The 68,309-nt window shown below is 47.6% G+C and overlaps 7 protein-coding genes and 1 long non-coding RNA gene across 11 annotated transcripts in view; 4 read left to right on the top strand and 4 right to left on the bottom strand.

Moving 5' to 3' along the window:
- LOC117865186 (E3 ubiquitin-protein ligase PUB23) overlaps window positions 1-687 on the top strand; it is a 2,230-nt gene extending 1,543 nt beyond the window's left edge. The window contains exon 1 of the mRNA XM_034749324.2: window positions 1-687. This exon is cut by the window's left edge and continues 1,543 nt beyond it. Coding sequence (XP_034605215.1) covers window positions 1-406 — 406 coding nt within the window. The 3' untranslated portion in view covers window positions 407-687.
- Window positions 688-24,851: 24,164 nt separating this feature from the next.
- Window positions 24,852-27,240, top strand: LOC117865102 (aluminum-activated malate transporter 1). Its single transcript, XM_034749185.2, has 6 exons — window positions 24,852-25,412; window positions 25,565-25,705; window positions 25,909-26,181; window positions 26,295-26,407; window positions 26,512-26,661; window positions 26,758-27,240. The coding sequence occupies exons 1-6, from the start codon at window positions 25,097-25,099 to the stop codon at window positions 27,139-27,141; spliced, it is 1,377 nt and encodes a 458-aa protein (XP_034605076.1). The 5' UTR covers window positions 24,852-25,096; the 3' UTR covers window positions 27,142-27,240.
- Window positions 27,241-30,793: 3,553 nt separating this feature from the next.
- On the bottom strand, window positions 30,794-34,893 carry LOC117865002 (digalactosyldiacylglycerol synthase 1, chloroplastic). Its single transcript, XM_034749069.2, has 7 exons — window positions 34,146-34,893; window positions 33,525-33,557; window positions 32,908-32,995; window positions 32,350-32,825; window positions 31,977-32,243; window positions 31,555-31,904; window positions 30,794-31,452 (listed from the first exon to the last, which is right to left on the bottom strand). The coding sequence occupies exons 1-7, from the start codon at window positions 34,731-34,733 to the stop codon at window positions 30,921-30,923; spliced, it is 2,334 nt and encodes a 777-aa protein (XP_034604960.1). The 5' UTR covers window positions 34,734-34,893; the 3' UTR covers window positions 30,794-30,920.
- A 3,041-nt stretch (window positions 34,894-37,934) lies between these two features.
- Window positions 37,935-39,183, top strand: LOC117862580 (NDR1/HIN1-like protein 1). Its single transcript, XM_034746075.2, has 2 exons — window positions 37,935-38,329; window positions 38,434-39,183. Exons 1-2 carry the CDS (start codon window positions 38,120-38,122, stop codon window positions 38,881-38,883), a joined length of 660 nt encoding a protein of 219 aa, XP_034601966.1. The 5' UTR covers window positions 37,935-38,119; the 3' UTR covers window positions 38,884-39,183.
- Window positions 39,184-47,184: 8,001 nt separating this feature from the next.
- On the bottom strand, window positions 47,185-51,023 carry LOC117862436 (protein SMAX1-LIKE 3). 2 transcript variants are annotated; one of them, XM_034745916.2, is made up of 3 exons: window positions 49,481-51,023; window positions 48,692-48,911; window positions 47,185-48,543 (listed from the first exon to the last, which is right to left on the bottom strand). In XM_034745916.2, the coding sequence occupies exons 1-3, from the start codon at window positions 50,686-50,688 to the stop codon at window positions 47,449-47,451; spliced, it is 2,523 nt and encodes an 840-aa protein (XP_034601807.1). In that variant the 5' UTR covers window positions 50,689-51,023; the 3' UTR covers window positions 47,185-47,448. The 2 variants fall into 2 exon arrangements, with proteins under 2 accessions (XP_034601807.1, XP_034601808.1); XM_034745917.2 differs by having other exon boundaries at window positions 47,185-48,540.
- Window positions 51,024-57,557: 6,534 nt separating this feature from the next.
- Window positions 57,558-59,612, bottom strand: LOC117863369 (uncharacterized). Its single transcript, XR_011898755.1, has 2 exons — window positions 58,113-59,612; window positions 57,558-58,008 (listed from the first exon to the last, which is right to left on the bottom strand). It is a non-coding gene; the product is annotated as an uncharacterized lncRNA (long non-coding RNA).
- A 989-nt stretch (window positions 59,613-60,601) lies between these two features.
- LOC117865341 (transcription factor E2FA) lies at window positions 60,602-65,561 on the top strand. 3 transcript variants are annotated; one of them, XM_072295063.1, is made up of 14 exons: window positions 60,602-61,153; window positions 62,282-62,471; window positions 62,593-62,649; window positions 62,820-62,905; window positions 62,996-63,084; window positions 63,166-63,217; window positions 63,358-63,410; window positions 63,514-63,564; window positions 63,635-63,683; window positions 63,887-63,952; window positions 64,052-64,131; window positions 64,207-64,435; window positions 64,763-64,829; window positions 64,942-65,561. In XM_072295063.1, the coding sequence occupies exons 1-14, from the start codon at window positions 60,785-60,787 to the stop codon at window positions 65,070-65,072; spliced, it is 1,569 nt and encodes a 522-aa protein (XP_072151164.1). In that variant the 5' UTR covers window positions 60,602-60,784; the 3' UTR covers window positions 65,073-65,561. The 3 variants fall into 3 exon arrangements, with proteins under 3 accessions (XP_072151164.1, XP_034605401.1, XP_072151163.1); XM_034749510.2 differs by having other exon boundaries at window positions 64,936-65,561; XM_072295062.1 differs by having other exon boundaries at window positions 60,603-61,153; window positions 64,939-65,561.
- Window positions 65,562-65,565: 4 nt separating this feature from the next.
- Window positions 65,566-66,663, bottom strand: LOC117865342 (uncharacterized). Its single transcript, XM_034749513.2, has 3 exons — window positions 66,289-66,663; window positions 66,019-66,210; window positions 65,566-65,898 (listed from the first exon to the last, which is right to left on the bottom strand). Exons 1-3 carry the CDS (start codon window positions 66,535-66,537, stop codon window positions 65,740-65,742), a joined length of 600 nt encoding a protein of 199 aa, XP_034605404.1. The 5' UTR covers window positions 66,538-66,663; the 3' UTR covers window positions 65,566-65,739.
- Window positions 66,664-68,309: the final 1,646 nt, after the last annotated feature.

The raw sequence follows: 68,309 nt of genomic DNA, 5'->3' as shown, positions 1-68,309 counted from the left end.
CGAGGGGTGCGGCGGTGGCAGCAACGGCGGCGGCGGCAAGCGGGCCGGCGAACTCGCGGCGGTGGCGATCGACCACCTGTGCGGGTGCGCGGAAGGGCGCCAGGAGCTGGTGGCGCACCCGGCTGGGCTGGCGGCGGTGGCGAGGGCGGCGACGCGGCTGTCCCCCACGGGCACCGAGAGCGCGGTGCGTGCGCTGCACGCGGTGGCGAGGCACGCGGCGACTCCCGCGGTGCTGCAGGAGATGCTGGCCGTCGGGGTGGTGGCGAGGCTGCTGTACCTGGTGCAGGCCGGCGCCGCCGGCGAGCGACCGAGGGAGAGAGCGAGGGAGATGCTCAAGATGCACGCCAGGGTCTGGAGGGGCTCGCCGTGCCTGGCGTCGCACCTGGCAACCTCCTACCCTTGTTGACAACTTGATATCGCATGACGACGCGACCGAGCAAGATCAGGATTTGCAGATTTGGTGACCATTTTCACCTCCAATATAGTTGATTGTCACATCGTACGATTCGTAGTAAATCGGCAAAACCTTTCTTCTTTGCTTCATCGTTGCATGTAAAGATTGTATTCTTAAACCGCAAGGTTTGATGTGTAGCTTCCCCAAGATGGGGGTGTTGGATACGGAGATTCGTTACACTGGCATATAAAATGTACATTTTGGAAGAAAATTGCAACATTTTGTTTGTTAAATTCTTGAATGCGTGATCAGCTAATCATTCCATATGTAATGCTTTGCTGTTTGTGTCATATGTTTAGCACGTTGGCTTACGTGTTACACATTAACTGAGATGCGATTTCGCGCATCCATTTGGCAGCATGACAATTTAGCAGAATAAGGTGGTACTTGAACTTTGATAAGACGACAATTATATTGCTTGTAATTTTATTTTTGCAGTTTTAGTTATAATAAATCTATCGAGTGTGCAAGCATGCATGCTATGTATAATCCCATTGAACAGGTCTGCAATGTGACAACTAAATTGTTTTTCTTTTCTGAATTTTAGTTGCAAATTAAAATATGCGTAACTGTTTGGATGTAGTTTAGAAAACTATAGTATCAAGAAAATGTAGTTTTATAAGCCAAAGACGCACAAAACCGTGGTTTAGGAAAAAGAGGTCTTGAATGGACTTTCTAAAACTCCAAAAAAACTATGGCTTTGACAATACCATTGTTTTAAAAAACAAAAGTTTATTGCATCCAAACACCCGCTAGCTTTCAAAAACCAAAGTATATATTTTGAAAAACTGTTGTACATATTTCGCCCAATATTCCAAAAATATTTTGCGTCCAAATGGGCCTAAATTGCTTTTCTTTTCTGATTTTTAGACAGCAATATTTGTGTCCTGCAAAAGGAAAAGGTTATATCCAACTTTATTTTATTTTTTGGTTTTGCAAATTTTCTAACGACGAAGCTGTGGTAGTGCATTGCAGCTAGGCTATCAGTCTATCACCACCAGCCATCGCCGATGAAGCTGCTTGGATAGATGATAGATCAAGTGGTAAGTGTTTCACATATAGGTTGGCGAACTGGCGAGGACAACGATGGAATGAGTTGGAGGAACGAAGAAGAACGAGGGCCGTAATTTGCTTGGCCAACTGGGTTCCATGAGGAAGGCGGGAAACCCACAAAGGGAACGGGCTGGAAGAGGAGGACGTGATGTCTCGCGTTTGGGTGGTAATGTCTTATGTCTTTAGGGTGGAGGGAGTTCATTAAGGATTAGTACTAGACAAATCCTTACGCAAACAAAAATATCATTGTTTTACAAAGAATAGGAAAGCATGTAATTAAAAAATTTACCAAGATATAAACTTGCACATTTGAGAAGGAATCATGGAGCACTATGAATTTCTTCTGACCGAGGATCATCTACTCCATCCGTTTCAAATTATAGATCATTTTGATTTTATAGGTTCATAGATATTATTATGCATCTAGACATACACTGTATCTAAGTGCATAGCAAAAACTATGCACCTAGAAAATCTAAAATGACCTACAATTTGGGAGGGACGGAGGGAGTAGCTAGCGATGCGTGTAAACTTTTGAAGCATCTAAATAAACTCACGTTCTTTTCATGTTGTTCTCCCCCATCTCTTCCATGTATGATTGAGAGCGTGGGATGTAAAAGTCAAGCTGTCAAAACTTAAAACTAAGCAAGAGACAAAGTCATATACTCCCTGTTCCGCAAAGAGTATCCCTTTAGTTCTGTCCTAAGTCAAACCATCTTATGTTTGATCAAGTTTATATGAAAATATATCAATGCTTTTGATGTCTAGCAAGTTTCATTAGATTCGTTATGAAATATATTTTCATAGCATACCTATTTATAAATATTGATTTTCTTCATTGTAAACTTGATCAAACTTAAAATAGTTTGACTTATGATAATCTAAAGAGACACTCTTTGCAGGACGGAGGGAATACTAACTGTACACCACCAGCCGCCTTGATTACTTATCAGGTGGGGTCCGTACGCCATCCGTGTCTCAACGAGCAACACAAGGATGCGCATTGCTTGTTCTAGCTGCGACCCATAGCCGCAACGGTAAGAAATCAGGTACCTGGAAGTAGTACGTGCACAGTAGCTGATGATGAAGCAGGTGTAGCGCGCGAGCGTACATGCACCAGCCGATCCCGCAGCGCCCCGACGGGTCGACCGGTTTGTACATGGGAGTAGGAGCATTTCAACTGTACGAGCTAGCACTAATTCTAAGCTGATAAATTTAAAGGATAGAGAACGTACAGCCGCTGGTCTTGAATGTTGTGCGGTGAGGGAAAAGCGTATTGGGAAATGGACGAGATTATCTCTTCACTCATAACTAATTTATGCACTGTTCAATGAATAAAAAATTAGTTACTAACTTAGAGTTGGAGACTACTAATATATCCCCAGATGCATGGTGGACGCATACGTCGTTCACTGGTTGGTGGTTGGTGCTGAATCGCAGAAGCAGTAGGAGCTAGCCGGGTAGGAACAGGTTAGGTGGCTGCAAGTGGGGAACGGCGCGGAGCTCGTGTGTTCTGGAAACGCCTCTGACCCAGCCTGGACCACCGGTGCGGGTGCAGTGCCCGTTCTATCGTCGCGTGACGCCCGGTTCGCCGCGCCGCGCATGATCCTGCCATGCTGGTGTGTACTACTACTAGTATATTAGTGCTAGCACAAGCAGCAAGTAGGATCTTCCTACGAAGTATCCTACTGCAACTCAGGAAGAATATAATGGCCACCGGATCATAAATTCATATGTATATAAGTATCTCGTGGAAATACGTTTGGTGGAGGCCAGAAGTGTGTACGCATGCATGCCTGGCCTCCTGAAGGCTGCTGCTAGGAGGTCCCCAATCGAGGCTCCCCGCGGTTTGTTTCGTCAGACGAGCGGTTCACGAACGAACGGATCGAACACGTGCGTGTCACCCCCACCCCACACCCCGTGCTTGATTTCACGCCCGAGTTGCCCGGCCCGCCGAAAGAGGGTTAGCCTCCGGCCCAGCTCACGAGAGTATCGTGGGCTCGTCATCCTCTCGCGCGCTCCATCCAGGCAGCAGGCCTGCAGAAACTTGACCCATGGGTTCACGCCCGTAGCCTTGATACGGCGAATCGGCCTCTCAACGTCGGAAATCCTATCCATCTTCCGGAGATCAAAGCGGTGTTTAAGATTCGTGTTGTAAGTATGGATGGATCGGATTCACGCAGTGGAGCGCAGCCAAGCATGTACTCATGCAGCAGGCACGACATGTGCACACACGTGGCGGGCAACTGTTGGTTGGCAGATGAACGTTACATCAATTTCAAGATTCAAAATCATTTATCCCCTAAACTACTTATCATTTTTCGAATCCGTTTCAACCATGAGATTATTTAGAATTAATGTAACAAAATGGGATCCAATATGCATATTTTTAGTAAAAAATAAATATTTCAACATTTGTATGAACCATTTCAACATTTAGACTAAATGTTTCACTATGTTTTCTATATTACCTCAACATTTAACTTTTTATATTGTTTCAATATTTTTTCTATATTACCTTAACATTTGTATAAAAATGTTAAAATATTTTTTTTGCAAAAATGTTGAATTAGATCTTAAGAAATGTTGAATATGATATTTTTCAATATTTTTCATAAATGTTGTTTGCACGAACCATTTCAACATTTAGACTAATTGTCTCAACATTTTCATGTTTCAACATTTTTCTATAGTACCTTAACATTTAACTTTTTATATCGTTTCAACTTTTTTTCTTTTTTTACCTCAACATTTACATAAAAATGTTGAAACATTTTTTTTGCAAAAATGTTGAAATCTTAAGAAATGTTGAATATGATATTTTCCAACATTTTTCATAAATGTTGTTTGCACGAACCTTTTCAACATTTTGACTAACTGTTTCAACATTTTTTCTATATTACCTCAACATTTACATAAAAATTGTTGAATTAGATCTTAAGAAATGGTGAATATGATATTTTCCAACATTTTTCATAAATGTTGAGGTAGTTTTTCTAATTGTTGAACGATTTTTAGAGAATTGTTGAATCTGGCTATTCAAAATGTTGAAAGCATGAAAGTATAAAATAGTAACTTATAATCACAAAACAAATAGGATAAAAGGAGCGGAAGAATGTTATCGTAGTGGTCCGTTCGTACTTCGTAGTAGATACAGATTAAAACAATAAGGACATCTTCTTTAATACTTGCTCCGCGTCTTGTCCTCATGATTAAAAAAAGCAGTAAGCTGGCAAGCTACTGCCTCCGGTGGTTTCTTATTTGACTATAATCCTATGAATCATATAGTTCTGGAATTTATTTGGAGAATTAATTTTCTTAGTTCTGAAATTTGTGTAATAATAACTTCCTTTCCAAGATACGTGTTTTTGTCAAATATACCATTTGTATTCAGACAAATCATACGGATGATATGTTTAAAGTAAATATTAGTATATGTTATTATTTCATTTTTGAACTTCAAATTTCAACTTGCAAGTTCCCACCCCGTTATTATCCCTCTTCAAACCACATGCCCCGCAAAAAATATTCAACTTCCAAGCTATGTACAGTGTCACGAAAAAGTCAACGACACCAATTCTTTACGTATCTCTATAGTGTCGCGAAAAAAGTCAAATGTACCTGGTATGATTTTGCGTATGTGCGTGCAATCTAATGGAACGGATGGAAACATCCAAATAGGTGGTGTTGGGCTTAATGGATCGTTGTCGGGCTTTATAATTCAACCTCTTACGCATCTTTCGGAAGCCGCATAGGGAGCCCCCAACGCCACTGCCTCGTGCAGCCCGAGGATGTATGGGTCAAGAAGAGAGGATGCCAGCCTAGCGGAAAACCTATCTAGCTTCCGGTGTTTGAGATTCGTGCGGTCCTTGAGGGTCGCACGATCTCTCTTCTTTCTCCTCGCGTCGTCGCTCTCTTGAGTTGTGAAAACACATATATGTATTGTAGTTAGCACATCAATGATAAAAAGTACTACTAATATGGAAGCTGGCCGTGATCAAATACATAGGGCATAAGTGTCCGCACAAGGTCTGTTGGCTTTTGGTATCACAACAATATGGAAGCTGGCCCGTGGTTAGCCCATCACAGTTTCAATATACTCTCTAAAAAATAGTAATATGATTTTCTAATGAATTATGTGGTCTTCATTTATTAGTTGAAGTTATACCCAAACCATGTGTCTTATGAGGGATGTTTTGCCGGTCTAAATTTTCTCTGCACATGTAAATTGGTTGTACAAATTCCTGATTGCATTTACAGGGTAGATCTAGATACAATTGGAAGAACAATGTTTCAAATATAGATAATATCTCACCTGAACATACAAAATATTTTCTTAAGTACAAATGTGAGAAAATAAAGTTATAGTTGTGATATTAAAGGCTAACCCCAGGTGGCATTTCGGCCTTGTATGGACACTTATACCTAAATAGGTCCTTTGGCCTGTGATAGATTCAGCTCATGAAAGTAGAGGTGTAGGAAGTTTAGTCGGAAAACCTATCCATCTTCCGGAAGATGGGAAGACCTTTGATCTTCCGATGTTGGAGATTCGTGCGGCTACCGCTGGACGCACGATCTCCATCTTCCTCACGCGGCCGGCTCCTTTGCGCGCCGCCGCTCGGCGGTGGTGGCGGTTCGGCCGGCGGCGGGGGTCGCGAGTGGCATCGGGTTAGGAAGGGCGGGGTAGAGGGAGGCGGCGGCGGTGGGTGGGTGGGTGGCGCGCAGCCACCACCCGGGGTGGTGGAGGAGGCAGCGGGGGTAGGGAGTCGCCGGGGAAGAAGAGAAGGAAGGGAAGAAAAGATTAATGGGCTGGAGGTGGGCTGGAAGAGAACTCCCCTATCTACAGATAGGAGCGTCCATGTTTAGGCCCATATTACTTTATGGATATGACAGGGGTCGTTTTGCCTTCCGATATAATGAGGGGAGAGAGTTCAAATTGTACCTATCAGAAATCAATAAGTTGAGAGGGATTGAACTAATTGACTCCTTCTTCCTTTTCTCCTTTGGGCCTGAGGCCTTGTAAATTGTGCATATTTTTTTTAAAAAAAGAGTAGGGGCCTCCCCTCCGGGTTTCCGTAAAAAAAATGACTCTGTGCTTTCTTTTAGTTATATAGTTTGCACAGTAACATGATTTCACAACGTGCATGTTATCGGCATGAGAGTGATTTGCTAATCAGGTATAATTACAATAAGTTTTCTCTTATATCTAAAAAACCAAAATCGAGATTAAAACATCGTACGTCGTGTTTACTCCGCTCCGTCGCCGTGATGGATATTGAAAAATATTGTATGCTTAATATGGACAATACCTTCCGGAAAATAGAAAATATATAGGAGCCCAAATCTAAATTGTGTTGAGACCGTGCCGAGGTCCCGTTGGGCCAGTCGAAAAAGAGGACCACGCGGGCAGGCCCAGATACGAGAAAACGGCCGCGTGATGGGGCCGCGAAAAACATGCAAAAGCGACAAGAGAGGTTCAGGTGGTCGGTGGTGAAATACTGCAGTTCGGTGCTTGTCAGTGTCGTCACCGTCGGGGAAGGCAACAAGCGGCGGCTGGGGAATCCTCTCGAGCAACCTAGAGGCCGCCAAGGTCTGCCCACGGCCGGCGGTGCCACGGGAGACCTCGTACGTCGTGCAGCCTGAGCGAGTAGGAGTAGGCCGTAATACGTGTTTAGTAATCTGGTCCGCAACACGGGCCAGATGCATCCGCAACATGGGCATGCGTCCGCAACACGGGCCCCTACGCGCACGGCGCAAATCTCTCGTATCCCGTCTCGCCGCGGCCATGCATATGCCCATGTCCATGCAACGCCGTCGTAGGCATCCATGGATTAATTCTTCCGGTGAAATCAAATCCTGAGCTTCGATCCGGACAGGGTTCTCCACCGGAGCCGAATAGCAGGTAGATAGGCACCCCACGGTCATATCTGAACGTAGATAAGGCGATCTAGGACGCCGGACTTGACGCCTATGGCTCAAGAGGCTGCCATTGTGCTCTACAACAGCCCACAATTTGCCCTCTCTAAGGGTTTTTTTTCCTCGATCCAGAAAGGAACATATGCATGATCTACTGGTCGTTTAAAAAAAATGATTTGGTGGTGACCTTGACTGAGTTGCTTTTTCTTGATAAAAATTTGAAAACACCGTCACAGAGATCCGACCACCTAGTGACGACGAGGTGACACTACTAATGACACTACTAAAAAATGGTTTTCAGGGGTGGTTCAAATGGCATTTGCAGGGGCGGGCGCGCCACCCGCTCCTAGCTTTCGCAGCTACAAATAGCTGTTTGCAGGAGCGGATGAAAGGCCCGCCCCTGCAAATGGCTGCGGGTGGCTATCACCCGCCCCTGGAAATGTCGTTCCCGCCAAAAAATTCAGCGATTGAAATTTGAATTTGCCGAAACTGTTTCCCACTAGTTTTTAAAACTTTTGGTTCCCGCCAATTTCACTCTAACAGTCTAGTGTGCGACTGAATTGAAGAAGCTATAGTGATCGACATAGAATATATGTTACATAAATTCAATTTAAGCATACGAAATAAAAATAAGGAAATAGAACCATATATATACATCATTGGAGTGCACATTGACAACATGTTTTTCTGCCACTCACAAAGGCTAGTCTTGACGGTACTCTTGATTCTCCCACTCACGGAGGCTAACGTATTTATGTTCTTGTGCTAATTCGTGTTCTGGGTGATAGTAGGTATCCATCGGGTTTACCACTTCACGCAAAATGAAACGACGTAAATCAGCGTCTATATTTAGAAGTTGTTGCTCATGGAGACGCGAACCGTGTAGTCGAGGCCTAATCTGCAATCCATATATATGAAAGGTAGCCCCTTATACGTTCGAGATCAGTTGTGTATCTCCCGAGCATCCTGATGTGCTCGCACACGTAATACCCGCAGTGTACAGATCCAGATGGTTGCTAGTGGCATGGAAAGTTTGTACGTACAACCATTTCTAATGGTCTCTCGGGGTTGTGAATCCCTCCATTGGTAATGTAGTGCTGGTAAGCCTTGTTTTGAAAAAATGAGAAGTTAATTTATATGTATTCTTTTTTTAGGGGAGGCAATTTGCACAATGTAAGTGTACACAATAAGAAATTCACTCACTTTTGTAGGATGAATATGAATTCTTTGTAGGTGCTCTAGTCATAATCCAATGAGTCAAATGCGGTCACAACTCCGTTCTTTGACTGTATTATAAAAGCAATCCAGTGACCCCTACAAAAATATTATATAAGATTTTTTCAGGCACAAAGGAGCAAGTGTATATATTATAACAAATGGTAGAAATTTAGACTCACTGAAAGTCTTAGGGCGCCCATATGTAATGCCTGTCTTGCTACTTAAGCATCATATACGCAATGTAGGCTAAAACCCTCCTCATAGCTTTTTTATGTTGTCGTACTCGTTTTGCCCTTTTGTCCTTCTTTGTCTTGTACTCTAGCTTGTCATGGTTGTCTCCCCACTTGCTTAGGAAGTTGTGCCTAACTTCACAAATAGCATAAGGATCAAGATATCTGGCCTTCTCCTTTACAACACGCACGGTCATTTTGTTGCATCCTGTATAATGTATCGTAATTAATTAGTTATGCATAGTACATGTGTAGGCCATAATATATATACACGATATTAGCATCGATGAAGCACTTACATGCACCACAATCTGACAAGCTATAACTCTAGCTCTGAGAGGCGGAACACATCATGGATGTCTCGAAAATCGAAGAAGATTTTGCTAGAATCATCATCGAATGGAGGTCCGAATACATCCGGTGAGTACCGTGCCCATATGGTTCTGAGCGCAAGTCTACATGCCCTCGTGTACCAATTGTGCATCCTTTGCATTTTACCTGGAATCCCGACGATTGCCCAGTCGGGTAGTAACGGTTTTCCATACTCAAATATTCGAGGACAATCCGGTAAATCTAGTATGTCATCGACTCCAACGACCAAGTTGTAGTCTGTGTTAGTGCGGGCCTTCGAATATCCCGGTCGTCGAATGCCTTGCGTCTTGTCTGCCGTCTTGTCTGCCATCTTGGCTGCTTTGTTGCTCGCGTGCCATCTTGCTGCAATGTATGACTCGAGGCACTAATTGCGGGTCCACTTGTTGTTGTTGTGGCTCCTCTGGTGGGTCCACCAATTTTTTTTTGACTCCTCTAGCAGGTCCACATGTTGTTGTTGTGTCTCATATGGTAGGTCCACCTGTTGTTGTGGTGGTGATGCTTGAGCAGGTGGTGGATGATCTTCCGGCCAGTCCACCGGCTCTGATGCTGTAGCCGTTGGTGTGGCCACCAGTTGTTCTTCTGATGCTGCAGCGGATGATGCTGGACCTAGAAGTGCATGCTCAGAAGGAACCGAAGACAGTATAATATCTCGTTTATGCTACAGTATGGTATTGGCGATGCGTTGTCCAAGGCAATTGCCACCTTCCGCAGTGGGAATGTCTATCTCGTGATCACCATAGTTTGAATTAATTTCAAGCACTGTTACGCATGCATAATGGTGCGGGATAGCCCTTGACAACCTCCTTTGCCTTGCCAGCTCTGCCAACCGGAATGTGCAACGAGCAAGGAGTACATATGCATATAGAATCTATCGGATATGGTTGTGCTATCGTAGATCTGACGCTGCTCAAAGCATAAACTGGTGTATTCACTTAGCCTAATAGCGGATTTGACATCATGACCATCGGCATCTATATATTGGCCTCACCGCTTTGTTGTTGCTCCACAAGTGTTGCCAGCAAAAAGTCCTTAAACCTAGATTCTAGTGCTTTCTCTGCTTCTTCTCTTAGATCGTCCTTGTAATGGGAGTGGTTTTTGTAGCTAGCCCTATCCCTCTCGAACCCATCCTTGATGGTCAACTTCGAGGAAACCCCTATGACGCGACCTCCATGCTCTTTCGTCCCAAGAGCCGAACTAAGCACATTTTTATCCCTATTTGGTACGAACTCTCCTTTCCTCTGACGCTCGGAATGATTGTATATCGTTTCTGCCAGCTGATTGGATTCGGATGTTGAAAACGTAGGTTTACCATCTACTATTGTAGGCTTCCTGGCTGCAAGCCACTGCCAGCCACGCTCATCCAAGCCTTCAAAAGGGTCGGGTTGCCCTGCGGCTATTGCTGCCTCCCTATCCTGTCGCCACTTGTCGATCTTCCCTTGGTACCCACCAGGCCCAAGGTGAACTTTATGTATGTTGCTAAGTGCAAGTTCTCTATTCCTCTGGCTTAGGGATAAAGCTTCCGGAGAGGTCTTTCGCCTTACAAACTCATCCTATTGGGCTGGTGTATGCTCTCGTATTCATTAAAGGGGGTTAGGTCCTTTTTGACATACTTATCATTCAGCTCACCCCTCAACCGGCGGAAACTTTCATCAAGCTGTTTCCTCGCATAATGCTTTACGTGTTTCCTGAGTTCTTCTGATCTAGGCAAAATAAATGTTTGTTTCAAAAGCTTCCACATCGCTTCTTTCCTCCCCTCAAGAACCAATAGCCAATGAAAGATTGAGGGATCCAAAATATCCTTTGTTCTAATTATTGATCCTATTGCGTTCCGAAACTTTGAACGCACCATTGGAGGCTCTATGGGCTCTCCTGCTGGGCTGACAACATCGACTCTCCATTTGCCTTCAGGGTATTGTTTTGAGGACCAATGATGGTCACCCTTGGATGATGAGTGATTGACAATGTTGTGTTGGAATGATGTTGCTCTTGGCTTGTGATGTGTAGGTGTAGGATGCGGTGTGACGGCCGACGACGTGCGGTGAAGGTCAAGCAAAAGGTTCATGCTGATGGACCAAGGGTGGTGAAGGATGAACGCGAGTAGGCTTGGACCGATGGATGTGAGGAGTCTGAGCAGAGTCATAACCGGTGCACACGGTGCAAGGAAAAGCAAGAGAATATGATGGGATGGAGACGGCATCGGTCGAGTCAAATGGGACGAAGGTGAGTCAAGTAGACAGCTCGGGAGCCGGGAGCGAAAGACTTGGAGGCGTCAAAGGATTGGTGTGGCGGAACCACCTCAGATTAACTTAATTAAAGCACGGTTAAGTCGCTTGGCACGCGACACTCATGCCTTAGTCAAGTTAACCCGAAGTGCCGTCGGATTTCAGCCGATTTAACCACTTAACAGGACCGAGTTAGCATAACCCACATGAAGGTGAGTGGTTCCAGAGAATACAACAGATCCACCGAGTTAAACAAGTTTGACGATTTAGTTCAACATCAAAACGAAAGTCAGAGTTTTACAAGATTCAAAAGTAGCGGAAAGATAAAGTAGCGGAAGCTATCGCCGGGGTCGGATGTCCCTGATGAGGCCGATCAGGATATCAGTGATCCCTTTTCTCGCCGTCCGAGGAGGGATCCCACTCGACCGTCCACCCAGGAGGAAGTTGGGGCGGCCAAGTGCCAACAAGAGCAAACTCAGGAGCTTCAACTTCACCTGAAAGAGATGCCACAAGCAAGGCTGAGCTGCTAAGCTCAACAAGACTTAATCGACTAGTGGAGAACTACTCCACCAACATCTAGACATGCAAGGCTCTTTTGGCTGAGGGGTTTGTGTTGCCAAAAGCGACTACAGTGGGTCCTTACTTTCAATATTTTAGCTCAGATTCGAAGTTCATTAACCAGTCTACATTGGCGACTTATGCTAAACAACCATAGTTTCCAACAACAATGTATAGACAAGCATCAAGTTCATATCATCATCATGTTCCATCTTTACTCAGTGTAGCATAGCGATCAAGCAGTCTCAAACTGTGAGAGGCAGACGAATCGATTCGAGTTTCTTAACCATGCATGGCGAACCTAATCTCATGACATCCGCGCACCATAAAGGGTCGCTTCCTGTGTCGGCCGTTCCCATCAATTCCCAGGCACGTGTCAGGTCCAAACTTCCCTTGGCATGCAATGCTCCACAGTCCCGGCCTCTACCGTACTGTGACCGCACTTGCACCCACATGATGCACCATGGGAACCTCCTTCCAGGGACAGCAGAGGTATAAGCCACGCCTTAGTTCAATTAGGTACTAGGCTTCCCCATCCCATACTAGGTATGAGATTAGTACTTTCAAACACTTGATCACGAACACCAACACTTTTCGACCTTAAGCAACTTCATATAGACAGACAGGGCGATCCACCGACCACCAAAAGAGTTCACCAGGTCCTGCCCCATCCATCGTCCTTATAGTTGTAACCAGAAGGAGAACAACCAACTCCTATAACTTGCGAGTGACAGGAAATCACTCGACTTTTACCGAGTCCTATTAAGCAATGCAACAACTCGGACTTATCAGACTAGTGCTCAGATCAAGGGAACTAAGTCATGCATCTAGGGTTTCAAACAACTCCTGTACGTAAATGCACATACAAACGAAGAAAGGCATGTGTAAGTTTAGAAAGTTGGGTTCATGCTCCGGGGCTTGCCTTCAAGCGAAGGGGAAGGAAACTGGTCTTCAGCTGGGGCGGCTTCGGCTTCTGGAACTAGTAGCTCAGCTACAGCTCCGTCTTCTGGCATCGGATGCAGCTCGTAGACGCCGTCAGCGAGATGTAACTCTACACGAATGCAATGCAGGAGTTAGTGTTTAGACGGTTATTTCAACAACACTTGCAGTTTAAGCTCGGACACTTGTAGCAAGGCCACAGAAAAGGTGGGGAAGTTTACTTTAGTTGGTGGAGAGCAAGATAAAAGGGTCGGATGGGAATAGTCTTGTGATCTGACCCTTAAACTTTAAGGGAACAACTGTGTTCGGGGTCCTCAGACTTAACGCAGTGAAATCCCGATCTTTTACACAGATACCCTCGGGTCAAGGAAAAGGATACAGCCGAGTCCTCAGGCGAGGCGGACAAGGGTCGGCGAAACAGTCAGGGTCGGGCGAGACGGCAAAAGGGGTCGGGCGAAACAGACAAGGTTGGGCGAAACAGACAGGGCTGGGTGAGACGGAAAAAGGGGTCAGGCGAACCGGGAAGGGGTCGACAGTTTACCTTTAGGCCTACTGGTGAAGTCTTAGGGTCGGAAAGAACAGGCTCAGGCGGAGCGATGAAAGGTGCTAAGGCTTGGGCGGCGGCGATGTCCGACGGTGCTCCGGTGGCGGCAGAGCTTCTTGTGGGCAACAAGGAAGCTGTAGCACAGCACGGAGGAGCAGGCGGCCGGTGGGTTGGGAAAGGTGGGTGTTGAGCGGAGAGGAGAGTTCCTCAAGAACTTAGGTGGCAGCGCTTGAGCATGAAACAGAGGAAGATGCGGCAAGGCAACAATGGTGAAGGGAACTCCAGTAGGGCTCTGGTACTCCTTCTTATAGCTGTGTGGAGGAGAGAGAGTTGGAGCAGCACGAAGACCGGGAAGAAAAAGATGGAGTGCGCTGCCATGGCGATGATTGAGTGGCGATGGGTGGCGGAATAGGGCTTCGGAGATAGCGTCTTCGGCCATTGGGCACTGGAGACAAGGTGGCGCAAGCGCGGTTTTGCCGGGATTTAGATTTGGCGGAGGCGGGCGTCGTTGAGCGGCGGATTTGATTGATGTGACCGGGAGAAAGGCGCTACAAGCGAGGTTGCAACAGGCAAAGTGACAGGGCGAACGGCGTCGCGGTCGAGCACGGAACAGCGGCATTGCCGGAGCACGGTACTGGTGGGGCGAGAAAAGGAGCTGTCGCCGCCGGAGTCGGGGTTGGCGAGGGAGGAATCGTCGCGTAGCGAGTTCGTGGGCGGCGCGACTATGGAGAGGCGGAAAAGTCGGAGGGCATCGAGTCTTGCAGCTGGGGATCCGGCGAGATGATGATGGGCGCGTGTTGCGAGGCGGTCTGATGCAGCAGCGGCAAAACTCTGCCACGGCAGCGACGGGGCACCTTGGCGCGGCCGGCGAGGGCGCAAGCGAGACGAGGGGAGGCAGAAAGGATTGCAGAGGGGCTTCCACTGCGATTGGGGAGGAGGGCACGGGAATCCATCCTGTCGTGACCGGTGATTGGGCGAAGCGGCGGGCGTCGGAGAGATCAAGCCACGCGTCGGAGAAGCTCTGGAGCGGGCACATGCTGCTCGGGCGCGTCTGCCTCGAGAGATCTGGGGAAGAGATTTGCGGGTCCACCAGTCAGTCTCGGTTTCTCCTCTACTCAAGATGGAAAGGAGCACTGTTGTTGAGACTAGAAGGAACCGGTGGTTCTGGTTGGGTTTTCAGGGGTCGGGGCTGGGAACTGGAGGTTGAGTGCTTAAGCTCAGGGGGGGCTGAGACAGAGGGATTAGGGACTCGGATTGAGATTAACTCGGCTGATTTAACAAGGTCGTTACACTTGGCGGGGACCGAACACGCGTCGACATCGAGGAGGTGGTGTGGCGGCCAAGCGGAGATGGACGGTTTGGGTGGTTTGGGCCTTAAAACCACCGCGGAGGTAGGTTTGCCGGTTTGGGCCTCAAAATCGGGGGCGAGCCCAGTGCGGCTAGAGCTTCGAGAAGGAGGGCACGTGGCATCATCACGAAGCTTGCGTCGAGGTGAAGCAAAGTCGTGAAGGTGGCATGTCCGTCCGATGAGCGCAGAAAAACTTGGACCAAAATACCCCTGCGTGGGTAATCCTAGTTGTAGTTGTAGGGGTAGTTTGGTCATCCATCCCGGACTATAAATATGGGTGGCTGGCTGTTCATTTCAGCACCTCTTGAGAAAACCCTAATTCATTTGCTTAGAGGCTAGCCAAGTGCTTAGAGAGAGAGGGGGGGAGATGAGAGGGTGATTGCTCTTTTCTCTTAATTTCTTCATTTTAGTGGGTGGATGAAGGGGGGAGGCTAGGCCTCATCTTGTAAAGATGTTGACCTCGTGATTTAGTTGAATTTGTGTGTCAAATCTATGGCTAAATCTTGTGTCTCCCCCGTTTTTCTTTTTCCCTATTTTCGGAGCATTTTTGGGTGAATTTTTGGACCTCACGATTGGCAGCGTTTTGGGGTCTTTTTCTTGTGACAAATTGGTGCTAGGACAAGTGCAAGAACATCTAGGATGATCCCCTGGCAAATCCATGCACAATCACCTTGGATTTTGAGATTTCTCGAAAACCTCCTTCTTGTGCCCTTCTCCAAATCCATAGAATCTTGTGACCAATTCATGAGCTTTTCGACTTGAAACTTTGGGAATACCTTTGGTATGTTGTTGTGAGTCTATGGTTCAAATTTTGTGATTTTTTGAGGTCATTTGATCGAGTTTCGAATTTTTCCACCTTCCTCACGAAGGTTGATTTTGGAATTCTGGAATATTCCGGAAATTTCCGAAGTTCCGGAATTTTTCCAAGGTTTTTCCAAAAATTTCTGAAAATCCGGAATTTTTTGAAGATTTTTCTGGAATTTTCCAAACTAAGGTGTTGGTTTTCAAAATCCTTCTTCCGACACTTGTTTGTACTCTTTCTTGCTTCCGCTTGTCTCAAATTGAGTTCTAGCATCATTCCTAGGTCCTTTAGCTCGTGCATAGCTAAGTGGACTTGATTTTGTTAGAAGAGAGGTTGGTGGATTGATTTGGGATTTTAGCCGAGGTTTTTTGAGAAAATTTGAATCGGTCGGTCCTTCAGGTTTCTTCCTCGCTCACCCCGTCTTTTTTTACTTTGACTCCGAGAGGTTGTAGTTTCAGCTTCGAGAGCTGAGCTATCACTATCTTCAAATTCTTCTGGGGGGTAAGGGGTCGGCGGGGGCATTTACTCCTTCTGGTGGGAGCCATCTACACGAATCATAAGGTTAAGCAATTCAAAGTCATTGCACTTAGTACATGAAAATGTGCACTAAATATTGGGCAGCAATTATATTCGGCATTACCTCACTTGAAAATTTAGTCACCCACCCCTGGAACCATTTCCAGGAGCGGGTGATGGTGTCACCTGCACCTGGAAATGGTTTCCAGGGGCAGGTGGTGACGTCACCTGCCCCTACTAAATGGCAGCCTATATATGGTGGCGCTCGCGGGGACTTAGCTAAATTTTTGGAGAAGCCCGCGGGACGCTTTTAGGCTGCCAAAATTTCCTCGGCCCCCTCCCCCGCTCCGGCGCCCCTCCCCACCCCCGCTCGCTCCAACGCCCCTCCCCTCCCGTGCCCGCTCCACCGCCGCAACACCTCCACTGCTAGGCCGCAGCACCGCATCTCCACCCCTCCTCCCACGGCGCCTCCTTTCGTGGGCTGCCGTCGCGGTGCCGTCCCCGCGACCTCTCCTCCCCGCGCCACCCGCCTCCCGTCTCAGCGCGTCCCCTTCCGCCGACCACTGCCTCGGCGCCTTCCATTCGCAGCGCCTCCTTCCACGCTCGGGCCACCACTGCGGTGCCTCCTTCCACGCGGGCACGACGCCGCCACGATGCCAAGATTCCACCATTGCTGCCGCAGCCAAGCCGCCACATCTTCTGCCGCCGTAGAGGAGGACATGGGAGACAAGGCAAGCTATCAACCTTCTCGTCGTCCTCTAGCTCCTCGACATCCATCGAGAACAAGCAAGTGAAGGTCATGTCGAGCAGGTGCCCATCGTCGGTACCAAGCCGCTACCAGTTCATGCCACTCCCCCTCGTCGACTGCCATAAGTGCGGAATCAGGGTGATTTGGCTTAGGAGCAAAGAGGGCTACATCTTCTACAAGTGCCCCAACAACATTAAGGTAAGATTGCAACCTTAACATCATGGAATCATTGTGTTGGAACCATAGGGTTGACTTGCATTTGTGTTGTTGATGTAGGAAGATCCTATAACATGTGACCAATACTGGTTTAAGCCTGAACTATTTGAAGGAAAAATTTTCTTATTTGGTGCTTCCAAACTATGAATTGGCGGGCAATAGCTCAGTCAAGTATTGGATTTCAGCCTCCTCAGCCGTCAGTAAGTACTGGTTTGTTGAATGAGATAAGTCAGATAAAGCTGGCAAATTGTGATCTGAAGATGGAGATGTGTGATTTGAAGATCAAGTGTGGAGAAATGAAAGGGCATGTTAATGAACTGGAGTTGGAAGTGAGAGAGTTGAAGCATCTTCTGGGGAAGAAAAACAAGGCTGGTGTGGCCAAGAAAAACAAGCCTGCTGGGGGTGGATGCAACATGGTTGGCATTACTTCTGTGGTGACCTTGATTGTAGGTGTCATGCTTGGGATCTTTGCCTCAGGAGTAGCTAATGCTAAGTGAAGAAATGGATAGTGTAGTAGTGTTATTTGTCACTGAATCTTGATTCTGTTTCTATTGTGTGGAATTTGTCATTTGGTTATGTTGAGTTGTGATCTATGAACTTCACATGTCATGTGACATGTCTTATCTGTTGTTGGATCTATCATTTGGTTGTGGTTTATATTGAGTTGTTTATATATGACACTTATTTTTGTGAGCTATGGTTTATATTTTTGTGAGCTTGTTTCCTGTCATAGCCACATTCAGGAAGGTAGTGAGGCACTATGCTAAGTGTTCTACTGAGGATGTCCATGATGCATTCATGCATCAAGGATTGTACTCATTTCTAGAGGCGGGTGATGGGATTACCCACCCTGGCAACTTGTGATTTCCAGGGACGGGTCACACCATCGCCTGCCCGTGGAAATCATCCCTATTTCTAGAAGCGGGTTGTCTCGTGGTCCATCCGTGCAAATATTTCTCTAGGAGCGGGTCGCATGCTACATTAACGATCTGTTCTTTATGCGCGAGTAAAATAACAAGATGCCCCTGCAAATTGTTTTTTATAGTGTGAGCTAGAGGGATCCGAGGAATGAGTTCGTGCTCGAGTTGGTGTTGGGCTCTCCACCACCCCACGGACCATGACCGCTTGCCGGACGACGCCGCCTCTCTTTTTTCCTCGGCCACTTGCCGGCCTTTCCGTACCATGCACGGTACGGTCCTGGTCTACAAGCTAGTGTGGTTGCCGGTTGCAATCGATGGCCAGCGAAGACGTGGAATATTCCTGATGCGAGGATAACCGTAGACACGACGGTGCTTAGCTGTTCTCTTGCCGAGTAGAAAAGCAGGCGAACCATCATGGCATCTAGCTAGATAGATTCCTAGCGCCCTAGATCATTTCCGGAATGCAATTCCAAATTTGTGTAGTTTATTGTTTACAAAGGCACCGTATTCTGACCTAACAAGCACAACAACCATCAGCAGAATCGAGCGGGGACCGAGGATATCCAATTTCATTTTCCATACTTGCCGGAGGCTCCAATTTGGTCCTCCATCTTTTAACTCATCATTATAATTTATGTTTCTATATAGGTCAACCTATCTTCTACGGGGACAATCAGGTTTACAGTCGTCTGGTAGGACACCTCCCACCGGTCGATTTCCGACCGCTGCCCCCACTCTCCAAGTGCGCGCGTGCACGTGATCCCCGATGCCTGCAGTCAAAATGAAAGGGAGTGCTACCCCCACGTGGCCGCATGGGTCGGGACTCGGGGTCCCCCACCTAAAAAACAGCAGTAAAAACAAATACGGAAAGAAATTTAAGAATAATTTTAAAAAAAATATATAAACAAAAAATTTAACAATAACTTATGCAAATTTTGGCAAAATCTGGTGCATCGGAGAAAGATTAGGCAAAGAATTGTAACACAAAATTTTGGCATAAATTTTTGAAGTGAAAACATAAGAACAAAAAATTTTAAAAAATCTGCAAAAAAAATGGAAACGATAGTTTTGAAAACTCTATAAAAAGTTTTATACAAAAAATTTGCATCAAATTCATAGAAAAAGGAAAAAAGAAAAAAAACTAGGCCGCCCCTGCACCCGGCCGACGCCGTCGTGACGCCTCTGCTCGCAAGGGAGGTCGGCTCCACGCCACAGCTCCGGCGGGCAGCCGCTCGCTGGGGAGGCCGCTGCCGCTCGTCGGGGAGGCCGCTCCCGCGGGCTGCATCCCGCGTCTGTGCTGCCGCTCCCCGCGGGCGGCAGCTCGCCGAGGAAGCGGGCTCCGCGCCACGTTGGTGGGGGAATGAGGAGGGCGCTGGTGGGGGAATGAGGAGGGGAAAAGAGAGTGAATGGGAGGAGGGAGGGAGGATAGAGATAAGGGTGTCATGGGGTCCGCGCACATGGAGGGGAGCAGATTGACCAAGAGGACGTTCCCATCCGATCGAGTGTAATCTCAGCATTGCGTCTTCTACTCTCTCCGTCCAAAATTACTATTTGTTTGGTTTTTCTAGATACATAGTTTTTGTGACGTATCTAGATATAATATATATCTAAGTGCATAGCAAACGTTACGTATCTATAAAACCTAAAATGAATAGTAATTTGGGATGGAGGGAATATGAGTCATCACGCACACAGTGCTGCCCCTGAGTTTTCAAGGGCCTGGGGCAAAACCAAACTTGGAGGACCTGAACGTAAACATGCATCATCGGATATATTTATATATCAATTATAAAGATAATTTTAGTTCGCCATAGTTAAACATCACTCTGGATATTGTTGCCGTAGATGAAACCAAAAGAGAGACAATGACAAGAGGCTCCTAAAATCAATCATAAGTAGAGCAGCCCAGGGACCGAGTGGGTGAAAAGTCAAGTCGAAATAGCTGATACAGCTATTGTACACTTGACAAATCATGGTTGGTGCGGGGAAGAGAAAATGTAGCTACCTTGGTATACATGCATGGAAGCCGCATACAATAAGAGACTAGAATGACCATATAAGCAATAGTTTAGGGACTTGATTGGCCGGTTTTGAAAGATAACGGTCGAAATTGAGCCCAAGGAATTGCTTGCAATCCTTTATTGGCCCATCCATTCCCTTGAGCACCTCCTATGTGAGCCCCAACCCACTACTAAGGTTTGTAACTAGGGTGAGATTGTCAGCTATAGGAGGAGAGCTATCTTTTCATATTAGGCGGTTAGATCACTATGGACCTTGTTTCCATATGTGGAACCTAAAAACAGACAATGATGCCAACTTGCTAAAATCAATCAAAACTAGAGACGGAGTGGGTGGGAAGTCAAAACAACTCGGGACTATCGATACTACTATTTCGTCAGCTTTACATGTGTGTGCATGGCTGGTATGATGAAGAGAAATGTAGCTAACTTGGTATACTTGCATGGAAATCGAAATCATGTACGACATGAGACTAGATGGACCATCCAAATAAGAGTTGAGGAATTTGATTGGTCGGTTTTCAAAGGTAACGGGCGAAATTGCGTGCAATCCTAACTGACACATCCATTCCTTTTGAGCCCCTCCAATGGCGGGTGCAACCTACTCCCAGGGGTTGCTGCCAAGGTGGGGAAATCAGCTATAAAAAGGAGATCTTGTCATATTTGGTGGTAGAGTCGGATCTTGTCATATTTGGTGGTTGGGTGACTCTACGTTTCTACCATAGGTGGAACCAAAAGAGAGATGACAATATATATGGAGACATGATAAGGGGCTGCTAAAACCAATCAAAAGTGGAGCGACCCTAGAGACCGAGCGGGTGGGAAGAAGTCAATATAGCTTGGGACTATCGATGCAACTATAGATGTTGTGATCTTTGCATGTGTGCATTTGGCTGCTAGTGCGATGAAGAGAAATTGTAGCTGACTTGGTATACTTGCATGGAAGCCACATACGACAAGAGACTACTAGGTTGCTCCTAGAAAAAAGTTGAGGGACACAATTGGCAAATTTTGAAAGGTATTTGATGATTACATGCAATCCTAACTAATTAACCCATCTATTCCCTTGAGTCTCTCTCATTGTGGGCCGTACCCCGCTCCTAAGGTTTGCTACCAAGGTGGGAAAATCAGCTATAAAAGGAGAGCATGTCGTATTCGATGGTTGGGTGACGTTCGACGTTGTTGCCATAGGTGGAGCCAAATGAGGGACTATGATAAGGAGATGATGATACGAGACTACTAAAATCAATGAAAAGTTGAGCGGCCCTAGAGACCGAATGTACGAGAAGTCAACATAACTTGGGACAATTGATACAGCTATATATGTTGTTCGTTTGCCATGTGTGCATATGGCTGGTGTGGTGAAGAGAATTTGTAGTTGTCTATACTTGCATAAAGCCATCGTATAACATGAGATGAGATTGAACTTACGAACAAAAGTTGAGGAACTTAATTGGTCGTTTTGAAAGGTAACAGATGAAATTGTGTGCAAATTCTAATGCTTATCCATTCCCTTGAGCCCCTCCCGTGATGAATGCAACCCACTCCTGGAACCTACCCCCAATGGGGGGGCGGGGGGGGGGGGCAGCTATTCGTATTCAGCGGTTGGGCAACTATCAACATTATTGTCATATATGTGTGGAACCTAAACAGAACGATGATAAGGAGTTGCTAGAGCGGCCCTATAGACCTAGCAGGCGGGGAGTAAACACAGATTGGGACTATCGATACATGCACTTGGCATGTGTGCATATTGCTATTGCAATGAAGAGAAAACATAGCTGACTTGGTATACTGACATGGAAGCCACATACATCAAGGGACTAGATTGGCCCTACAAACAAAAGTTGCAAGATCGATTGGCCGGTTTTGAAAGGTAACGAACAAAACTGTGTGTGCAATCTTAACTTATCCATCCATTCCCTTGAGTGCCTCGATGGCGGGTGCAACCCATGCCTATTTAATTAGGGTTTTGCTAGGGTGGGGAAATCGGTTGTAAAATGAGAGTCCGTCGTACTCGGCGATTGGATGACTCGATGTTTTTGCATAGGTGGAAGCATTAAGAAGAGATACAATGATAAGGAGACGGTGATAAGGGGATGCTAAAATCAATTAAAAGTGCAGCAGCCCAGTCAAATCAGGTGGGAAGTCAACATAGCTTGGGACTATGGATACAGCTATATATGTTGTGGGCTTGATAAGAATGTGCATGCATGGCTGGTGCGGTGAAGAGAAAACGTAGCTGACTTCGTATACTTGCATGGAAGCCACATTAGACAAGTGAAAAGTGACTAGATGGAGCCTACAAAACAAAGTTGAGGTGCTCATAGTTTGAAAGGCAACGGACGAAATTGTGCCGCGAAAGTTACAGGCGGTTGAAATTGACAACATGCAAAAACGAGTGTAGAGCCCCCCGGCCCAGATCCCGCTTTTTACAGAGAGATGGAGCGAGCACTGGCAGGCAGAAAGAGACGTCGGAAGGTAAGTCACTGGAACAGGAATTCTATGGCGAAAACGACGCACCCCTACAAGTACGAAAAAGGCCGAGCTCAGTCAAAGGACAGAGCGTGTACAGTCGGTCGCACACGGCACACGCCATGACCGGCATGATCATAGTCCAACCAACAACAACAATCCCGAGGTGAAGTCAGAGAAGAGCACTAGCAGCGTCCAGAAGGCTTCTTTTCTGCACCAAAAGGCCACTCCACTACGGTCGTTTTCCGTGCTTGTTTCCACCATCGCATATTGAGGAAGGACGCTACACGCTAGCTAGGGTTTAGCATGCAGCTTAGCTGCCCATGCACATGCGCAGCAGAAAAGTTGCTTCGCAGATGCCGATCGGTGCGCATCTCAGCTATCTGCTGCCACTTTCTCGGCGATCTACACTAGCTGGAATCTTGGGATGAAGAATTGGAAGAGTGAACGGTGAATACGCAATGTGGTAATGATTTTGCTTTTAGACGTAGCCCATCCACCGGTGAGATTTCTTCTAGGATCCTCGATTGGAGGCGACACAGGACGGCATGCAACGCAATGCTACCCTGAGAGCATAATAGAAGCACATATTCTTGGATTCTGCTGCCATGTTCTTGGCTATGCTGATGCTCTCCCTATCTGCTTGTTCTCCGGATCGATGCCGCTGCTACGAACTCGGTCCCTCGTACTGAAAGATTGCGCGGACGTGAGGTCGAAACGACGGTTATCCCATTTCCCACCAGGATAAGGAGAATATATCCGAGGAGACACGAGAGGTGAAGCCAACGGAGAGAGCAAAAGCTTCGCTGCTTCCTGAACCGCTCGATCGGCAGCAAGCTTCGGACTTGTGGTGCTCGCTTGTTGTGTGTGCATGGCAGCTGTTACATGCGCACATATGAACAGATAGACCATATCAATTGTCAATCGTCACTTTTCAAAAAAAAAATTGTCAATCGTAAAGGTTTTTGCGCTTTATTTCCGGCAACATCGTAACCCGGCTCGATTGGAGTTGGAGCGATGTTCCTGCTGCACTAGGAAAGCTAGAGACAGCTGAATGGATGCAACCCGCTGTATTGCATTATTCAGATAGTGTCCAGTATTCTGTTTTTACTGCTCTATGAGCTGTACAGTGATAGACCGGAGAGACGACGGTGACAGACACAAAGAACAAGTCGCCATCGCGTACGTTGGACCCTGTGTGGGTCAGTGTCTACACCTGGACTGCGACAGGTTGCCCAAGTGTGCCTGCAAGAGACGCAAGGGAACACGTAAACGTACTCGATGCAAAAGAACACAGTGGTGGTGGCGGTCGGCCGCTCAACGGTGGAGAAAATAGCTTAGAGTTTCTCGCGAAGGATGGTCTGCAGATTTTTTTTTCTAAAAAAAATAATCTGTAGCCTCTGCGACAGCACACATCATGATCTGCTGGTGACAGATTATATTTCATCGAAATGCACCAAACAAAGCTAGTTGATAGGCCCTGGGTCTCGTAGGATGTTATGGAAGCGCGTGCTTGGAATGTGATAAGGCCTACCTAAATCCCTGCAGGCCAAAAAAAAAGAGTATACTATGTAGTAGACTGATAAGCCATGCCACGTCTCGATAGCAATGCAAGTAGCTGTATAGGGACATGGATACATCAGGCCAACACCTCACGTCCTCTTTGGCCTTTTTTTAAAATGTTGCCACCGAGTTAGTATACGGTGCTTTACATAGCACGAATGGCTTATAAGCCGGCATTTTTAAAACCAAGAAAAGCACTAGCGCCGCTCGCCTTTGTCGGTCCGTACGTCCAAAGTCAGAGTGTGTGATGTCGCGTGTCGTCTGCAGATCATGCATGAGTCATCGTGTATAGGTGCAGTCCTGCCTGCGCTTGAGGATGCGTGCCGCTGAAGCAAAGGCCAAGATCACGATGAGAAGTTTACCTCGTCCGACAGTATCCCAAGTGCAAACATTACAGGTCAAAAGGCAGAGATTATATTGTTATAAACTACTGGTTTGCAAAAGACCGCCGCCTGTCAAGTGTTGCGAGCGTGCGACACGATCACCCCGGCGACGTCCTCGTCACAGCACAAACCAGCAGAAGGTAGCAGTGGCCAAAACGGATGGCGTTCATAAGCTGCACACATCTCTGTACATCACTGGCGGCCTATTCGGCCGACTTGGTGCTCTCCATAGTCCTCGAGCAAGAAAAGGCGAGACCGAGAGAGTGGCAGCAGCCAGCAACGAACCGGTTGAAAAGAGCACGAGAGCACCAGCAGTATCTCGAGTCGCATTCACAGCGAAAAGGCCTGCGCGGCAGGGGGTTATGCTTTTGTTTCCACTATATCCTGTGTAATGTCTGCCGCGTCGCGGTATCCCACTAACTATATCCCCAAGCCGCCGCCGCCGCCGCCCTCGCGTGTCTTCCTCCTCGGCTCCGCTTATATAAGGACCCCCCACCGCCCCTCCTGGTAGCTCATAAACCACACACACACATTCACCACCAGAGCTAGTCTCGTGCACGCACGGCACGGCCCTAGCTACCTCGATCGGCAGACGGCAGCCATGCCTGCCATGGAGGTTCATCAGGCGGTGACGACCGGCGACGGCGGCACCGGCGGCTACGTCGAGTTCCTGGTGAGGTGCGCGGAGGGGCTCCTCTCGGCGCTGGGCAAGGTCTGGGGAGCCCTCGCCGGGCTCGGCAAGAAGCTGGCCAAGATCGCGACGGACGATCCCCGGCGAGTGGTGCACTCGTTCAAGGTCGGGCTGGCGCTCACGCTGGTGTCCGTGCTCTACTACGTCCGCCCCATCTTCAACAACTGGGGGCTCTCCACCCTCTGGGCCGTACTCACCGTCGCCGTCGTCATGGAGTACACCGTCGGTAAGCCTGTACGCCACCGTGCATCGCAGTTAGTTGCAGAGATCGATGACGTACGAGACGCATGCAACGTCACGCGTGGACGCGTGGCGCCATGCACCCGTATAGTTTAATTAATGGCTTATTAACGGGTGCGTGTGTGTGTGTGTTGGCAGGTGGGACGCTGATCAAAGGCCTGAACAGGGCGACGGGGACGCTGGTCGCCGGGTTCATCGCCGTCGGGGCTCACAAGGTGGCCAACCTGGGAGGCAGCAAAGGGGAGCCCATCATACTCGCAACCTTCGTCTTCCTCATAGGTACAGTACCTACTATACCTTCTATACCCATGCAGGCTGATTCCTTGTCTAGCTAGCTGCTTGTCTGTGTAAAGAGAAAGCCAGGCACGCAGGCTAGCTTCTTAGCCGTGTACGGCCGGTACGCTTAGTTACTTTCATGACGAGATCGACATGTCACGATCAGTAAGTGCTTTAATTTAATTAATTCGTTCTCTCTCTCGCAGCGACGGCGGCGACGTTCACACGGTTCATCCCGGCGGTGAAGGCGCGGTACGACTACGGCGTGACCATCTTCATCCTGACCTTCAGCCTGGTGGCGGTGTCGAGCTACCGGGTGGAGGAGCTCATCCGCCTCGCGCACCAGCGCTCCTCCACCATCTTCGTCGGCGTCGCCACCTGCCTCTTCACCACCATGTTCGTCTGCCCGGTCTGGGCCGGCGAGAACCTCCACAACCTCGCCGCCGACAACCTCGGCAAGCTCGCCGAGTTCCTTGAGGGTACGTAGCACCATCCATCCCACTCGATCCTTGGAATATGTACAACGAATCGGATCGGATTCCCATGTCAAAGATAAACTAAATTGTATATATACATGTATTTGTGTGTGCAGGACTGGAGTCCGAATGCTTCGGGGAGAACGCTCCCGGCGAGGATTTGGAAAGCAAACCGTTCCTCCAAGTGTACAAGAGCGTCCTCGACTGCAAGGCCACCGAGGACTCTTTGGTAAGCAGCAATGCACTTTGATGTTGAGCAGCAATAAAGCTCCTGTATCCAGAAACTGGGACGATCCGTTATAATGCATGGCTTCTATTCTTCCAAAACCGCAGGCAAATTTTGCCAAGTGGGAGCCAGGTCATGGCAACTTCTACTTCCGGTACCCATGGGGCCAATACCAGAACATCGGCGCCGTTGCTCGCCAGTGCGCTTCCTCAATGCAGACTCTTGCTTCCTACATCATCACACTCACAAAAGCTCAGGTAATTGCAAATCCAGCCATTTCGCTATAGATCAAAATTAAAGGATTACAGAACCATGTTTACTGATCACTAGCATCATCCTTTTCCTGCTCACAGTATCCTGAAACGAATTTGGAGCTATGCTCGAAGGTTCGAACAGCATGCGGTGAGATGAGCTTGCACTCGGCCAAGGCGCTCCGGGCGCTCTCAGCGGCGATTCAGGCGATGACTGTGCCATCCCCGGCCATGACTCACATGACTGCAGCGATCAGAGCGGCGAAAGGCCTCAAGGCCGAATTGTCGCAGGACGAGGATCTGGCCAAAGTGATGCATGTTGCTGTCATTGCATCTCTCCTCGCAGAAGTGGTTTCTCAGACAAAGAAGATCACAGAATCTGTTGGTAACCTAGCGCAAGTTGCCGGCTTCAAAAACCCTGAGAACACTGACCAGAAGGATGTGGTTATCATTGTAGATAGTGGAGAGGCAGCGGGACTTGGCTAGTTGGTGCTCTGCATTTCGTATGTAGATACTATCCACATCTCAGGAGCATCTGATGATACAATACTATATTGTGCATAAAGCAAGTGATTAATTATTTGATTTATAAAAGTAATTATGATGCTGAATTGTGATGATAAATGTTGCTTCCGCACAGTTGTACAGACAAAAATAAATATAAACTTCTTGTAAATATCAGGGAGGGAGAATGTACTACCTCTCAATAATGTAAATATCTTGTAAATATAGTAGAACTAAAGAAAACACTGAGCCAAGAAACATAATTCCACGGTGTCCTTCTGGAAAATCCGTGCCCAAGTTGTGACGTTGAAGTAACAGATGTATGAAATTCTCAAAGCATAACAAATCTTGCATGGCAGTGCATATCTAGTAAAGAACAGAATGAATTCAAATTGTTTTCATTGCACCGTACACTACAAGAAACCTGTTAATCTATGACGGAAAAATTTCATCACAGATCGCTGACAAACCGTCATAAAGCAGTGTATGTGACGATTTCGCATATCGTCATGTATTAAGCGTCACAAATTACGCCTCGTGACGTTTTTAGCGTAATCGTCACAGATCGAAACAATCCATGACGTTTCTAATTCGTCACAAAATAGCCTCAAGCCTGCTTAGCCCAACCCAAGCCCAACTTTAGTGACGAAAATAAACGTCATAGAAATCATCATAGATTGTATAGCCGTGTGACATGGCCGCTGAGATGGATGATGACGTGGCTGCTGACATGGATGATGATGATGGCGTGGACAATGACGTGGGTGATGACATGGCAGCTGACATCGATGATGACGTGGCTAATAATGGTGACGTGGCCGATGATGTGGCTGCTGACACATTTGGTAACAGGCTTGTTTGATAAGTGGGCCCAATAATTTCGGCCAATCAAATTTAAGGTACACAGTCCATGTTGATTTTATTAAATAAAATCGATCCACCAAATTTTAATCATTTTTCCAACCCAATTGGTTCAATAATAAGCAATTCCAGCCCAATTAACAGGAACAATTACAGCTCAGAATTAATATTAAGAAATTTCAGCCCACAAATAATAGATTAAACATTATCTCATCGCATATAGTACAATAAGTTCCATCTCATCACAGGCAACAACATTAAAGAAAAGAGTGATGCAATAAAATAACCAGAGTATATAACAAGTAATGAAATTGTGGTTCAACTTTCTTGCTAGAATGAATTCAAAAATTTTCATTGCACCCTATGTTTGTAAAGAAACGAAAGGTACTCAGAAGAAATATTAAGATAAATATTGTCTACTTTTCTTCTTTACTGAATATTTATTTTAACCATTTTTGCTTCAGGTAGCCACACAGGAGAAAAAAAATAAGCCACATTCCTAACAGGCTTACAGCCTTAACAAGATTCAATCAAAGTGCAGGCATTGATTAGTATGGGAACTACATAACACTTTGTATGCACGAACTAGCCTATTCCAGGAGTAAAAGGTAACATAATTACAGGCAAAGACCACAGAGTACAAAACAACACAACAAATTCCTCGTGGACTGGAACGAGATCCTCTAACTTTCGTTCTCATCGGCAGAGGACGTTCGGCAGCTCCGGAACGTTGATTGAGCATCCGATGGCAAGAAGCAACAATAGAAGAAACAGAATGGATCCCTTGGCCCAGGAGCACAATGCGGCCCAGTCCGGACGCAAGTGTAGGAGGAAAAACGGCGTGAGGCCAACAGAAAAGGGTGCGAGGCTGACGAGAACGGGCGCGAGGAGGAGAGAAGCAGCTGTCGGATGGAAGAGCTGTTGTGCTCTTCAATCTTGTACGTAAGTATTAATCCACCTTCTCCTGCCATCTCTTCAACATGAAAGGATCACTGAGACTGATAGAAGTTCTATCATCAGATTGCTTGAAGCAATCAAACTTTCTCTTTTCTTATTAAAGAAGCAGCTGGTTGATTCTGTATTACGTAGCATTGATATGGAAGAAGAGGCTAACAAAGAGCATCATGCTTTCAATACGTAAGTAATACAACCCCACTTTGTTATTTTTTATGTGACTTCAAATTGGTTTTAGTTGTCCCAAATTCCAATCCCATGTATTGCTACTCCTTACTTGTTCTCTGAAATTGCATCCCCTACTCATATTATTTTTTTCCATTGCGGAGCTATGCTGCTTAGCTTTGTACCTCATGTTGGCATGGAATTTAGAAATTTGGATGAGGCTTGGGCATTTTGGCTTAGTTATGGTGGACAGAAAGGCTTTGAGGTCAAAAAACGGTACACAAATAAAGACAATCCAATGGGAAGATTACATCATGCTCTTAAAGTTCTTGATTTGATAAGTATTAAGTTATTGCCACCACAATATGTGTTAAAGCGATGGACACGAGAAGCACGGAGTGGAACTATACAAGACAAGTAGGGAAGAAATATAATCGAAAATCCAAATATGGATGCTTTGCTTCACTGCAGATATATGTCTAACAAATTTCTCAATTTGGCATATCAAGCAGCCAACTTTCCTCAATGCACCAAGTTAGTGGATATCACACTTGACATCCTTTGTAAACAAATTGAAGAGATGATCATTGCATATCCAAGCACTTCTATGAGTCCATCTGTACTTCCCACAAATGCTACTCCACCAAATGATGTGTTGAGTAATGCACGCCTAAAGAAAAAGAAGGTCCAAACAAAAAACTTCAAAGTGAAGAAAAACTTGGCTTGATACGAAGCACAAGTTTAGAAAAAAGAGAGAAAACAAAGCTTCATCACAGTTTGGGAAAGAGGCAAATAATGATGCTGCTCATGCACAGATGCGAAATATTTTAGTGGTATGATCTGCACAATTTTATTTGTAGTGTTACCATTCTGTCCATTATTTCTCAAAGCCCTCCAATTTTGATACAGGAGGGTGGGGAAGAGGCAGGAAGAGGTGAAGCACCAGCACAAGCACAAGCTCAAGCACTAGTTGCAAATGGCACTGATTATAAAGATTCCAGGGGCGAACTTAGCTTCACTCAAATGCTAATGGTAATATTGCTCGTCACATTTTCAATTTGCCATCCTAAATTGCCAAACACATGTGCTACTATCTGAAATTCGTCTTCCCAACTTGTTGTCTTTTGCCCAATTGCCCTCCTATGTAGTGATCACTCTTTCTCCGTGGTGGTTCCGGCTTGGCAGCACCGGTGGCCCTCCCCATGGCAGTGCTGCCCCTGGGCGCGCAAAACCCCTTGCCAGTCCCAACCCCAACCGTGGCCTAACCCCTCGGCGACGGCGACGGTGACCGGTTAGAACCACTCCGCGATGACCGAGGTGATGGGGACGAGCGTGACATATCATCCTGGCGTCGGTGGGCGGTGAAGAGCAAGGTGGGGCACCCGTCGGTGCTGGACGGCGATGAGAGAGCTGCAGCACCCAGCGGCATTGATGGCGGCGCGGTGCCGGCGGCGGCGAGATGCCCGCTGCCGGCGCTAGGCAACTGGGTTGTTTAGTTGCTGATGATATTGAGCTGATAAATGGGCCGCATGGTCATGGACTTTTTTATGTATGTGTGTCATCGGAGGCCTGTCGCACGTTCCAGATTAGCCGAACGTCCCTTTGCCGATGAGAACGCAACGGCAGAGGATCTCGTTCCCATGGACCCTACCAATTATCAAGACTCTACACAAGTTCATTCATGCTCCGGTCAATACATGGGAACTGGATCGCTTAATGTGCACATACCTACGGAGAAACATACTTCAACTATACATTAGTTAAATGCAAGCTGGTACACATCACCAGCCATATACAGGGTGCTGAACTTGAGGAGGCAGGAGATTCAAATCCATGCACTGTTGTTTATCATAGTCACGTGTGCCAGGAATCGCTCCTGTCGCCAATCTGAGGATTTCGTTGCCAGTCAGGCAGTGATGAGCAAATGCTAGTCCCCCATCCACCACATCTGACAGCTTAGGAAGTAAAGGTATCTTTCTCAATTTATTTATCTTCCCACCTCGTCCAGGGTGACCATTTGTATTGTTCAGAACTTTGTCCAGCTCTGAGTACTCCATAAACCTCTCAGTCGCCGCCTCCCATGATAAACTGTACCGTTGCTCTGGGGTCAGAGGTTGTGGTTCACTAACCATAGCCTCTTTGACACGAGCAACAAATTCCTCTGAAGTTTTATATGTTAAGCAGTTGGGGAATGACTTGAAAAAATCGTTTGATGGATGATCTGCACAGACTACAAACTTCCCCATAGCAAGAGCCTCAGCTGTTGCTGTGCATAGCACATCACTAACACTTGGATTGATGAAAACCTTATACCTGAAAATTTAACAGACGAAAACAGATAACTGTATCAGCAATCTGCATAGGACAGGACACAGATGAAAGTGAATTCCTTTTAGCAGCTTCCTAGAACCTCACCCGTGGAGTGAATTGTCTGCATGGTCCTTTCCCTTGAAAAAATTGATGCTCAAATCAAATTTTCTAGCAGCAGTCTGAACCGCTTCAGAGTCTTCACCATTTCCATATACATCTATCTTGAAGCCTTCCAGATCTTTTTTGTGTTTTGACAATAAATCTATTAGTTCTCTATAGCCTTTAGCCCACACCATCTTCCCAAGAAAATATGCTCCCTTAAAGAAGACCTTCTGTCCACGCTCCCTATCAGCTGCTATTTTCTCACCGATATTGAGAAACTTTGGATTTACACCATGTACGTTACAAACAACAGACCTTGGTAGATCTTGAGTTGCAGCAGAAAGACGTAAAACCTGCATGCACCCATTATTAGCTGAACTCTAACCAACAGGACTTTAACACAAAATCTGACCTAAACACAATACCTTGTGGCAGTATGCCCTAGTCACCCAGTTGTTGATATGCTTAACAAGGAAAGATTGAATAGCACCATTTTTCTCTCTCTTGATATATTCCAAGTAATTTGTATGAACTACGCCGATGACATGATTGAACTTGTCAGTCCAACGCTTTCCATGATGATACCAGTTGAGATGCTCAGGTTCTTCTAAAATTGCTATGTCTGCTTCTTTTGATGAGATAAACTGGGAAGTATCCCCAGCAGGAATAATGCTGCGGCGCTCTTTTGAAAACTGTAAAAATTACATGTCATGAATTATGAAAATCCCAGGGGAAGCAGGTACTAGGAGTCTAGGACTCAGGATATAAACAACAGGGGCACAAAGATTGGGTGTTTACCTTGCTAGGATAGAAGGATATCTTAAAATCAGCTTCAAAGCCAACTCTTTCCTGCAGCCAGTTCCTTATGTAAATTTCTTGCTCTTCTGGAGAACTGAAGGTGATGTTATTTGGATAAACCAATTCTTGGTCTGACTTACAGAGCCAAGGAACCACCAGCGTCACTTTTTGCTTTGCACTTCTTGCCAGATATGCAGCACGAAACAATGGATTGATTGCTGTCCCTGTCATCCATGGAAGACTTGCTGTGGTGACAATAGCAACATGCCGTCTGTTGTCTGAGATCTTGTATTTTGCAGGGTCATTCCAAAAACCTTCATCTGCATGATAGCCAGTACTTTCTAACACCCTAGCTATTCTTAGATCAAGGTCCTCATTTATGTTCCCAGCTAAGGTTCTATCCTCTGAAAGGGAATGATACATGAGCCGACCATTTCGTTTACTATATAACATCTCCACTAGTTTGTCACATAGATCTGCACAACATTTTAAGACTAAAATGGTCAGTGCCGGGCACCAAGACTCCACATGGTGCAGACTAACAATAATGTTTTATACCTCTTCTTATGCCAAGTTGATCTAAAAATGGACCAGATTGCCGGACTAGATATGCCAGAATTTCAGATAGATCCAGTGGTGGGACTACCTGCATTATATTCCAATACCCACTTTAGAAAAACACACTCTCAACAGTAAGCAATCAGATCAACTAGCAACACAAATTGCATTATCAGTTAATAATCAAAATCACTAAGAAAGTCTGCTTTTATTTAAAGGCTCAAAAGATACATGCCCTGAAAAAAGATAAAGAATTCACTGCCTATGAATTTTAAAGGATTGTTTATAACAGTAATTAGCTGCATTGGCATCTAAATCGAAAAAATATTTGCAAGTTATTTTAGGTCAACCCTGCTTAGTAAGTGTCAATACTTCCTCTGACCTCACTATTTTCTGGAACAGGTTACCATTCAAAAGGAAATTATATCCTCAGACTAATGAAGGTATATCTAGTATAGCCTAGCAGTTTGTAAAATTTGTATACAAATGTGCATATCGGATCCTAATACATCAGAATAAGTAACAAGGAAAATGTATCCAAAAGAAATCATTAGCCGTTCTCTATCTGCACCACATGAACATTTCCAGATGTTATACATTGTTTCCTATGGAATTACCTTGGATTCCTGATAGTCCTTGTTCAGCGATTTCTGCAATAGAGGGAAAGGAGCATCATGAAGCAGTAGTACTTTAATTAACACCAATCAGTTCTAGCATGTATAGCGTGCTCAATAACTGGACAGCTTTTTTTCTCCTTTTGTTAACCCAATTGCTGCAAAAAATTAACCAAATAATTTATTGCTAACAAGAATACATGACAGTTAGGTGTATAAGAAGTTGAGTTGGCATATTAAATGACTGTTAAGCTAAGGTAATCCAGGATGATTTTTCAGTATTATTTTTTAAATATATTTATTAGGATGACTAAGTATACATTTACCTTCACAATACTAAAACAAATGCCAGCATAAGCGGTGTGTTGATGTCTAAAGGTACGCAACTATTGAAATGTTTGGCGTAACTAAATCAAAGGATTAACACAGAAGCTGCTTAGAATCTTTGCTACGGGCGCCAAAGCTTTGCTGCTGAAGTGCTGTTCGTCAGTAATAACATGAGTTATGACATTCAGTTGCTAAAGGTACCCTCATTTTAATTTTCAATTTCCAAAAGAGGTGGTATAAATCCTAAACAAGTACCATGAGTATGCCATCATATCAAATGCAGTGGTTCAAACTTACCAATCTCAACTTAAATTTCTCCACGAACTCGCCGCGGCCATGTAATCCAGCAAACATGTCGCTCGACAGGCTCCGGCGCTCGAACTCCTTGAGCCCGCTCCGTATCATCCTCACCACCTCCCACTCCTTCCTCCCCTCCTCGCTCCGTTCCCCCTTCCGCCGCGCGAGCGTCCACCCCTCGGCGCCGTCCCCCTCGGCCACAATGGCGTTGCGGATGGCCGTAATCGCGGAGAGGTCGACGCGGAGGCTGCTGGCGCCGGGCGGCCACCCGCCGCCGTCGGGCGCCCGCGACGAGTACTGCCTCCGGAGCTCCTGGATCTTCGGCTGGATCCGCTTCCGCACGAACTCGACCTCCGCGATGGGCGCCCCCGCCGCGACGGGCGGCAGCGGGGGCGCGGGCCCCGCGAGCGCCGACGCCGACGCGAGGAGGTGCTCGAGCTCGCGGTCGGCGCGCGCGCGCATGAGCCGCAGGTCCGCGGTCGCCGAGTCCCGCACCTCGCGCCACCCCTTGGAGATGAAGGCGAAGGCGCCGCGATCCCCGCCGCCGCCGCCGCCGCCGCCGATCGGCGGCGTCTCTTCCTTACCCATGATTGTTCGCCTGCTGCGGGCTCGACGCACGCGGGCACGCGCACCGGCTGAGGCTTGGTTAGGGTTTTGGTTCTAGAAGCGCGTAGGAGGAGCGAGCCGCGCGTGAGTTGGGCGGGAGAGGGATGGTTTGGTGTGGTGTGGAAGGAAGACGAAGCCGACGGCGGCGGTGGGGACCGGACGGGGAAGAGCGCGCGGGCGTGGTTCGTGTGACTCCGGCGGGCCGGGCCCGGTGTCAGGGACGGAGGGCGTGTGGTGTGTGGTGGCTGGTGACTTGGCACGGTGCTTGGTCGACGTGGGCCCCTGGGTTACGAGGGGAATATGCTTGCGTGGATACGGCCGAGCCTCGCCTACTGACTGGCTAGGTTTGTGCGGCTTGCCTGTTGTCTCGGTGGCTTGGGCCTTGGGTGTGAAAAGCACTTTCTTTTTTATTTCCTTTGTGAGGAAAAATTTGTAGATGTTTCTAGATTGGCTTTCATTTTACTACTTTATTTTAGAGGGGAAAAAAGCACATCTTTTTCTTCTTTATGGGTCATCCTTTTTCTCATTCCTGCTGTGATTGGTAGGTATCTTGAGTCACTTATTTGAAGGTGCTATAAAAAAAATATTTAGATTTAAAAGGACTCAAAATTTCGAAAACATTATCTGCAGCGCGCTCAACATGGGCTTCATTTCTGACTCTTGCAGATCACACCAGTTTGAGACCACCTTACTCACACAAATCTTGAGTGACCCAGTGGACCGACGACCAACGAACAGTGTGAACGACATGGGCTTTCCTGAGCCTTGGACATCGCTTCCTGCCCACCCGTCCTCTTAAAATAAAAAAGAAAGGAAGGAAGGAAGGAAATCCCTGCCCGCCACGAAAGAAGAGCACAGTTCACAGATAGAAGAGTCTCTAATCCAACTAACTGGTCCAGAACTGAATGATTAGTCTACAACACATATTGTGGCCCGACCTCACTCACCTTCCCGATGCAAGATAATGGAGCGCGGAAAGGGCCTCAACAATGAACAAGCAGGTCCATCAAATAATTCTATACCCTTTGCAGCACCAACCAACCCTGGACGACCCAAATAATTCTATACGCTTTCCCCTCTACCAACCGTAAAATGGCACACACACTCCATCCCTGAGTCAGTCAGAGAGATTCTTGGCCCGGCAACGCTAGCTCCGTTCACCAAACAGAACAAGAGAAGATCGGACGGTAGGTGGCGTACTCCATCACAGAGGGCGCACTTGCCTGCAATTCGCTTAATCGCTCTATGCGCAGCCAAAACAGGTGTGCGATTAAGCTACGCATATGCAGGGTAGCAGGAATTGCTCTGCTCTGTACTTCCAAACTCTGATGGTCCTGAATGTAATGTATTCAATATTCATGCGATGGGCCTGGAGGTACGGTAGGTAGCATGTGCCACTAGGCGTATGTATACATGAAGCATCCTGTTTTTCTTGATTTTTTTTTTGGTGGGGGGAGGGGGACTGAATGGAAATGGTGCAGTGCGGCGTGGTTTCAACTCTCCAGTTACAGTTTGCAGCTCGTCTTACTTCCAGGCTAAGTCAGTTTAAAGACGAAGAGCGTCCACCCTTGCGCAATGACTTTGCGAGGCTGCCTCCTTTATGTGCCTTTTTGCCCCCCACTCTTGTGGAAGAGATAAAAGGTAATTTCTCGGATTTTTTTTCGGCGCGGATTTACCCATCAGATCCTCTCTTTCTTCTTCTTTTATGGCAAAAGAGACGGCCTTTTTCAAGTCACGCTGACTCACGGGCACTTTTAACGACTACGTAGGAATGGAAGAAAATGAAATGATCCAAAAGCCCCTTTCCGCAACCTTGTGTGTGTGCAAGCTTTTGATCCTAAAGCTTTTGGTAAAATAACACGGCGCTATCCAACAGTAAGGATATACAATAAATCCATGCTCCCTTTCCTTTCGTTCCCCAAAGCTTAGCATCGTTCACTCGAGCCTCCGAGCTAACATACATTCATTCAGGGGAAAGACAGCAAGCAGCCTTACTCTGAATTGATATATTCTCGCTCGATCTGATGGAAACCAAAGCTTAATTACAAATGGTTGGTGTTCCTGATTAGCTCGCGGGAGGCAGATCAAATGGTGTGATTAGTTAGAGGACAGGCTGGCATGGTGGCGCGCTGAAACAGGCGGTGCCATAGGGCACGGGGCGGTGGGGGTGGAGATCCACAAGATAAGGAACGGAGGGCACACCGGCCGAACGCACCCTTCGCGGGCGTCGTCGTGCGTGCGTGCGTGCGCGCGCGCGCCCCTGTTTTGTTCCTTCAGCGCTGCTGATGAGATGATGCGGCTCTGGGGGCCGGCCGTCTCTTGGCATGGCCCAGCCGCGCGCGTGGCCGTGACACGACGTCGCAACCGTCGACGGCGCACGCAAGCTTGCGTGCTACGCACCACCAACCCTCCCCACTCCGGCCGGCTCTCCCCGGCACGGGCCGGTGCCGGTCGGTGGATAGATCGATCGATCGGCGCGCGTGGCCGGGGGCGCACGAGGCAGCGTGTGCGCCGACGACCCTCGGGATCGCCGTGCGCCGCCGCTGCCCTAGGCCGTAGCGCTGCGCTGGGATGGGAGAAAACGGGACGAGCAGATCCAGAGCGAAATCTCTCGCGCGTACGCGCTCGTGCGGCCTCACGAACTAGTCGCGAACATGGAACACCACACATTTGGGGTTCATCCGTTGGGACCGGCCGGTCAACCGTAGAAGAATCACAAGCTGCAGTAATTCTTCTTCTTCTTTTGCAGAGTTCTTTTTTAGCAAAGCGTGTAGTCACCTATATGAAACATTTCGATTCCTCGGCGGCACAGGTCAATGGCAGAAAGAATATTCGGCTGAGAGTCAGCTGCTGGTAGTCTCAACGTGCACATGCCAGAAGGCCAAGAAGCGTCCCCAGTTGACCAGCTGAGATGGAGTGAACCTCAAGCACCAGCGAGCTCATCGGTATTCAGTAGTAGGTAATCCTCGTTCTTCGGCCGCGATTCTCAAATCAGATGCACATGCACTAGCTCACAACTGATAGGCAACCTCCATGCTCCAGGGGGGCCCGGGAAGAAACCGAAGAATCTTCGTGAGGTGTGCTGTACCTTTCCTCGCCTCCATCCCAAAACAAGAGCCCTTTTTAAAAATAAAAAAACACACCGCACCGCCTCTAGTTTAGTCGAGTTGTTGGAGTAATTAAAAGGCCACCCACACTCGCGCCACCACTTTAGCCTCCCACTGCCCACATGCGCGCACAGTCCTCCTAGCTTATCCAGCGAGCTGCTGAGCAGAGCCGCGAGAGCTCTGCCATCAGTCTCGGTTTCCCTTCAGAACAGCACTGAGCTGAGCTGAACCCAGTCGATAGGCACTCCGCAGCAGGTCGCCATGAGCAAGGAGAAGCACCACCGCGACTGGATCCTCCGTCGCTGCTGCGGCTCCATCTGCGCCTGCTTCCTCACGCTCGCCGCCGTCGTCGGCTTCATCGTCCTCGTCATCTACCTCGCGCTCCACCCTTCCAAGCCCTCCTTCTACCTCCAGGACGTGCAGCTCCGCTCCATCGACCTCAGCGACCCGGCCATCTCCCTCAACCTCCAGGTAACGTGTATACATACTCGCACATTCGGGGAACGTTGAGCTCTGCAGCTTGCTACATGGACGATGCCGACGAAAAACCTTGCTGTTGTTGGCAATGGCCGCAGGTGACGATCGCGTCGCGGAACCCGAACGAGCGCGTGGGCGTGTACTACAAGACCCTGGACGCGTTCACGACGTACCGGGACGAGCCGGTGACGGTGCCCGTGTCGCTGCCGTCGATCTACCAGGGCCACAAGGACGCGTCGGTGTGGTCCCCCGTCATGTCCGGGGACGCCGTCCCCGTGTCGCAGTACGTGGCGGACGCCATGAGGCAGGACATCTCGGCCGGGTACGTGCTCCTCCACGTCAAGCTGGAAGGCCGCGTCAAGTGGAAGGTCGGGAGCTGGGTCTCCGGCGGGTACCACCTCTTCGTCAACTGCCCCGCCCTGCTCGCCACCTCGGGCGCCGCCGTGGGAGGGGCGTTCGCCGTCAGCGGCGCCGCCGTCCCCGCCGGCGTCAACACCACCGTCTCCCTCAAGTTCACCCACCCCGCCGACTGCACCGTCGACGTCTGAATCTTCTGACGGGCCGGGCGTCGGGCGTACGAGGAGCCATCTATCCCACGCGTCTCGCTAGCTAGCGCGTAGCTATCGAGCAATCTTGTAGCATGCAGTTGAAGAAATGTTCTTATTATTATTCCCCCTTCCGAACCTGTGCAGAATAAATTAATTAAAGCTACTACTCCATATATAAAGTGTCTCGTAGATTTTCTATTATACAATTTCCACCAGAATAGAATTTTATCATTTCCATCACATTGTAAAATTATTGAGCCTAGTTACTTCATATCATGCATCTTTGAGTTTTTGTTTTCCCGTTACGGTCTCTTCGAGTGTCCAGTGTCCACTGATCGAGCTGTGCTTAGCTTGCCTATAACATCAATAACATGGGCATGTCCCCGTATGGCCGTATGGATGAGACGTCACAGTTTTCAACGCGAGATAGATGCAGGTACGTGTGCCGTTATCTAGAGCCCGTACAATGTACACCCTCCTCTTTAATTTTTTAGTTTCATAGGTATTATTATGTCTATAATTTGGAACAGAGGAAGTAGAAATGATTCATCGGAAAGGAAGAATAGAACGGCCGGATTTGAGAGGTGGAGAGCGACGCGCCACCAGCTAGCTAAACTACGTGCCAAGGTCGATCGGGCGTGGCACTGGTTTGGCCGCGCGTCACGTCAGGCTGTCTGTACAAATCGGGCAGATATATATAATTAAAGTCCAATAAGGTTATAAGGCCCTTGCAATGAAGGATTTTGCCAATGAAGTGGATTCCGTATGTAGAAAACGACCGGTCACAGGCGCCCAACACACAGACGGATGGACCGAGACTGATCGACCGGCACGGGAATGATCGATCCAGCACCATCCGTGTTAATGTTATGAGCCTGAAAACTCAGCTCGCGCCGACACCCGCAGCGGCTGTGGCGGCAAGCACTCGCGCGCGCGCCACGGGACATGTCGAGACGATCGATCCGCGCGTGCCACGCCAGCAAACGGCGGATCGCAAACATGGGCTGTAATTGTCGTCGAGTATACAATGGAGGATGGGCTGCACAAGGCTTGAAGCCCAGATCAGGCTAACGTAGCTGTAACCCAAAAGTAATAGTGACATAGCAGGCGCAGCCCGTTCCAGCGTTTAGCAAGCAATGCTTGGATGGGCCATGGAAAAGGTTAAAGATACTTAAAATCGCGTTATTTCGTTCCAACAAAAAAATAATCCTCTAATTATGCAAACCAAAACTAAGAATTGTGAGGCTTGTTAGCAGCAACAACGTTTTCTCCATATGGGTTTTACGTCACCTCCATTGTTCACGTCATACAACTTGTTTCTCACTGCGCCACGTCGTACAACTTGTTTCTCACTACGCCCTCCAAAACATCCTATTTATGACTGGCCTATGCCCGTTGAACTTTTTTTTTTTCACAACCCTGCCTTAACATGTTTTTCATTATAAGAGGGAAAGAAGAAATACAGCATAGCGAGTGGAAGTCATCGGAATTGATGACTTAGCTCAAAGAGTCAGCTGTCAGGTGACCTTCAGCGATGCACTTTAGCACCTTGCTCTCCAAGAACATGAAGAGCTAGATTTACCATCGATCGCAACGAAAATGAATCCATCTATTAAAAAGCCGTACTTTCCTCACTTCCGATGGCTAACACACAAGAGATAATGAGTTATACTGGTTCAGGAAGATTCATACATCCAGTTTCGACAGGAGTCGTGTTCCTTGGATCAAGTGCACTGAACTTACAACGGGGTACTTGAAACCATGCGTTCGTGCGATGTGTCGGTTTACGTGTTCAATGCGAGAGAGAATGAATGGAGGTCTGGTTCCCTTTACATAGGCCAAGAACCAAGTGACAACGTTGAGAAATGGAGGGGATCCCCGACCTTAGAGGTCGGGGGTTGCGGCGTGGTTGGATCTTCTTTGCACCAAGAGGCTTCCCTGTCCTATCCCCTTAGCTGGTTGTGGGCCTCGCACGTCCTGTATAGTGGCTTCTGTGCGGCATGGAGCTTGCTCTGTGGCGTGCTCCTATCCTGTTGACGAGACGGGTGCTGTTACTGTCGTCCGTACTGGTGATGAATGGGCGGGCCTTGATCAGTGGCATAGACGGGGCGTGCCGCTCGTCCCGACTTTCCCCGACCTCTTTAGTGCGCTCACGGCCGCTCCTCATCGTGATGTCTGTCGCTGGGTCCCACCTCACCTGCGGGGACCGTACTGGGTCTGGCGCGGTGGCATGGCCTTGATCTTGACGAGTCTCCTTGACGGCGAAGGCGATGATGACGCCGGGGTGCGTACGGTCGCGCGTGGCCTCATCCTGCAAGCCGTCCTGGACGGTCCGAATGGTGTAGCCTCACCCTCGGACCTCCTGGTTAAAGGTCGGCTCCCCTTGCCCGGTCATATCTCCGGTGTGGGGTGGTAGGGGGGCCACGTCCCGTATTTAATGCCTCTCGTATGGCGCATGTCTCCCTGAGTCAAGGAGTGAGTGAGACGCTGTGGGCCCCTTGCGGGCCCCGCCCCCGAGTTGGCTAAGCCGACGAGTCATGGCTCTTGGCTTCCCATCAAGGGAGGTCGGGTGGTGGGCCGTAACGTTATCTGGGTTGTTTCCATGATACTTCCAACTGTTGGGCATTTGGGCTTTTGGTGCCTAATCGCCCTAAGCCATTTCCTGAGGGTACCCCTGGAACCCGTCAATCACCATCTATAATGGACTAATGTATCTAATTCAATGCCAATGTGTAATGTCTTGCAAATGCATTATTGACCGCTAGTACAAAATTACACCCATACATGAAGTACAATCAACAAGCCTAAAGCCCTAATCATAAACGAAACAAGAAACATGAAAACAACTCCCCTTACGTGGAGTTAATAATTGGAGCAATCGATGGAATCTACACCGCCAACAACAGTATGATTTCTCGTGACGACGTCTTCACAACTCCCTGCTCGTCGTCGTTTGCCCACGCGTTGCTGAAGTTGTCGCGTATCACCGCTGTCGCCATGTGTGTAGCAGTTTGCCGACGCATCACCGGTTGCGGCTGCATCGTCGTCGTTTAGACGAGGCTCTTGTATATCTTCCGGAAGACAGATAAGCAACTCATCTCTTTAATGCTTATATTAAGTCGATGTACAATGTTCCATCAACATTGTTGACATTCATCAACTTTTTTTTAAAAAAAACTGATTTAACTCTTACTAATATTTTTTTTTACTTTGGCCAACATTTTTTATATGTACCACATTTTTTTAACTTTTTTACATTCACCAACATTATTGCTCAATAATTTTTTACATGCACCAACTTTTTTTTTCACTAGCCAACATTTTTTTCTCAATATTTTTTTGACATTCACCAACTTTTTTCCATAAAAAATATTGAGATAATTCATCTAAAATGTTAAGATTGTTCGTTAGACTGTTATCTATATACAGAAAGATCAAAGATAGATAGGAAATCTGTCCTTTGGACTGCCAATTAAGGATGGCAGCGGATCGGGTTGGGGGCGGATATCCACGGGTTTCGGGTCCGTGGGTTTCGATTTTGGTTCCTAGTTTTTGCCCACGGATTTGCGGGTTCGGATACTCGAAATACTGCGGGTTTAGGATGGATTCTTAAATTCACCTGCGGAGCTCCATCGGAGCCCCGAAACATTCAGCCCACTAGAAGTCCACCTAGCAACCCTAGGTATATAAGTCTAAATCCTTGCTCCATCCCCATCCAGTCTGCCCGCACGGCCGCACCCCCGTCACCAAGGCACCCCGCCGTCCCGCACACAGCCGCGCCGCCAACCTCGCCCGGCGCAGCGACCGCCGGCCGCACGCCCACATCCAGTCTGCCCGGCGCCTCCAGTTTGCCCGCACAGCTGCACCCCCGTCCCCCAGGCCCCCCGCCATCCCGCACCCAACCGCGCTGCCAACCCCGCACTCTTATTCGTAGTAATGTTCATGTTCTATTATTTGTTCGCAGTCTGGACTGTAATATGTGAGCTGTACTGAACTTGGGTTGCTTCTCCAGTTCTACCTTTATGGCGTTGCTTTTTTTAATAATCTCTGAAATCTAGACATTGTCTTTGTTGTATGTTGTCCTTGTTAATTTATTGCAATATTCTCAGGTTTCGGTTAATCCGTCGGGTTTCGGGGATCCGCGGGTTCCAGTTTTGAGGATGGATTTTCACACGAATCGGTATTCGGGGCGGATTCGGGTTTTAAGTTCGGGTTTCGATTTTAGGTGCCCAAATACTTCACCTGATCCGAACCCGCCCCGTTGCCATCGAATTCTTCGGTTAGCCAAATAATCGGCGAGGATTTTGGCTGCCCGCAACTCGCCCTTGCGTGGGCGTAAAATACTACTGGGTGTGGGCGTGGGACGTTGGCACGACAACGATTGGCGTTGAGCCAAACAAAAAATTGGTCGGGCTGCCATCGGTGTCAATCGAAAAAGGCCCTAAAGATCCTTAAAATCGTGCTATTTCGTTCCAAAAAAATATCTCTAACTCTGCAAACCCAGCAGCAACGACGTTTTCTGCAGATGGATTTTACTTTTACATCACCTTCATTGTTCACCCCATACGACTTGTTTCTTACTCCGCCTCTCGCAGAAGCCATGCATTTTATGGTCCTATTTGTGCGGACAGACTGCTGCCAGCTACCCTTCAGCGATGCTATGGCACCTCGCTCTGCACAAGCATCCACTTTAATGTGTAAAAAACAAAAGAAATATAGCAAATTTCAGAGCAAATAAACTCTACCAAGCCATCTAACGTATCCAAGAACATGAAGAGCTAGATTAACCATAGATTGAAACGAAAATGAATTCATCGCCACCTAATGTATGTATTTGGATGCTAATGTTGTAATGTCACTGCAAAAGCATTAACGAACTGGATAAAAATTAATGAATTCAATAGGGAGACTGACTGGTAGTAAGGCTAAAGCTCTAAGCATGAAGGAAGCAAGAAACCTGAAAACAACTTTCTTACATGGAACTAATGATCGGCACCGCCACAAGCAGTATGACTTCTCATCGTTGCGACGAGTCGTCACATGTCATCAGGGTCACCCCGCTCGTCGTCGTTCGCCCACGCATTGCCGAAGTCATCGCGTATCATCACTGCCGCGCCGCGTGTTGCAGCTTGCCGACGCATCGCCGATTGCGACTGCATCGCGGAGAACTGCGGCTTCGTCGCGGAGAGTTGTGGCGGCACCGGTGAGAACTGCGGCCGCATCGCGTGAAATTGTGGCGGCGTCGCGGCGAGCCAGGCCATTGCCGGTGGCCAGGCGGCGCCGTGAGGGCCTTGCGGGTGCATCATGTCGCCGCGCGCTCTCCCCGGTTGCTGCCGCGCCGCGTCCAGATCGGTTATCCCACGAGGCGAGGCGGCGGCGCGGCCATGCTGGCTAGGGTTCGGCGTCCGGAACAACCGGAGGCCGCCGCGCTTCGCCTGCCGGTACGACTCCAGCCGCCGGCGCAGGACCTCGAGCTCGACGGCCGTGTCCATGAGCTGGGCCTCCAGGTCCTCGATCGCGCCGGCGCAGCCGCGCACGGGGTCCGCCAGCCGCATCCTGGACTCGTACACGACGGTGCGCACGCACGCGTCCCACCGCGGCCGGGGCACCACCCGGAGGGTGCGCAGCAGGTTCTTGACGCCGAACACCCGGAGCACGCTCCGGAACTTGTCGGGGTCGCTGGCCGGGAAGTAGGGCGCCAGGATGCACCCCGCTGAGCACTTCTGCCGCTTGTGCTTGCACGCCGCGCACCCGGGCGGCGTCGGTGGTGGAGCCGACGCGCCGCCGCTGCCACGGGCCGGGGGAGGGGGCGTGGGCGTGGATGAGGACGAGATGATGCTGCTGCTGCCAGCGGCCGGGGCCGAGGGCGATGAGCTACCGTCCGACGACGGCGAGTCGGGCTCCGAGGAAATCACGCCGCCGGATGGCGGTGGCGGAGACCAGGTCGGCGCCGGTGGTGCGGACATGCTGCTCCGCGTCCAGCGGCAAGGTCGGCGGCCTTACGAGAATTGACAAACGGTTTGGACGGCGAGGCAGGCCGGCGTATATATATTGTGGCACGATTGGTCTCGAACGAAACTATCACAAAGGGATTTGGGTGGATCGATCCGCAGGGGGGAGAAGGACGCTGTATCACGGCTCTATGTGCTCAGGTGTTGAATCTGCGTGATGGATCTCAGGATCTGCCAATAACGAATGGTACACCAGGACACGATGACCAACTAAGTCGGTTGGCTGAATTTTACGAAAGCAAAAGTTTTAAGGAAGATTCGCTAGTGTTAGTGGGCCGGATTTGTAGGCTTTTGGTTTGTGGGCCACATTCGTGGACTGTTTTTTTTTCTCCACATTATTTGTTGCCTCTTTTCGGGTTTAACCGAGGGGCTTTTGCTTTCTGGGCCTTATTCGTGGGCTTTTCCTTTTATTTTTCCTCTCTCCAGGATTTGATTCTCTTCGAGCACTTGTTATTAATTTCATTAGTTAAGTTAAATTTCGTTTAACTCAGCTTAGATAATAGCTAACTAGGAATTGTAGTTTGATACTTTGTTGAAATTTAATTATTCAATATATAAAAGAATGGTTAGGCACCCAGGTCCTGAAATTCTAGTACCCAAATTTGTTTTAATATTGTAGAAAAAGAATGCAATTGTAGCAGAGTGCTCAGCACATCTCTACTCAATATATCTTTTAGAAGAGCTCTATTCGCGAACAAATTAGTTGAGTGGCATAGCCTTGTTTCGAAACTAGTACATGTTAATTTAAATGATCGTACATATTTATTTGTGTGGGATCTCCATAATAATGGTTTATTCACAGTTAAGCATATAGTAAATAATGGGATTAAAGTTACATAGAAAATTTGGCTATGAAGATTCCTCTCAAAATAAATATTTTCATGTGGTATCTTAGAAAGGGAGTAATTCTAACCAAAAGACAATTTAGCTAGGAGGAATTGGAATAGCATGAAAGTTTTTTGTTTTTTATTAGACCAGAAACCATCCAGCATCTATTTTTCGAATGAAATTATGCCAAATTTTTATGGTGTGTGCAATACGTATTGTGTTTGGGATCTCACCAACACAAAACAGCGATGACTTTTATTGATGTTGGTCTAAACTTGGGAGCTACAAGCACAATCTAATGTTATTGACCGATTCTCCTTCTATGAAGGAAGCTAAATCCAGGACTTTTCCGTTATCTAAAAAATTGTTCAATATTTGCAAAAAGTGCGATCAACGTGATAATTTTCTATGTTCAATTTACAATGGTAGTTTCAAACGATTGCACATTTGCTATATTTTGCGTGCATGTGTTTAATACTATTAATTCATGGCCAGAAATAGTGTTTTGGCAATCGTGTAGCAGTCTAAAACAGCACTTGTTTGAGAATTAGATGTCTCTCCTTTTCTTTTTCTTTTTTGAAATGGATGTTTCTTTTTTTTTTTTACCTCGACGTGACCCATTTACACGGCACCAACGTGATAGTAACTAGGACACGCTAGGTCAGGTACGCCATGCATGGCGAAGGTACCACTCACGCTCTCGTCGCAACAATGTTGTTGTGAGTTTGTGACCTCCAACCAGCCTTCACACCGGTCCAATACGTATGCTATGCCGCCACTCTCGCTATTCCTGTTTTGGGGAGTTGAGAAACTTTTGTTTTTGATAAGTAGAAAATTGCAATTTATATTCTGAACGTTATTAGTTAGATGTAGATATATTCTAGTCAAAAGCTTGATATTGGAATTGAATTGTCAAATTCGAGTGGAAAAGTTTGGTGGCTCACTCTCCAGAAACTTGGTGCCGTCAACATCGCGCTGGGAGGGATCAGATCACTGCAATGTTGGTGGATGCATCTGAAGGGCCAGCTGCCAGGGATCAAGAGGAAAGGTTTTGACACCAGGTTCGCTCTCATCACTTGGCAACTTTGGAAGGAACGGAACGTGGAAACTCAGCTGGCGCTACCGCTCAGGATGATCAAGCAGGAAGGGGACAACTGGATCGTCGCAGGAGCAGATCATCTAGGTCGTCTCTTCAGCGAGTAATAGCACATTCATGTTGTACCTTTGGTCCGCTCTGGTTGGCTCATCTTGTAATATCTCCCTGTTGATCCTGGCGTGAGCCTCATCGGCCACGCGTTGTGTAAAAAACTCACTGTTTTCATCTTCTTAATACAATGATGCGCAGCTCATGTGTATTTGAGAGAAAAAAAAGTTTCAATGTCAATTGAAATGTTTTGGGTTTTGTTAGACAAAATTTTGAAACTATTTCTAGCTATCTCCAGGTGAAAGAAAGTAAACTTGGTGATGCAAAATTGAATCTCCCAGTAAATAGCATCACCACCCCTACAAATTTACAACAGCTCCAATTTCGTCTTTAGTGAAGCACAAATACACCATTGATCCAATTCTCTAATACCATATGACCGCAAAAAAAAAACAAGATGAAGCTAAAAAAACAAAACAAGGATAAGAAAAAGGGCATGCAACTAATCTAGCTAGCTAGGTTCTTATCAGAAGGCAGAAGCTCCTCCGATCGATAAGCACATGGATCTTTCAATGTCCACAGTCACTGGTTCTCCTGCCTTCTGAAGAACAGCGTCCTGTCGACGGCCGTGAGCAGGCAGACATCACCGAAGTTGTGCTCACCCGCTTGATCACTCTCCACGTTAACGTTCAAATCAATGCAAGACGGAGACGACGAGGAAGCGCCATCTCCGTTGTGTTCATCATGGTCACCTGTGCGCTCCTCCTTGGCCTCCTCCACCTCTACCTTAACCTTCCTGCTCGGCGGCGAGCAAGCTCTAGACCTGGCGTCGAAGCTCTCGCAGCTCAGGATGATGACAGCGTCGCCCACGCTGACCTCGTCGCCAGCGTGGTTCCGCACCACCCCGCTCTCGATCGCCTCCTTGATGCCGAGCTGGCAGCTCCGGTCAGCCTGCTCGACGTCCTCCATGAATATGACCCTGTGGGGGTTCTCGGATATGGCCTCGTACAACCGTTCCAGGTAGGCCGGCTCGCCGGCGGGAGGCGTCCGTGGCCGCTTGCTCCGGTGCTCATCGGAGGAACCGGAGGCGACCGGCGATGACGAGGCACCGGGCTTGATGGATACGAGGTGCTTGCTTGACCCGAAGACGAGGTTGGCGAGCTCCCTCGCCACCCTTTCCTTGCCCTGGGCGTCGCCTCCGAGGAAGAGCATCCACGTCTCCTCCTTGGCGGCGTCCGCCGACCTCGACCTGTCGCGCCGCTTCGCGATCCCCGACCGGCACTGCAGGACGGTGCTGGCGACCTCGGGGACGATCTCCTTCTGCCAGGGCACCTCCTTCTCCAGCGCGCCGCAGAGCAGCTTGAGGTTCTCGGCGTTCAGCTCCTTGAACCTGGCGCGGCACTCCACCTCCACGGAGCCGTTCGAGCCGCCCGAGTCGTGGGACCTGGCCTGCTTCCCGCTGGCCTCGCGCTTGGTGGGCTTCCACGGGTGCGTGGTGTCGAGGCCGGCGAGGAGCCACGAGTGGCGAGGCTGGTGGTCGCCGCCGCCGTGCTCGTAGGAAGATATGGACGAAGCCGGAGACACCGGCGCGGAGAAGTGCAGCGTCATCCGCTGCGACGGCTTGCTGCAGATGGAGCTCCATGTCTTGCCAAGATCCGTGAGATGCGTAGGCTCCTGCTGCACACATTGCAACAACCAACGTCACTTAATAAGAAGATTATATCAAGACATGAGCAAATAAAGCTGGATTAAGAAGGACTAATCGGATATATTGGAGCTAGAGCAATCATGCATGTGATTGAACATTGGAGTGGTCCGTACGTACCTGGTCACGGCAATGCTGAAGCCAAGAAGGGAGGGTCGTCGACGACGAGGAGACGAACGGGCGCGGCAATGATGCTTTGGTGTCGATCCTGGCGGCAGAGCAATCGCCGCAGCATCTGGAGATCAGCTGGCTGCCGCCCAAAAGCGGCCAGCAAGACGCCGCCCCGTTCCCATTCGTGTCAGGTCCCGCTTTCATGGACTGATTGACCGTGCCTAGAGCGCTGCAGAAAGAACAAAACGGAATAAGATTCCACCGTCACCTCACCCCGTCGACATCTCCATAAAATCAGCTAGCTGATGCTAGCTTTGCCGGCGTACCAGCAATAATCCAGCACGCACAATGGCTTTCAAACTCTGTTGATAATGCAAGTAACAATGCGCCATGCACAGCGGTTTTGAACTTTCTGATGCTCAAATTAACTTGAAAAAAAACCCTAATCGGGATGTTAAGGTTAATGGAGGAAGGAAAGTAGGGGAAGGCAACAAAGACGCAAAAGAGGGAATGTGAAGGTGATGAGCTAGCTACTGCCCTAAAGCTTTTGTCCCGAAAGCACGCAAAAGATGCAAGCTTTCACTCACACTCATGGTAGGCAAAGAGAAAAGGGCAGAGCACGCTGCAGCCTCTAGTCCTCTACTACTCCTAGCTCAGCTACCTTAGTAACGAATGGTCAGGGGGAACATTTCGTTTCAGGCTGATTCGTTCACCTGACGTGACATTCCGAGTCGGGAAATCTAACCACTTTGCATCGATCGCAAACCCGATTGGGGACCGCGCTGGATTTAGTTTTACCTGTCGTCGAAGGCGCAGGTGAGGCTCAGCGCGAGGCTGCCGGCGGGCACGGTGAGCGTCTGGAGCCCCAACAGGCTCTCCAGCGACGGCTGCCCCGCCCGGCACTTCATGTAGCCCTGGTACGTCCCAAACCCGAGGAGCCAGCAGAGGCCGCCGCCGCCGCACGCCAGGGCGCGCAGCTCGGTGACGACGTGCTCGACGGAGCAGTAGTACCCTCTCCGCCCGCTCTGGACGTGGCCGGCCCAGAACTCGGCCGCCCACTTGAGGTCCTCCACGACGAGCAGGACCTGCCTCCTGCCCTTGGCGAGGCACCGCAGCTCGCCGAGCCGCCGCTCCGCCTCTTCCCTCGGCGCGTCCCGGAACGACGACACGCGGAGGCTCACGACCTGCGCGCCCCGCAGCGCGTCGTGCTTGGCCTCGCCCCTCCTGACCTTGTTCACCGCCGCGTGCGCCATGGCCTCGGCCGCGGCCGCGCTCTCCGCGATGACGACGACCTTCCTCTTGCTCTGGGAGGCCAGGCAGTCGAGGATGGCCGCGACGTCCTCGTCGCGCACCTGGTGGAGCGGGAGCTTGGCCGCTTTGGCTTCTTGATGGGCAGGGCTCGTGCTGGCGGTGCAGCTGCTAGGGTTAGGGTTTTGGCTGCTGTTGGGAGTGGCCGTGGCCGCGGTGGTTGTGGTGCTGCACACAGCCTGCTCCACGTTGGCCTTGACCTGGGTGCTGGAGAAGCCGGCCTCGCGCATGACGCGGCTGACGCTGGGGTCGTCGAGGATGGAGACGACGAGCTGCTCGAGCTCGATCTTGACGGCGAGCACCGGCTGCTGCTGGCTCTCCACGGAGCCGCGCCGCTGGTGCGCCTGCGCGCGCTTGAACGCCGCGACGAGCGCGTTCGACAGCGACGGCGGGTAGTAGTGGTGGTGGTGGCCGTGGCCGCCGAGCAGCGGCGACGAGGCGACCGCGGCGGAGGCCGGGAGCCGGTTGAGCGCCACGTTGAAGCAGAGCTCCAGCGCCTTGCACTGGAGCGGGTGGGAGTGCGAGCGGAGGCACGCCGCGCGCAGGAGCCCCGCCGGCGCCGCCAGCATCGCGCTCGCCACGTGCAGCGGCGTCACCTGCGCGTTCCCGCGCCGCCGCGCCAGGCTCACCGCCTGCTTCACCACCGCCGCGGCCTCCGCCGTCAGCGACTGCTGCACCGTGCACCCCCCGGCCCTCATCTCGACCGAGCCAGCTACGGCTAGCTTAATTAGCTAAAGATCTGGTACGGTGGCGGTTGCGAGGTGGAAGGAGATCGGGGATCGTAGAGGCGTAGATATAGAGGGGATCGGATCACTGGAGCTGCAGCCGGTGGTTGCGGTGCTGCTTTATATGTTGGTGAGTGTTCATCTTTTGAGCAGGGCGGCCGGCCGATGAGGTCTTGAGTTGAGGGATGGATGGAGTTGGGCGTATGGATTTGTGCTTTTCTTGTTAGGGAGGGCTGCTGCTAGATGCATTTTTCTTTACTCCTCTTGGGTTAAATTTTTTGTTTTTGGGTCCAAAGTGGATTTTGTGGTGGGAAAGAGGAAATGGCCGGTAGAGGTAGAATGCATGTGCTGACAAAGCAGATACAAAGGCGCCTCAGCTTTCCCTCCTCTCTCTATCGCTCTCTCTCTCTCTCTCACCACGGCTAGCTCCCAGTCTATCTCTATCTCTATCTATGACCGTGAGAAAGCAGATCATATGGATGTACACACACACACGGTATACAGTAATGCAGTATCTTTGCGACCAGATTTTGCATGTGATCGGCTGCCTCTAAAGAATGACCCAGTGAGAGCTAAATTTTATGCAGGGGATGTGCATCAAAGTGAGCAAAGGCAAACATAAAATTTCGAACCTGATCCTGGAAGGATTTGAACAGGTGACAAATGTGCATTGATCACTGGAGCAGCCGCCAATGCAGACTTTGAGGGTTCTGATCAAGGGCTCTTCCTAGTCCCTCTTCGTATAAATTAAAGGTAAGTACAGTGGAGTTTACACCAGAGAGATAATCTGCGGCCAGTACGTTTCGTTGGAGGCTTGGAGCATTAACGATTATGCTAAAGTAATGGCCATCACCTTATCTAAAAAAAAGTAATGGGCATCAATCAAATCTGTCCATCTTGTAGCAAACTTGGATAAAGAGGGCAAGGGACTAATCCTTACTACAAACTATGTATAAATGCACATACATGTACCTTGTAGACGAAATGACATTTTCCACCAAATTAAAGGCAGTTGGGCAAAACTGAGGAGTAATGTAGTGATGTGACCCTTACCCTGTTACCCAGTGCAATTAACCACTAAAAGGAAACCATCAGGAAGAACTTCCACCCTATTGGAATAGCAAGAAGTACACTGCTAGCTCCACAAATAGCTACATAACTAACAGACTGAATCTCCTTTTTAGCCTATCAAGATTACAAGGTTTTTTTCTAGAAGTCAAAAATATACAAGTTGCTTGCATATATGCATTAAAAAACTTTCAATTAGGTAAACAGTGGATCACAAAAAACAGTAAACGACGCTTTCTCCCTCACAAAAACAGAAGAGTTTCCTAATAAAATGCTGCAGGTACTCTGCATTATTATCCAACATGGTGAGAGTACATACATGCATTCTAAGAGAAACTAGTGAATTGCTGCTTTTACACCTCCCCGCAGGTCGTATAGTTATACTACAATCGATCACATTAACAACAGGAAACGGGGACTGATCTTGCAATGATGGCGATACAACATATGATGCTTTTACGTGATCGATCGATAGGATCTGATGTGGCCTGCAGTGACCTCTCATCTTTTGAGAGGGCCCATCTAAATTGGTTTTCTTTTCCTGCGAGAGAGATCTTTGTGCCCTAAAAGAATCGGGAACTGTGTACGGCCTCTTTCTCTCTGGACTAGTATAAGGAATAAAGCGTCCCCCCTTACTGCCCATATGCTCTGTGTGTGTAGGTATGTGTGTATGCATCATGCATGGCAAGGATTAGACTCACTCACAATTCGTAGCTGTAGGGGCACAAAAAAAAATGTCACATGATGTTCAGCAAAGCAGGGGCTTTTCAGCATTCCTGCTCCTCAAAAGCAGACTGTATTGGTACTAGCCAGACACAGAAATTAACACATTCAGTTGATCCCCAAGTGTAAGGCACCTCTCAAGTTTCGGTGCCACACATCACAGAACTTAGCTAGGATTGATTAATAGCAACATGCATAGTAGCTGACTGAAATTACAGAAGAAGTTCAGTAATGCCCATAACAACTACTATAGTAGCATTTCTCAGAGCAGTGCTCAAATGGGTGTGCACTGTGCAGTGCCATTAGGAGCAGAATCATCAGCCAGGGAAAAGCCAAAGCATGTAACAAAGCAAGGTTTACAGGATCATTGACCGGTCATTACTGCGTGAATTTGCATCAAAAGTTGTGCTCGAAACATTGCTCTTTATGGGGATACGAACAGAGAAAAGGGGTCGGTTAACAGCTACTACACCCAGAGGTAACGATCAGAAATGACTTCCCCTTCACGCCTTCCATCCCAAGAGATCTCTCTCATTACTCAATCATCATCTCCACACAGGTAGATTTCATTTCCGAGGCCACAATGAAATATGCGGTTATGCATATGTGCATGCCTCTTAAAATACATGCATCAGTTTTGTGCCTGGCCTCAAATTCTTCGAGTTTTCCTATACCTAAGTGACCACTATCTCTGAACTACCATGTAACTGCTACGGAGAGCAACCTGTGGCTTTTTTTCTAGGATTCCGGCATCAATGTATTGTGAAGCTCTGAGTGTATGCACGATCTTTTCAAACTAATCTGAGAGGTAGTGGTCACAGTCAAAGAAATCTTTGGTAACATATGGCCCAAAAGGGCAGCAAAAGGCCAAGCCCTAATCATCACAAAGCCATTTGCCCCAAAAGGAGCGCTCCATGGAGGAAAGTATATACGCAGTTTGAGGAACGACCAGAGAAGAGGGAAGAGCAGCAGCAATGCCGCAAAAGAAAACACAAAGACGAAAGCAGAAAAGAACCCTAGTAATCACTGCAAGCCCTTCTTTTGATCACTTCTTTTCTTTCTCTAGCTGCTTAATCGAAGCAGCGGTTAGGTTGCTGTTCAGATCTGTGTGTGCATGACAAAGGGCAGTGTGGCGTGCTGAGGAATTAAACAAGCGCTAAGCTCTGTGTAGCTGCAGTTCAGCTTTTTAAAGTGTAACAACAGGGGTGCTAAAAAGCGCATAAGTGGCATTATCTGCAGAAAAGCTTCTGAATTTTAATTCCTCTGGCGCGCTGGTAATGGGCGCTCAGAAGATGCAGCAGAGGCAGCACTACATTACCACTGCAAGGTTGTGGAAAAGTGACACCTGTGTTTTCTGAACCAAGTTTTGGAGCACCAACACGGCAACACCCCAAGTAGTATATCTTATTTAAGTTTGCCATACTGTGCCACAAATCCAATTTTTTGTGATATGAGCAGCATAATTGTAACTGTGCTTTGCTGCTTGGATAAAGGCACTTAACTAAAGTTTTGCAAAGGGATTACTTTAAAGTTTGAACCTGAAGAAATTTGGTGAAGACGACCGCTGCCAGCTATATATGAATTCCACTCTTTATGGAGTCCCATTTTTTTTTTCATTTCTCTTTTCCTGTACACCTCCTGGAAACAGAGCTCAGTTGAAAAAGAAGTAATCAACCAATAGGCAGTTCTCTACATGCAAGATAGACAAAAGATGAGTGATTTACCATGCAGGATCAACTGATGCAGCTGATACTCACCAAATTGCATTTGGGCTGAATGGCTGTGCCTTCCCAGCTGCTATCCTACTGGACCAGCCAGGCCTGGAGCGGAAAATAGATGCTCTTCTAGTCTTCTCTCTTCAACAATATATGATATTCATGACAAGATACAATTTTCAATAAGCAACTTTGACCAACATTTTACATAGTAATGCTAGTAAAAATGTATAACATTCCGATCCTATTTTCATGTCGCCAATTTAAATAGACCTGTATAGATCAACGGTCAAATTTGAGGAAAATTTGACCAGCCAAATTCTAAGGCATCATATATTTCTGAACAGAAGGAGCACGATATAAGCATTGAGCAACAAACATGTCTGCCACTAACATACCAGCCTTTAGGTATGATGATTCATCAGTATTAGCATTACTAGTCCATCAACCCGTGCTCCGCACGAGCTAATATTTTTAGAAGCTATTGTATTTAAAAATAATTTAAAAATTAAACTCCTAGCTAATAATCAAAATTGTTTACCTACTACTCTCTTATTTTTCAATACTTCAACATAATACTTATATAGATATGTACCTATCTTTGTCCAGTTGTGATTGATTTTTAATTAATAATTACTCTATGCACTTTTTCATCCATATTCATACTTTTTCCATTTTGTATCACACCTCCAATCCTCCATACATTATGTTTAGCATACAAATCAATATTTTGCATCGATTCCTCACATACATGTATAAATGGTCTAAATGGTGGCACACATTATGTGTATATACTTTAACTTATTATTTTTATATTAACAATAACATAAATAGGTAATTTAGAATTATATATTAGTTTACTTTTTGACATTTCTGTATGATGCACATGAAGATTATTAGATTAAGATTTAGATGTTTACTTTAGGTTATTTTTAATAATGACATACGTGGGTAACATAGATAAAATTTTAGAATGACATTTTAAGTTATGCTTTATAATGATGTGTATTAGTAAATTGGACAAATATTATGGGGTTACTTTAGATTATTTTTTATAATAGCTGAGCTCGGTAATTTAAATATAGGTTTAGAGCTTATTTTTGAATATTTTGGATAACTTTTTAGAAAATATAATAGATCAATGGCTATGATTATTAGAGTTTACAAGATTGGTGTTTGATATTTTTAATTTTTATGAGAATTTGTTTCTTTTTTCTAGCTTGTCTCGTGGGAACTAATGTGGAGTCTCTAATGAAAAAAAATGAGACTATTACCATAAACTACCTCTCGTTTGTTAAATATTAGAACACAATACTTATGTAGATATATACTTAATATCTTCATCCAATTGTGATAGATTTTAGTTAGTAATTACTCTATAATATTTTGATCCATATTTATAACTTTAACTTTTCACTTTGCATCATAGGTATGCGTTTGAATTTGTTTAATGAACCCTAAGTTTGAGATAAAATTTTAGCATAGAAATCTATATTCTCATCACTTTATATCCTTATAAATGGTGACACACATCATGTGTATAGACCTTAATTATTATATCGTATACCAATAGTGCAAGATATAGATGGTTTAGAATCATATATTGCTGTATATTTTTAATTAAGGTTATTTGATTCAAACGTAGGGTTACCTTATGTTATTTTTAATAATAGCATGTGTGGGTAATATAGATGTAAATTTAAGGGGCTAAATTTAAATAATAGTGGTAGGCAATTCAATTGCAAATTAGAGGATTATTTTAAATATTATTTGTAATAGCATAAGTGGGTAATTTTGATGAAGATTAGGGGGTTACTTTAGTTTATTTTATATAATGGAAGAGGTGGGTAATTTATATATAGATTTAGGGGGTTACTTTAGGCTATTTTCATAATGGCATAGGTGAGTATTTTTTTTAAAAACATAATAGATCCAATGGCTATGATGATTTGAATCTATCGATTGATGGTTGGATGTTTTGCTTTTTTGTGAGAATTTCTAGGATTTCTCTCTTTTTCTAGAACGTCCACTTAGGAATTCTAGGTGGCTTCACCTGGAGGCTTCAAAAGGAGCCTCCAATTAGTAATAGTAAGATTGAGATATTATAAAACAGCAACTAGCATCCTGACATCAAGTATATCTTTATAGGAATATCATTGAATATCCAATGTTATAGGTAATTAAGGTTGTTGAGTGTAAGAAAAGTAATTCACATCTTTTGCATATAAATAACAATTGGAAATGGCAATACCCACCTGCAAGCTAGTTTTCTTTCAAACAAAAAACATGCATATCATTTTGTTAGTCTAGCACATGTGACTTCAATATTATCAGTCCAACATGGCTATCTCCTACCCATTCAACATGGTTCAATACAATTTCAATTCAGGAGGAAAAATTTGACAAGTGATGCAAAATAATACACTGCTATAGTCCACACAAATTACATGACACCTAAGCAATGTTGGAGCATCTAGCGGCACACTGAAGGCTAATTGTCAGAAATCTGCCAATATCAAATGGTCAATTTTCTCAAGGGGGAAATTGAAGCGCCTCTCCGGGTTTTCCTGTACATAATGAAGGGAATCTCATCAAAGAAAAAGATCGATAGGATTAGAACTAGAATAAATTGCAACTAAAAACAAATTTTTATTTATCCCAACAGGCAGTATTTAGATGCATAACATAACATCAGAATGAAAACTTCCTTAAGGTCTCATCCACACTACAGCCAGTTGCAAGGTAAAGGTAGAGTACTGAATCAAACCCTCTTTGTCAATGGTGAATAGTCCGAGAGATTCCTGGTATCGCAAAGCAATACCAAGAGGTCTTGTCGCTTTTGATCGCACACAAGCAGAATTGCTAAAAAAAACATCCGTTGGGAAGACAAACGCGAGGTCCAAGGGATAGAATAATAGAACCACATATAATTCTTTCCCAATGCAATCAGAGAGCTTGACCTGCAAATCTGTGAGGACATCATCAGAAACAGCGTCAATTACCAGCATCACCCTCCACATTCATGAACTAGCGATCGAGCCAAAGTACATTTCTGCATAATCAGCGCAAACCAATGTTCTAAATAGCGGGCTACAACATTTCACGGAGAGCTCTGTTTAGCCCGCTATTTAATACAACATAATTGTAGCGGCAGTTAGAAAAAACCGCTATAATGCTGCTATAGCTCCGCGATAACTTGCTATTTGGAACACTAGCGCAAACTACTTCAATTACAATGGCTTACGCACGCAACATAGGTGGCAGGTGGGGTTGATCAGCTGATCAAGTACCTTGATGAACTCCCGGTCGAAAACAGCCTCAGCCTGAGTCCAGAGCTTTGCTCCCCACCAACGGCACTGATATGGTTTTACTACTACTTCTGCAATAGAAGGTTCAAGTAATAGAGTAGCACAATACAAAATCGAGACGAAGCTCGCTGCTGTTTCTCCGGCAAGCCGGCCAAGAGCTACCTACTGCAAGCCAGAATTTTCATGAAGACCACGATCAGATCCCCGGATATACTCTTCGAGCGGCGGCAGCATTTGCTAGGCCAGATTCTTCAACGCACCCACTCTGGGCCAAGGTACTTCGGGTTGGGCTTTGCTTCACGGCGTTTAGCCGGGCCAGCCGGATCGAGCCCATCTTCAGTTCCCGCCTCCTCTTCTGCTGAGTTCCCGCCAACTTGCACTTCCTTTGCCTTCAGCTTTGCCTGCATCCAAGCTTTCCTCTTCTGACGACCTGTCATGGGTGCTTCACCAGCAGACAGGTTCATGACGGGCACGCCATCCTGCGCGCAAACACCCAACCAACAGCGCAAACACCCAACCAACAGATCAAACCACAGCTTACACCACGCAAAAAGGTAAAACCAAGCAATGAATCAAACCGCACCCGCCTCCAACACGCGCAACAAGGCCACCGCGGGTCCTGGGCCTCCTGGCCAATGTTGAATCAGCGGTGGCAGCGTGGCATAGTCGCAGTGGCTTTTTCCTGGCGGCGGCGCCTGCCATGGCGGTGGACTTGTCATCAGTAAAGTAATCATCAAAGAGCTTCCGTCGAACCACCTTACGCCCTGACACAGAGCCACCATGCTCTGACGATGAGTCACCGAAGAACATATGCAGAAGCGAGCTCATCTACACACAGCAATCACCATTTTATTCACATATATATTGCACATAGCCAATTGATTAAAATATTAGAATTAAGTAGGAAACATAACCACACGAAAGACGTGAATGCACTATATAAACAAGCATTATATTTATGAACTCAAAAATAATCGTGCCATTGGAATTCGTGATAGAATGTATCGTACTAAAATTTGGATAAGCTTTGATATGCAACTTCAAAGTCTGCTAGAACACAGTGGATTGTGGATGTACCCACTTCACTGAGAAGTCTGATAGAATGTAGCATAGAATTTTTGCAAAAAGAAAAAAAAGGAGGAATTTGATATACAAGTTCCCAGACATTTCACTTGAGACTTGAGAGTTGATATTTCAAAGGTAAAAGCTCCAGTGCAGTTCATGAGGATCTCACTGGAAATTCAGCGTTAGTAACTGTCTTATATGTGCATTTGCTATTAACATCTCTGTTACTTAAGTATTGTTTGGTAGATCTCAAAGGAAAAAGTATTGTTTGGTACTGACTACTGATTACTGAACAATGAGCAGGGCATAAAGAGGAACGTGACGGATTAAGTATGACGAAGAGGCAAACATTGCAACATTGGAAGTTTACTTGCCAACAAAATGAGGCATTCAAAGCTGAAATCATTGCTCCGTATCAGTAAATGGCACCTCATGATTCACGCAGAGTTCAGACCAATCTGTTTGCACCGAAACCAAACAGCATCCCTCTCAGCTCCTCGTACGAATTTCAGCAAACAGTTGGCTCGCACGCACGCAACGCTAGTAGGCGGCAATCCAACGACCCAAGGAGCCATTACCCTGGACTGCCTGAACCAAAGCGGCGGCACACTATTCCGAAGCATCGCCACAGGTCGGATCGGTTGGTTAAAGCATCGCCACGAGCTCGCACGCGCAGCGTTTGCCTATGCAGAGAGGAGAGGAGGCGGGGGAGAGAGCGGAGACCACACCTGGAACGGGAAGGGATTGTCGAACTGGCTGGAACGGCGTGGCCGCCGCCGCCGAAGCCGGGGAGCCGGGCGGGAGAAATGGGGGCCGGGCGCGTCCGGGTGGAGGTTGCAGGACCCGCGGTCGGCGCTCAGGCGAGAGAGGAAGGGAGCGGCGGGCGGGGCGCCGGCGGCGGGCAAGCGGGCCAAGCTCTTTTCCCCCCTGCCTGGTGCCTGCTGGTAGCTTGCGCGCCAAAATAACCACCACCCCACGGGCGGGAAAAGCCCAGAATATTTTGTCGGCCCATCTTGGGGTTGGTACTGTGCATTGGCCCAGTACGAGGCCTTCCTCGGTGTATCTTGGATTGGTACTGTGCATTGGACACTCGCCGCCACGCCACCCGCAGACAGAAGAACGGTCGCGGGGCGCCGAGTGAGAACGAGGGACCGGCGCGCGCGGTCACGCACGAGGCGCGCGGCGCTTCGGGGGGCGGCGCCCGCGTGCTGCGTGCACGGGCCTCTCCTCGTACCCGAGTGCTTCGGGACGTGGGGAGAGGACGTGATCCCTTGCCGTTCTCACCGCGTCCTACAGGGACGTGTTTGTCAGCGCCACAGGTGCAGTGGGGCACACACCTGCCGCACAGCCGCACGGCTGCCGCAGCGTCCCACGCGCGCTGTCAGCGGAGCGGAGGGATCATCTTGCGACGCGGTCCTCGACTCCTCGTGGTGGCGGCTTGGTTACCTTCCTAGGGTGGTTTCGTTTCAATTTTCACGTATTGTTCTCCTTATCTCCTAGGCCCTTTTACATTCGCACCGTGTGCTGCTGGTTCAGTGTGGTTTGTGTTCAAGTCTTAAACTTAATGCTCCAAAGTTAATTAGTCAAACTTTTAACAAAGTTGTTCTCATGTTAAAAACTAGCCAAAATCTTAACAAGGTTGATCTCATGTTGAAAATTAGTCAAATTTCTCCTTAAACTTTTGGCAAGACTAATCTTAGACAAATTAACCTTTATGGCAAAATTAGTTATAATAAACACATGAACAAGGGTGGAAAACGATTACACACGCCGATACACAGCCTAAAGCCTACGACTGCTACGAGGATGTCAGCCAGACAGCCACCAAGCAAAAAGGATGGAAAGGAATCTCCTCAACCTCAAGCGTCAAGCCCCACTCCTCCGCGACTTTTGCACTCAACCCCTCAGAAAAATAAACCAGTCGCTAACTTGCCCCCGCGCCGGCTTCCCTCCGAAGGAACACACGCAAACGATCCTGTTAATTTCCCTCGTTTTCTTCTCTCCTCGCGCTCCACACCCCCCCACCCCAACCCCAACCCCTTGGCCACCCCGCACCGCCCCCTCACCGCCGCCGCCCTCCCCGGAACGACGAACGCCGGCGGGGCGATCGGGACACAAGGCCTCTCTGTGGCGGCGATCGCGGGGCCGTCGTACCGCGCCGCCGCTCCATACACCGGAGAGGCGGAGGCCATGTCGGGGGGCGCACGGCCGGCGGCCTCGCAGCAGATCGTGCAGTCGCTGCAGCGGTGCGCGTTGCTCCCGCCGGTGGGTCCGCCCTTTGCGGACGCGCTCGGCGACTACCACCGGTTCCCCCGGCCGTCGTCGTCGCCCGCCGCGGCGGCGGCTGCGGCGGCACCCCTGGCCGGCGGTCGCGGGGGCATTGAGGAGGGGATCGTACTCAGGGCGCCGGTCAGTCGGCTCTCGCCGGTGCGTCCGCCCTTCGCTTCCGCTCCCGGTGACTACCACAGGTTCCCCCGGCCGTCGTCCCCTGCCGCGGCGGCAGCACCCCTGGCCGGCGGCCGCGGGGGCATCGAGGAGGGGATTGTCGCCAGGACGCCGGTGAGTCGCCGCTTCGAGCGTAACGAGGAGCTTTGCTACAGATGTGCTTGTTGTTTTTCGGGGGTTTGGTGAGGAATTTGTGGGGTTTTGTGGGAGGTTCGAGCTGTCATTTGGCGGAATCCTTTCCGCGATAATCGCGCCCCTTTGTTCCAAATGACTTCTCTCGTGTCGTGTATGATTCGCGTGCGGATTGAAATTGTGCCAGCTTGTTAGTTTAGCCCAACAATTTGGGGGAAGCTGAAAATGCTGCGGCCTGAAGCTATCAGCCGTCAGGTTCAGGTATCGAAAGCAAAGGGGACAGATCATGTAGTGTGATTTGCTGGTCTGCTGTAAGATTTGAGGTTTAGGATGGTGGTTATGGTTTTTTAATGGCCAATAGTACAGGAAGTGTTCCTTAAACCTGCTTGGTCAATTGCAAGTTGCATCATACCTGCTTTAAGAGCAGGATTAGGTGCCTGTAGTGCCAATTCAGATGACCGTTGTTTTGTGACAATTTATCTGTGTGTTTGCTGTTGTTTTGCCAGGTTGCAAGCAGTAAGAAAAGTCTCAATTCAGACTCTTCTGTTATGATATCCTCTTGTGCGTCATGCCTTATGCTTGTATTTATTACAAACTAAAGCTTCATCTTGCCATTTTGAGTGCTGGTTTCTAGAGATACCAGTTTTATTTAGTGTAATGGAGCGGAGTCATCATGGATCACCTTGGAGCACTGTGCTTGCTTAGGTTATAGTACCAAATTGGATGCTTCTCTCAGATGGTTGGCAGAACTTTTCAGGTTGAAGCTCCGCAAATATAGTTGTGTTAGCATTAGCATTGGTGCCGAAACATGCTTCTCTTGGATAGTTGGTAGAACTTATCAGCTTGAAGGTCCACAAATCTTTGGGACTGTGTTGCCAATTTCTTGAGATGAAACTGTATTGTGATATCTGGTATTCCATTTCTTATGACTGACCTTATGGTTGAGAGCCAGAATATACTTGTAGCCTATAGATGTTATCTGACATATGCTCATCATGCACTTATCCTTTTCTTGAGGGTTTGTCAGGGTTTAGCATGTGTTGCAGGCCACCACTTGTGGCTATATCCAATGTAAGCCATCACTAAAACATTTCCTCATTTTATGTGCAGCTAAAAAGAAAAGCTCCCTATGAAGGAAGTGGTATTGCTGAGTCACTCGAATTGGTTATGACCAGTCATGGCTTCAATGGAGGAGTTGGCACTCCACTGGGGGCCCCAGTGTCTGGAAAATCAGCAAGGACATACAAGTCAAAGGCTAAATGCTGCAAAGCTGAACCTCAGACACCTATATCAAATGCTGGCAAGTATAAACTTGTTGTTCGATGACACTGGTTACATCTGCATATTTTGTTTGTTTCAAATTCCTCTTCATTTGTATTTGTCTGTCTGATAGTTAAATGCATGCCTTTCTGTTGTAGCAGGTTCACCTGGCAATCCACCTACTCCAGCTGTTCCTTGCCGCTATGACAGTTCACTAGGTGATGTCATCAGTCGCATATGAAAATTTAACTGTCATAATCTGCCATTTTGATGCTTATTAGATATGTTATTCTGGTAACATTGTCTTGTTTCCTATCAGTTATTTCACTGTTATTGTTTGTTTCATATCAATTCTTTAACTGAAGCTATTTATGTGATGTTTGTTCAGCACTATTGACCAGAAAGTTCGTCAGTCTGTTCAAGCAGGTTCAAGATGGAATTCTAGATTTGAATAGCACTGCAGAGAAGTTACATGTATGAAACTTTTCCTCATTTAAGCTGGTGTTGCTCTTTGTCCCTCTTAGAATCTTGACACAAGCTTCTGGGTGATTTATGAAAACTCAGGTTCAGAAAAGGCGCATGTATGACATTACGAATGTCCTTGAGGGAATTGGTTTGATAGAAAAGAAGTCGAAGAACAGAATCCATTGGAAGTAAATATTGTCTTTCTTCTCTGCTTACACTTCTATGCTTGTATGGTTATGGTGCATCATGCTAACACCATGGAATTTTAGGGGTTTGGATGAATCAGGAACTAACTTGGATAATGCTCTTTCAGTTCTGAAGGTACTTATTTCTGTATATTCCTCTTTCATTTCGTGTAATCATTTCCATATTATCAAAATCATGGTCAGTGTATCCGTGCTTAGAGCCTTAGACATGTTAGGATCCAAATCTAAGTATTACTTGGTGTAACCTTCTTGCAGAATGAAGTTGAAAATCTTAATCTCCAGGAGCAAGCATTGGATGAACATATAAGGTTGGAGTCTGCTGGAAGTTGCAAAACCATTGACTTCAGTTTTCTGTGCTTCTATTTCAAATGAGAATAGTGATACCTTCTAAAAGTTAATTCTCCTTTGCAGTGAAATGCGAAAGAAGCTAGAGACGTTAACTGAAGATGAAAACAGACAGAGGTAATCATATTTCTTTGTGTTTTGCATGTTGCTGTTTTACGCTTTAATCATGTTTATTAGTCCTGTTTAGGTGTCTATTTCTTACCGAAGATGACATCAAGGGATTGCCATGCTTTCAGGTTTGCTTAAATTTCAAAGAAAATTCCATAATGCTGTTTTCTGAAAGTTCATCCTATTTCTGACTTTCCATACTAGATTTAACTCTGATCCTAACTATTTCTGAATATTCAGACTATACTTAACAGTTAACACCAACCGTGACTATCTGTACAGACTGTACTGAATTATGTTGTGAGCTTATATAGCCTTTATCAATATGCAGAACCAAACTCTAATTGCAATAAAAGCACCTCATGGGACTTCTGTTGAAGTACCCAATCCTGATTTGGTAAGGAGCCAGTAAAACAATGACCAGTCCATATACACTTCATTGTATGTTTAGTTATTATTAACTATTTGATGACTTTTGCTCAATTTGTTTCATAAGATGGCTGGTGAGAGCTTTCAAAGGAGATATAGAATAATAATACGGAGCACAATGGGCCCAGTTGATCTCTACTTGGTTAGGTAATGTTTGAATCTTCTCTTGAAGCATGTGCCTTAAAAAATAAATTATCTGACTCATCCTTACTGTATTATTAGTAACTTTGAGGAGAAATTGGAGGGAAAGCTGGATGACATTGCGACACTGGCAAGTCACACATATTTTGCAAAATGTGCTGCTTCTGTGAAAGGCCCCAGAACAAAAAGAGCACAAAGGAATAGAAAGGAGGCGGTGCTTAATGCTCAGCAGATCCATAAAACTCCTGATCTGAATGCTCCATGTCCTTCTGAAGGAGTATTGAGGAAGATTTTACCTAAAGATGTTGATGTAAGTTGAGACCAAAACTGTACATATTTTACCTTTTTTATTTAAATAAATTTCTATACAAGGTTAGGCATTCCATTATAATATCAGTTAAGAACATCCAATTCTAACCTCAAGACTTTAAAACAAACACAGTTCTGGACTCCAGTTCTAACTTTAGATGCATACTCTTGATTTGCATCTTAATTTCTTTTTGTCCCTGTATTTTGCATTATTTTTACTTGTGAAAATACATTTAGTTTGCCTCTACATGTTGTTTCTTCTCTGCCCAATAAGATCAAAGCACATGGAAGATTCAGTGATTGACAATCCTACTACATTTTTTTGCAGAGTGATGCAGACTACTGGTTGCTTACAGATGATGATGTTAGCATTACTGATATGTGGAGAACAGCACGTATCCTTTTTTAATGTATTCATGAGGTCTTGTTTATATATCATCTGCTAAAACTTTATAAGTGCTTGGAGTTCCTGAGTTGAAGTATTGATCTTAACATGGTAAGCAGCAGAAATGGAGTGGGATCAGATAGACCCCAATGATTTCTTAGCTGAAGAGGTGAGCACCCCAGGCCCAGGGACACTCAATCAGCAGCCAGATGCAAATGGTGAACCTACAGCTGACGGCCCTAACCATGGGTAAACAAGAAGATAATACCACGCTGGACATTTTGGAACAACCTGAACTCATTTTCCTCACGTCCCACGCACTCAGCGAAGAGGCAGGCTTGCAGCGGCCGAGATGCACATGCTGAGATAGGCCTTTTGTTGTGGACTAGCGGTGGTGTGTCTGGTAACTTATACAGCGTATCGGTGGCATGGATGCACGACGATGCTCCAGCCAGTCGGGCAAACTGAAGCTCTGGTTACGCAGGCGCCTCCAACTTGTAGGGTAGGTCAGGTTTATGGCAATCCGATTCTGCCTTGAAATGGTGCCACAATTTTGTGTACATATTCTGTCTAGGCTGGCTAGATGTGTAGAGAGGTATAATTCATGAGTAACTTACTGTTATGTGTCTAGCATCGTTTGCAAATTCCATGCTGAGAAGTGTAAAGACATTGCTTAAACTCTAAAGCAGCTGTACTACCAGCTTCCAGATTTAAAACGCTCCAGTCAGCATTCATGATTTCAGCACTGCAAGTTGAAATTCAGGATACATTGCTATTTTTAACGAGTTTTACAAAACACAAGCAGCACTAGTTTCAGTGGCATCCCCTACTCTATATATATATATAGACTACATGATTCAGTAGTAAGAACAAAACGGGCGCACATCGAAGTGCCTGTACTTCACCGGCGGCCCGGCGCATCAGTCGCCTCCCTTCCTGATCTTGCCAATCCAGCTGGCCACCACCGGCGTCAGCGCCACCGTGGGCGGAAACCTGATCGGCGACGCGGCCTTGTGCGCGGCGTAGGCCAGCGCGAAGGTCCCGACCTTCCCTCCGGTCTCGCCCGTCGCGATGCCAACCTGACCGTGCCCACGAGACAGAACAGAACAGTTGGTAACTTGTAGTCCGTAGCCAAGAACACACACAGGTACAGGTAGCAGGCAGAGAGATGGCTGTTTCAGCGGCTGGGTGGCTCTTACCTTGGCGAGCAGGTCCTGCACGTCGACGCCGGCGCTGATGAGGAGGTAGCAGAGGGTGAAGGAGACGAGCGAGAGCGAGATGGAGGTGGCCAGGTACGCGCCGCCGTACTTGGCCAGGAGCTCCTTCGCCTGGTCCGTCCGCGACTTCTTCCCCTCGCCCCCCTCCTCTCCCTCCTCCTTGGAGCTAAACACCTGCAGCAGCGACGCAATCCGTTCAGCTCACAGGTGCAGAGGTGCTTGGGCTGAAATTGGTCGGTGTCTCGAGCTTACTTTCCAGAGGCCGAACTCCAGGCCGTACTTCTCGGTGATCTCCTCGGCCGTATTGGCCTCCCCCTCCTTCGTCTCCTGCACGGCGCAGACGGCGAGCCGCCGGCGCGGCAGCGGCGGCCGGAGGGCCCGGGAGGCGAGGGAGCCGCGCTGGAGCTGGAGCTGGAGCTGCGGCGGCGGCAACCGGTGGTGGCGGCGCTGCCTGCCCGTGGGCGCCGCGAGGCTGGGGAGGAGCAGAGCCGTTGCCGCCATGGACGGGCGGGGATTGCTGGGACTTGGGGCGGAAGTGGAAGGAGCAGAACGAAGACGAGGTGGGGACAGGGCAGGACAAGATAGGAGAATCGGGGGGCGCTTTTGCTTTGTGATTGATGGACGGCTGAAATGCGCTTGGGCCTCGGCGTTTCTGGGCTTAGAGGCTGGCGTGCGAGAAGCCCAGGAGTGGCAACGTGAGGCGGGAGCAGCGGACAAGTTGCCCGTCGCTGTGCCAATGGAGTACGGAGGACCGGCGTAACTTTTTCTTTGGTGGGTGGGGGTGGGGGATAAGAACCGGCGTAACGTTGAGGGAAACAAGCTAAGCTCCTTGGATAAATTGGCAACTCTCAAATCAAACTCGACTTTCTAGCCATATATTTTCCTGTTCTAAACAGGCTTTCAAGACATTGAATTATCTGGTCCACAATCAAAACTTTTAAACATTAATTTTCTGAATCTTATCTTGATTCCAAAGAGCTCTCAGCCCCAGTATGATTGGTGTTGGTCAACGCTCAAGGTACAAGTCCACTGGACAGGGCTCCAAAACTTAAATTATCCCATGCATTTTGAGTCTTCTCTGTTTGATATCAGGGGTCAGATCAGGGGCGGATCTAGGGGGGCGAGCGGAGCTCAAGCCCCCTATCACCACTCGGACAATGGAGCTCCTCCTTAGCCTCTCCATGATTTTTTTAGAAAGAACAAAGAAGAAGAGAAGGGAGGGAAGGAAGGGGAAGAAGAGGGAGCCCCTACTAAGCTCATGGGCTGCATCCGCCACTGTCAGGGGTGGATCCAAATATATACAGTAGAACTGGGGCTTAAGCCTCCTCCTACACGCTAGAGCTCTATGGAGAGGAGGCCGGAAGGAGAAATGAAAAGAAAGGAGTGAAAGAATAAGAAAGGTGTAACATCCCAATTTTCTTATGCATTTAAAAATATGGACCCTAAATTTTTTTTCTAAAATTTATATAGCAACTTAAACCCTAAAGGCTTGCATTTGAATTATTGCATCTAAATATATTTTTCATAAACGCATGTGCATATGTTTGAACTAACCATCCCCTCGCTTCAAAAATATTCGATCTCTCAAGCCCACACTCCAAGTTTTATTCAAATTTGAACCCAAATCCATATTCAAACAAATGAAAACCACTAAAAGCCTAACCAAGCCGACGCCTTCCTTTCCGACCCAATTTCACAACCAGCCCAGCTTGTCTCCACCTCTCTCTCTCTCTCTCTCTCTCTCTCTCTCTCTCTCTCTCTCTCGCACGCGAGGCCCACCTCTGCGGCCAGCCCAGCCAGCTCAGCCCGTCTCCATGCGGCCCAGCCCAGCTGTACGATGATGTCATCATCATCCACCTCCATCCCTCCTTCTCCTTCCCCCTGCCGCGCCTACGCGCGACGCCGCCGCGCACCCGCCACGCGGGCCTGCACCCCTGGCCACCCCTGCTGCCTCCTGACAAGCGCGCTGCCATCTCCCATGCTCCCACCACCGCCCGCGCCTGTCAGAACCATCCCTCCTGCTCAAGAACCCAATAGCCCCTATCCACTCGCCCGCGATCCAGATCGCGGCCGCCGGCAAGCTCACCCCGATCTCCTCCATCCCGGCCCGATTCATCTCCTCGGCGAGCATGCCACATGTGCCAGCACCAGGCGTGTCCATGACCGCACTCTCTATCGGTGTTTTAACCCGGCAACCTACCAAGGGGAGTGCCCGAGGTAGTGTTTTGGTTAGTGGGGCTCGTCGAGATCAGGAACTCAAAGGTAAATGTAGA

Source organism: Setaria viridis, chromosome 7 (genome assembly GCF_005286985.2).
Source record: "Setaria viridis chromosome 7, Setaria_viridis_v4.0, whole genome shotgun sequence".
Taxonomy (NCBI): domain Eukaryota; kingdom Viridiplantae; phylum Streptophyta; class Magnoliopsida; order Poales; family Poaceae; genus Setaria; species Setaria viridis.
Note: the sequence above shows the minus strand (reverse complement) of the source record. Positions and strands in the feature narration are given on the sequence as shown.

Excerpts from the sequence above, each read along its gene's own strand:
- LOC117865102 (XM_034749185.2), top strand. The coding sequence starts at position 25,097 with ATGCCTGCCATGGAGGTTCATCAGGCGGTGACGACCGGCGACGGCGGC. Across the intron at positions 25,413-25,564 it reads CGTCATGGAGTACACCGTCG|GTGGGACGCTGATCAAAGGC; the intron begins GTAAGCCTGTAC and ends GTGTGTTGGCAG. Across the intron at positions 26,182-26,294 it reads GCTCGCCGAGTTCCTTGAGG|GACTGGAGTCCGAATGCTTC; the intron begins GTACGTAGCACC and ends TTGTGTGTGCAG.
- LOC117865002 (XM_034749069.2), bottom strand. The coding sequence starts at position 34,733 with ATGGGTAAGGAAGAGACGCCGCCGATCGGCGGCGGCGGCGGCGGCGGC. Across the intron at positions 31,905-31,976 it reads CTAGGGCATACTGCCACAAG|GTTTTACGTCTTTCTGCTGC; the intron begins GTATTGTGTTTA and ends GGGTGCATGCAG. Across the intron at positions 31,453-31,554 it reads GCAGACAATTCACTCCACGG|GTATAAGGTTTTCATCAATC; the intron begins GTGAGGTTCTAG and ends TTAAATTTTCAG.
- LOC117862580 (XM_034746075.2), top strand. The coding sequence starts at position 38,120 with ATGAGCAAGGAGAAGCACCACCGCGACTGGATCCTCCGTCGCTGCTGC. Across the intron at positions 38,330-38,433 it reads CCATCTCCCTCAACCTCCAG|GTGACGATCGCGTCGCGGAA; the intron begins GTAACGTGTATA and ends CAATGGCCGCAG.
- LOC117862436 (XM_034745916.2), bottom strand. The coding sequence starts at position 50,688 with ATGAGGGCCGGGGGGTGCACGGTGCAGCAGTCGCTGACGGCGGAGGCC. Across the intron at positions 48,912-49,480 it reads ACCTGCGCCTTCGACGACAG|CGCTCTAGGCACGGTCAATC; the intron begins GTAAAACTAAAT and ends TTCTTTCTGCAG. Across the intron at positions 48,544-48,691 it reads TTCAGCATTGCCGTGACCAG|CAGGAGCCTACGCATCTCAC; the intron begins GTACGTACGGAC and ends CAATGTGTGCAG.
- LOC117865341 (XM_034749510.2), top strand. The coding sequence starts at position 60,785 with ATGTCGGGGGGCGCACGGCCGGCGGCCTCGCAGCAGATCGTGCAGTCG. Across the intron at positions 61,154-62,281 it reads GGATTGTCGCCAGGACGCCG|CTAAAAAGAAAAGCTCCCTA; the intron begins GTGAGTCGCCGC and ends TTTTATGTGCAG. Across the intron at positions 63,953-64,051 it reads AAGTACCCAATCCTGATTTG|ATGGCTGGTGAGAGCTTTCA; the intron begins GTAAGGAGCCAG and ends TTGTTTCATAAG.
- LOC117865342 (XM_034749513.2), bottom strand. The coding sequence starts at position 66,537 with ATGGCGGCAACGGCTCTGCTCCTCCCCAGCCTCGCGGCGCCCACGGGC. Across the intron at positions 66,211-66,288 it reads TGGAGTTCGGCCTCTGGAAA|GTGTTTAGCTCCAAGGAGGA; the intron begins GTAAGCTCGAGA and ends TCGCTGCTGCAG. Across the intron at positions 65,899-66,018 it reads TGCAGGACCTGCTCGCCAAG|GTTGGCATCGCGACGGGCGA; the intron begins GTAAGAGCCACC and ends GGGCACGGTCAG.